The sequence below is a fragment of the Carassius auratus genome, chromosome 35 (assembly GCF_003368295.1).
Source record: "Carassius auratus strain Wakin chromosome 35, ASM336829v1, whole genome shotgun sequence".
Lineage (NCBI taxonomy): Eukaryota > Metazoa > Chordata > Actinopteri > Cypriniformes > Cyprinidae > Carassius > Carassius auratus.
Window position 1 is genome coordinate 10,964,375 of NC_039277.1, and position 72,089 is coordinate 11,036,463.

General features: G+C 37.4%; 1 protein-coding gene across 2 annotated transcripts; it reads right to left on the minus strand.

Annotated features, from left to right (window-relative positions):
• Window positions 1-306: 306 nt before the first annotated feature.
• On the minus strand, window positions 307-55,837 carry LOC113054364 (CD166 antigen homolog). Of its 2 annotated transcripts, XM_026219879.1 has the most exons (16): window positions 55,593-55,837; window positions 13,230-13,336; window positions 12,840-13,059; window positions 11,041-11,105; window positions 8,870-8,957; window positions 8,314-8,487; window positions 6,725-6,849; window positions 6,487-6,616; window positions 4,832-4,944; window positions 4,626-4,752; window positions 4,371-4,492; window positions 2,788-2,917; window positions 1,944-1,970; window positions 1,546-1,660; window positions 1,180-1,310; window positions 307-787 (listed from the first exon to the last, which is right to left on the minus strand). In XM_026219879.1, the coding sequence occupies exons 1-15, from the start codon at window positions 55,648-55,650 to the stop codon at window positions 1,220-1,222; spliced, it is 1,692 nt and encodes a 563-aa protein (XP_026075664.1). In that variant the 5' UTR covers window positions 55,651-55,837; the 3' UTR covers window positions 307-787; window positions 1,180-1,219. The 2 variants fall into 2 exon arrangements, with proteins under 2 accessions (XP_026075664.1, XP_026075665.1); XM_026219880.1 differs by lacking the exon at window positions 1,944-1,970.
• Window positions 55,838-72,089: the final 16,252 nt, after the last annotated feature.

Here is a 72,089-nt window from a genome sequence, read left to right on the forward strand (position 1 = left end):
AGTTCCGGGCCCTACAACTATGACATCATGCAATGCAACCTGAAGGCCACTGGGTGTAGCAGGATGTTTCCCTATGCTATGCTAAATTTCTAAACCCATTTTCACTACTTGGCCACATCGAACTAGAGGAAATAACATGAATGTCTCAGTGCAGTGACATTAAAGAGGTACCAATAAATAAAACATGAGGTGTAACAGCAGTGAAGTCATCGTTCTTCCAGCATCAGACCGCAAGCTTAGTAGTTTTCGATGAGGGAGGGACTGTGCAATATCAATATGTGATTCCAAAATCCATAAACTATTTTGTTTTTTCAATGATCCAAATGATAAGCAGAGTGAACATACTCCCCTTATTTACACAGGCCTAAAAAGTGTACAGCAAATTTACATTATCTTTTTTTTTTAACTGGAGCGGGAACAAAACAGCTGTGCCCACCACTTCAGCGATATGCATGAAACAATATTCACTGGGAACACGAAAAGAAAAAGTCAGAATCGATCAAAAGTAAACGCAGTCCTCAGTGCAGACTAAATTTACAACACAAGTGGTTTTTTCATTTACACTTTTGTACCGTGGTGGGGGGGTTTATTTCTTTTTTTCTTTTCCTTTTTTTTTTTTTTTTTTTAGTAAATAGTTCAGTTGGAGTAGGAAATATTCTGGAAACATTCTGTGATGCACTGGAGTAGCCTGAAGGAGGCGTCGCCGTCCAATCAGATGTCTGGAATTAGATGATTGACGTGTAGTACTGCACATTCAGTGTGACAAGGCCTCTTTCCTGGTTCATATCTGGCACACAAACAAAAACAATGAATGGGATTAGAAAAAAATGAGAAAAAAAATCACAAATATTGAGTAGGCTTGCTCAATATTGCACTTAATTCAAAACCAAATGCATGATACTGACCAGTTAGCTGGTACCTCTATTAGCTACTGTAATATACAGTACTACAATGTTTACATCACACTGTACTAATGATAGTCTTAACACCTGACTGATGTAAGCGATGACAGACATGCACAACTGTCGTGACTCAAGTGTGATTCTATTTTAACGCCTTTCACTTCAGTGAAAAAGGAAAAAAATTATGCATCACCCATCATGCAGTTATGGCAGGTGTAAATTTTCAGCCCTGCCCTGAGCTTTGAAATAGTAAAATTGCAGGAGAAAATATCCTTACCTCCTTCATTCTCTATTTTTTTTAACGGCTCTCTCCTCTTTTAGACATCTGCTTTATGATTGTTCTCCTCCAGTTTCTTACTCTCCTCTGAAGTGCCTGTCTCCTTCTCTCCGGTCTTCCAGCTGCCTTCTCTATAACAGGACAATTTTACCTTGATTTAAACTGAGCTCTTGCGGCTAGACCATTTCTGGCTCGCTTGCTTCTCATGTCAATCTGAACAAATCATGACGATGCATAACAGCAGATACTATGACTCCTACTGCAATCACATGTACTTTTATCCGTACAGGTTGTAATTTAAAAGTAGGCGATGAAATATACTCAGCTTTTTCTTACTCAACTTATTTGTGCATGGTGGTGTCGTACCTTGTTTTCTTGATATAGAGCCAGTAGATGAGTCCCACCAAAGCAGCGGCTACAAAGAGTCCAACCAAGACACCCACAATCACTTTGGTCTGCTCCATGCCGCCTTCATTTTTTTCTAAATGCGATGGACAGATAAACACTATGAATTCTTCTAAAGCATTATGCCTCTAGACAGGGAAAGGCAATCCTGGGAAATGAAAAACCATTGACAAAACCCTTTTCTTTGAGAAAAATTAAAGCTGGATTTATTTCAAGCCGACATTTATTCAGGTACAATTCAAACATGTGAAGGCACAAAGTTTGCATGATGTCAGGATGCTTGACACCCTCCGACTCATGATCTTAACTTCTACTTCATTTTAAGTGCTATTCAAGTGAATGAAATCAGATGATCTTACCTGGTTTGGACTTGTGCTCCTCATATACTGAAATCAGATATAAAATCAAATTAACTGGGTGCAAAATGAAACCAAACGGGCATTTATGACAAATTTGGTGAGGAAAAAGCCACCACCCAGCTGTGGTTTAGATGCAAAACCAATTCAAAAGTATTGTCCAATCAGATTCTAGTAAGGAAGGTGACCGCAAGCATGCCATAGCAGTCGGAAAGAGAGGAGGAAGAAAAGGGACAGCAGTCCAAGCACCCTGACACAGACAAACAGAACCAGAGCCAAAGCCAGAAAGCAGAAAGAGAGTGAACAACAGGACCTGAGGGAGAGCAGCCAGCCCTGTCTTTCTAGTGTTCACACCAGGCCACTAATAATATTAATATAGTAAAATGCCACTAAATCACCCTGCATTTGAATGGTGCATCAGGCAAAACTGTGAAACATGCCAGCTTTACCAATCTCTTCACGTGCACGTATAAGAGATGTTATATGTGGCATCTACTTATCAGGGCTGTCAAACTACTCTTATTTGCGCCATTAAAACATGTAAAATGAAACAAAAAGAGCAAAATATACATCAATAATCCTAATTCTGTCATCTTTACAAAACTATATGGTATGTTTCCCCTTTTTTTGTTGATCAAATAAACAGGCAATCTCAGTGTTTGTGTTCGATCTCAAACCACTTGTTATTAACCATGTCAAAGATGTACGCTAATGGTTCTTTTTGATGTAAATATATTCTTGACAGCCCTATAATATGAGCCTTGTTAAAGGAGGCGATTGAGTGGTTAGTAAGCTAAGCGGTCCTCACAGCTGGAAACCCCTTCAGCGAATTCAGTGAGTTACTTACGAGAAAACACGCTGATGTCCCTCGTGTCCTGGCCGAGTTTACTGGTCACTAGGCAGCTGACGGTGAGGTTCCTATTGGGCACCACGGTTATTTTGTATGTGGTCTTCCCGTCAAGATATGCCGATTCATCCTGCAGGACAACAACAATTGCAGTTATTTTTGCAGTAAACTTTTTATAAACAGAATATTAACTTTTTCTAACCGTTTTAATTATATATATATATATATATATATATATATATATATATATATATATATATATATATATATATATATATATATATATATATATATATATATATATATATGAAAAATACAAATAAACTTAAGGCGCTATTTAATACGCCTCACCACTAGAGGGCGCTAATGATCCTCAGCTTATTTATTATCATACAGTCTGCATCCTCACCCAGCGTTAATGGAAAGTCCCACAAACACACACACACACACACACACACACACACCCTCAGGGTCTGGAAGCACGAGTTCAATGCGTGTCAGTAATCACACTTCCATTAAATGCGTCTCCATCACAAACACACTTCAATCTCAGTGTCATTAGGCAGACAGTGAGCAGTGAACCCCTCTAAGAGCGCAGTGTGAGTTCGCTACTGACACCAGTGACACTGCGATCCACAGGATCACACAGCAAAATATTCCAGAAATAAGCAGCCATTAAGACACAATTTAGTCCAATATATATTGTGTATATATAATACATGATGTATTTCATGATATTCATTTAAACACAATTTATTTGTTAATGCAAAAGCTTCGGATTATGCCCACCAAGACCGCATTTATTTGATAAAAAATACAGTAAAAACAGTTATATAGTCAAACATTATAACTATTTTTATGTATTTAAAATTTCATTTATTCCTTTATGATTATAACCATTATCCATGTTTTCATAGTAAAACATAATACTGTAAATACATGTTATTCCAAATTGAGTTATGACTCATGGGATCCACACACTATGTCTGAGATATCTGGGGTAACACACACAGGCTAGTTTCCGGTGTCCTGCTTTGGCGTCCCTGTCCTCATTGTCCCGTTTTCCTGTCCTGGCTGTAGTCTCATGATAAGTGGAAACAGGGAGGCAAACTCAAATTCTTTAAAGGAGAGTCATCACCTCCCCTCAGATATGTGGAAGGGTGGCGAGACGTGCCTTTTTGGAAATTTGCTTCTTGTTATTAAAAAATCCAGAAACAAAAGCAAAGTCGCTTGCAACAAAATACCAGAGCCGTCAGTCTGTGGAACACGGGATGAAAAATAATTCTTTGTGTGATTCCAGACATTTCAGTCCCAGGACAACTGCTCCCTTTTTAACGGAAACTGAATGTTTGCTCTTCCCTTCTAGGTGCCGAAAACCTGCTGAAACACCTGTGCACCTTTCATCTTGTCTAGACTAGAACTGAGTGAAATATCTGGGCATCTCTCCTTCTCACATAAAAAAAAGTACAAGATGCAAGGCTCTTTTGGGAGAACAGTGATGTCTAAAACATGTTAAACAATTCAGATCTATATTATTCTCTATATTAAGATCTATATTCATTCTGACAGGGGCAGTGACTCACGGTAGTTCCATTGACACTCCACTGCACTTCAGGTTTAGGTGACCCCTCTGCCTCACACGTCAAGATTTTATGTTTGCCATCATTGCTGCGATGCTTGGTCAGTCTCAGAATTTTGGGACCACCTGGAGATTATAAATGTATGCTTTCATACAGTATACAATATAAATATAAAAAATATAAAGTGTGTGTGAGGATATTCACTAACACATAGGAATAAAATGTTAAAATGTTAAAAGTGTATATAGTAAGTTTTACCTTCTACAGTAAGTTCAAAGGATAAACTGCGTTTGATTCCTTCAATGGACACGTCACACACATACAGGCCTGCGTCACTATACGTCAAGTTAGAGAAGTCGGGCAGTTTGTCTAATGTAAGGTCACCCTGGAGAAATTGAAAGAGTGGTTTGTTTAGCATGACTAATCGAACCTAACCCAGATCTGTTATCCCTGCGATCTCTTACCTTTTTCCATGTCACTTTTGCTTCGGTAGAGGCGTTCTTTTCAAACGACACCTCCAACTTTTCCCCGAGCTTCTTTAACACCTTGCCTGTAGGAGTGAGGCTTACATCCAGGACTGAAAGAGAGTAAGGGGAGATGACAAGCGTGTCTCAGTCTGCTGCAGGCTTCTTTTTTGTACACCTGTCCTAAAAATATTTCAACCACTGAAGAGGCTGAAATGCATCACATTTCTTCGCCAACTAAGATAGCTAAGGCCCTCGTCGCACCCCCTTATTCTCGCCTGAGCAATTGTTTTCTGTCCTCAAATAGACAGCTGAGATGCCACCAGCTTTGAAATCACGCCACATAGACGCCGTGAAATATATTTGAGTCTCCAAACTGAAGCGTCACTAAATCCACATTATGGAAATCATCGGGGCTCTTTTAACCAGACAGACAGACACACACTCACTCATTCACCTCAATGAGAATTGGAGACCGTGGCAGCCTCAACTCGAGTCAAAAACTCCTTATTAAGCTGTGTGCCTGCTATCCTGCCCACTTCGCTAATCCTGCTGGAGATATCCCGTTTTGCTTGTGCATTAATTCATACTATAAAGAAAGGAATTCATTGGCAAGGAAAAGTTTGGTGAACTCCGACTGCTCATCTGTTGAGCTGAGTCTTGACTCTACAGCAACATTGACGCAAGCAACCGCTTGAGTTTGGTTATGCTAATGTTGTTAGATACTACACTCTGAATCTTTTAAGCCTAAAAGTCAAATTAATAATGCTCAATGTTCTAAAGTGTACCTATAACTGATGTGTCTGTGCCGTAATTTCCTGAAATATTTAACTTAAAATAGGTAGGTAATTTTTTATCCGGTATTTCGAAAGCATGATAAAAGCTCAGTACAATTTTAAGCGATTTATTTTTCCTTCTCTGCTTCCCCAGTGAGTTTCTTATTTATATTAACCCTTTCCACATCTGCGGAAACTGGTCAAACTAAACTTAAATATATTCCCCAGGAAATGCTTGTGATTTTGTTTTTCAAGGCTAGAACTTTCGATCCATTTGCATTTATTCATGATCCATAAATGCAAACAGTATGCTAACAGGTTAGATGGTAATTTGCAGCAGGCTAGCTAAAATGTGTGTGTCATTTAGTTGAGAAGACATGTTTTGGATTTGAATTTATCACAGTTCATTGCCAAGAAGGACAGCACGTCAGTTTTTTTTTTAAGAACAACACAAGCTACAGTACACTGTGAATGAACACAGGCTGGCTGTATTAGACGATTCTTTAAGCATAATATTGCACTAGATATCGCTAAACATCAATGTACACTTTAACCATGTTTTCAGAAAACCTGGTGCTTTTTTCTCAATGGAGAAAGCATGTGTCGGTTGCCAGATTGAGTAAATATAATATACTACTATACAAAGCATGCCTCTTGTACTATGTTGAGGAACTTGCAATTACGACCAACAGACAGAGATGCATTTAGAAATCCAATTATTTTTATTACTGCTTGATTTTAAACTGACTCGTCTATTTCCAAAATCTCAGAAATATTTTTCCTTATCTGTCTAACACTCCATCAGGTCTTTCACTAGTGTGCAGATGCCCTTAGATGAGAGAGAGATAGAGAAGAAGAGCGTATCATTTGTCCACTCACAGCTCACTGTGACCATCTGAGTGGACTCCAACACATCGTTGTCAGGCAGGGAGCACTTGTACACGCCAGTGTCCGCTCGAGTAACGCCAGTCAGAGTGTAGTTATTCTTGTCCATCACTGTGACCTTGCCCTAAAGAAGGAGAGAGGAAGACAGTGTAATTAACCTGTAGGGAAGGATACAGGGCAGACAGCAGGACCCTGGAGATGAAAGCTGTGGACACGGCCGGCAATCACTCACCTTAATGTTGAACTTGAAGCTGGTAGGAGGGGGGTTTCCGTCCGCCTTGCATATCAGTGTCACATCATCACCTTCTCTAATGGGACTCTGAGAAACAACATGTAGACTCACCTTCTCAGTAGGGTCTTAAAGAGAAAAAAGAGAAAACAAACATTAGAAGGGACAGAAGAGAGCCTGAGGAAGATGGCTGTCATTGCACAAATTCAGGGACTTTCCATATTCCAAGAAAAATATCATTCTTTAAGACGCTGCACCATTCTGCAGACCCCAAAGAGCTTAAACGCCTTCATTTCCGAAACCATTTGCAGTCTCATCCTCTCTTTTTCACCCAGTAGCCACAGAGCGTTTCACATCACGTGTTCACCCCGAGGCACTGCACAAACCTCCCAACATTCAGATAAGAAAGAGAGAGCGAGAGCGATGCTACTGCAGACTTGGTTACTGGCATTATACCTAGAAAAAAAACATCAAATTGATCCTGGCTACCAGCTGAGACCTTCAATTCAAGGTTCAGGACTCAAGAGATGGCTTCATGTACTAGGCGATGTACAGATATTCAGGCACCAGTGAACATGGATACCTCCAACCAGCTGTAAAATCAATCTAATAAAGCATCAAAGTGCTAGCCACAGCACATGTCACATCAGGACATTATCTCAGGTAGAGACAAAGCCCCAGCGCTTGACTACCAACACAGTGGAGCTAACATGCCAGATCCACCTTTGGAAGAGCTGAGTTGTGTACAAGTAACCATGTAAAGTCCTGTAACCTGAATCTACTAGCACAGTAATTGATACTTCACCTGAATTAAATATAATGATATAAAAAGACTGGGTAGCATGAATTTATAAGATCACATAAAATACTGCACATACTATACTATAAGTAAATGCATACAGGTAAACAGACATCTTTTTAATTTTATTGTCTTTGCTGGCCGTATCAAAAACAAAGTGCATTTAGGGTAATAAATTGCTTTTAATATTCCTCTTGGCTACATCGGCTAAGTTGTTGAATATCAAATTGATTTTAAAATAATAATAACAATGCTGATTAAATTAATACATTCATAATATAAATATGATAAAACCAACCATTCAAAATTTTGGGGTCAGTAAGATTTAGTTATTTAATTGTTTTGTTGCTGATGAAAGAAATGCATTCTTTTATTCAGCAAAGACACATTAAATAGATTAAAAATGACATTTATTGGGTTACAGAGATTTACGTTTCAAATAAATTTAGTTCTTTATGTATCCTAAATAAATGTACCACAGTTTCCACAAGAATATTAAGCATCTGTTTTGAACACTGATAATAATAAATGTTTCTTGAGCACCAAATGAATGATGATGATGTGACAATGAAGACTAAAGTAATGACTGATTAAAATTCATCTTTACCATCACAGGAATAAATCGCTAATTAAAATGGAAAAATGGTTTTACATAGCAATAATATTTCAGAATATGATGTTTTTGCTGCATTTTGATCAAATTACTGTAGCTTTGATGAACCAATAAGACATGAAAAAACAGTAGTGTCAGAAAACTGTTTAGTATGTAGTTCGCAGTAATGAAGTTACTCACAGTGGATTGGGAAGGTCTCGGATGTTGAATTCTGGTCGGGGCCCAACACATGCTTTGCCGTGCATGTGAATTGTGATTCTTTGTCTTCTTTGCTAGCTGTGTACTGCAGACGGGAAGATGTGCTGGACAGAGCTGTGACTGGGTCCTTGGTGATGGCAGACGTGATAATGATCGCTGTAGTCACACACAAACACACATCAGTCATTACAGCTGGCAAATGCAGTGACTGTCACACCTTGACACTGGAAGTGCCTTACACCACAACGGCTGGATTCTGTCAATACTGTCAGAATGATCTCTAACTCTAACTAAACTAGTCAGTCCGAGACCACAAGCTGAGAAAAAAGAAAAATAAAGATACATTTCTTGGCAATCAGTTTATTTATTATTTTTTTTTTTATTTATTTTTTTTTATAAATGAATCTTCTTTATTTCAGACAGATGGGGAAACAAATGAGAGAAGTAGTTCTGCAGCATGTCAAAAACAGGTACCAGGTGTCTGTTGATTAAAAACGGTGTGTTTAGTGCACTCATTTCCTTTGATGTAATGACTCACTTTTGCCGTCATCCACTAGGGGCTGATTGTTCTTCATCCAGATGAGATCTGCTGCTGGGTTGGCACTCTCCGCTACACATTCCCCCAACTAACACACAAACACACATACGCAGAGAGAGAGAGAGAGAAAAAAAAGGCACACTTGCTTTAGCGACGTTTTCACAACCTCTCATTAGTGGAATTTTAGATGACGTTCCAGTCTGCGATACTCGAACACTTTCGGTTTCGCCTGTGTTACACTATTTATAGACCTATGACACATAGTATCACAATAGGTTGTCACATGATGTGTCATTTCATTTGACACAGTTTAAGTGTGTATTTGCATGTGACTTTGGGACACTTTTCTTGGGACTTTCCCTAATGTTGGTTCAAGGTACTTTTATCCCACTGCTGCTGCCCTTGATGTGGGTAAGTCCCAAGGTGGCCCAGGGAATATACATTTATTTAAATAATGACATCATTTGTATGAGCTGGAAGTGGGTGGGGTTTTAACTCTACAGTTGCGATACAGGTCTTGCATTTGCTCACTTTCTTTTTCTTGCCCTTTTTCTTCTCTCTGGTTGAGTAAAAACGCTGCTAGAGGCCGAAGAGGCTCTGCATTAATAACACGCTGACAGGATCACATGCTGACGAGCTATCGGCCCCGGGATAGAGAAATCAGCAGAAAGAGAGAAGGGTAATAATGGCAGGAGAGGAGAGCAGACAGGGGGATGATGCATGAGTTCAGGTGTTCCGGGTGGTGTGAGAAATCCAAGATTTAGAGGAACCGTGTACCGTGATTCCGAACTCCCATAACACAACGGACCCTCCTTAGGAGCCGGACCATGATACATCACCTCTCAAGCGCAGAGTGCTGCCCGAAGCCTGTAGCTTCCACTGAACCGTGGAACGGAGCAGCTGTGACTAAGCACTTTCCTTCCTGGACTCTCTGGGGGATTCACCAAGACTGAATTCTGCCTGCTAATAGAGGTCGTTTATTTACACACGCTTTCTGCATTGTTTTAGCAACCAATTTAACGATTCTGTTTCATTGACGATTCTTTTAGTAATTTTGAGGAAGAAAAGAAATTGGATAATAGAAATGCAATTCCACTGCCAAATGATGAAAAAAAAACTCAATTCAAAGTTATTTTATTATTATTTATATACTATTATTAAAGCATTTATTATTATTATTATGTATTAGTTTTTGTTTTATATTTCCGGTTTCTTTTTAGATTTTAGTTCAAATGCTTTTGTCATTTTTGTTTTAAATTCCATTTTAGGTTTATTAATTTTAATAGCTCAGTTTTATACGTATTCTATTTAACTGTCAGTGCAAATTTGTATGTTTAAGTTTTTAATCTAATAAAAAAGTACACAAACCTTTTAATACAATCCATTTACACCCTGTGTTTTTTGTTGTTGTTTTTTTTTTTTGTAAAATTGGCACACTTATTTAAATGTACTCTCTTTTTAAATGTCTTTTTCCAGAGAGCTTCAGCCACCTTGCATTTCAACTGTATTAAATGTTTTATATTCAGATGCGGTGCTCTTTCTTCCTTTCGGAAGTTTCGGCACTTTGAACATGACAGACCTCAATGGGTAGCCACGAAAAAAAAAAAAAGACCCATAATGCTGTATACACAACCCCAGCCTTCCCCACTCCACACCTCCACCTTAGCCAGACATTAAAAAGAGAGAGTAATGGGGGAGGAAATGAAAAATAACGACTCCCAGCTCCATTTACAAAAACCAGTCATGAGGCCTACGTGGGAAGTCTTGTATGTGCTCCAAGTAGTTCAAATCAAAGCTCCGTCTTTTTCTCATGCATCCTGTGTTGAGATGCAAACTCTAGACAACATAAAATGGGTTGTTTCCTGTGCAACCATTGGTGACAATGCTCAAGCACTGCCTAAATCAAGTGTGTTTGCCCCACAGACACGTTTGCTGTTGTCCGTATCATTAGCGCCATCTTTGAGCCGCTTCTGACTGTGATAACAGAAGGTGTGTGTCAATGTTGAGACTACAAGAGAGGCATGCTGGGTAATAAAAACAAAGGCACAGGGTTTGATCCTGCACATTGTTAGTACATTGGCTGGTTTGTGTACTGGAGCAAACACCGGAAAACAACAGAAGCAACTAAAGCTCCAGGTCTTAAAGGGAAAAGTATAAATAGCACAACTCACCTGCGTCAGTTTGCCGTTTTCCAGTCCTTTTGCTTTGTTTTTGATTACGGGGTGTGATGGTTTTTCTGAAATAAGAGATAATGCATCAAAACAATAGGTTTTATAAAGCATAGCAAGGATAGTTGCTTCTATGCCTAGAATGTAGGTATTTAGGTTTTTTTTCATTTTATGGATTCTTGGACAGTTAAATTCTATGGATTCTATAAAGAAAATAAATATATTATATATATATATATAGGAGTATATGTACTACCTTTTTACATATATAACAATGTGCTTAAAATGTCAACTACCCAGACCACCTACTTTGTTGGCCAAAATATCAAGTTAAGTCAAGTCTGCTTTATTGTCAATTCTTTCATATGTACAGTACCCCCGGTGCATACAGATAACACTAACAATCTAGATTAAAAATAAAATATAAGATACAACTATACGATAAGGGAATGTAAAAAAGACATAATAAAAATAAAGTTAAATAAAGCAGTGCAAAGCACATGGCAGATAGAGTCCAAACCAGTGAAGTGAACAAACAGTGCAGATAAAAAGATTTTAGTGAAAAAAAAAAGCTTATTCAGTCTGATTAAAGTGACAAAGGGCTCAATAGCAGTTATTTTATTTAAACTGACTGATGAGGTGGTAGAATGACGTCAGTTCCATGGTGAATGAGGTGAGCAGATAAATGCTGCACAAAGTGACTGGTGCACGTCAACGTATGTTTGGGGGTGGGTGGGGTGTGGGGTTCATAGTTCAGTGGTGCCTGGGCAGAAGAGGGAAGGAGGGGCTTCAGCTTCAGCGAGTTCAGCTTTCTGACAGCCTGATGGATGAAGCTGTCCTTCAGTCTGCTGGTCCTGGCCTGGAGACTCCGCAGTCTCCTCCCTGATGGCAGCACACTGAAGAAGCGGTGTAATGGGTGGGTGGGATCACCCATGCAGAGGGCTTTGTGGGTGAGACGGGTTCCATAAATGTCCTGGAGGGAGGACACCAATGATCTTCTCAGCTGCTCTCACTATGCATTGCAGAGTCTTTCGACTGGACATGTTGCAGGCGCCATAACACACAGTGATGCAGCTCGACTGGATGCTCTCAATGGTGACTCTGTAGAAGATGCACATGATGTGGGGCGGGGCTCTGGCTCTCCTCAGTTTGCGGAGGAAGTAGAGATGCTGTTGTGATTTCTTGGCCAGTGCTGCAGTGTTGTCAATCCAGGAGAGGTCCTCTGTGATGTGCACACCCAGGAACTTGGTGCTGCTCACTCTCTCCACAGTGGCACCGTTGATGGTCAGAGGAACATGCTGAGTGTGCGCTCTCCTGAAGTCAACAACAATCTCCTTTGTCTTCTTCCCGTTCAGAGAGACAGATTGTTGTCACTGCACCACCTGTCACCTACGCTCACCTCGCTCCTGTAGTTTGTCTAATTTCTGTTGCTAATGAGACCCAATACAGTCGTGTCATTCACAAACTTGATGAAGAGGTTGGAGTTGTGTGATGGTGTGCAGTTGTGGGTCAGCAGAGTGAAGAGGAGGATATATATATATATATATATATATATATGCATGATAGATATGTATATATATGCAGTATATACTGGTTAGTATGCACATTCCATTCCAGTGCACAGCCAATCTTTAGTGAAACATTGTGCACAATTTCATTATACAGTAATTTCTCTGGTATCCATCTAAAAGCATGCAACTAGATTTCATCATAGACGGAAGCTGTGCTTGCTTTCCCCTATTCTCATCTCTGTGATTTGCTCTTATTAATTAATATTTTGTGTGTGTCATATTAATACTCACTGTAAACTTTCAATTCCACTGAGTGTTCATCTAAGTTGGTTAATGACACTGCCATGCAGGTGAAAACTCTCTGGTCAACCAGCGAGCCTTGGGCAATCAGGAGGCTGGAGTTGGCGCTGATGCTGACTCTAGTTTTGTAGCTGTCTGTGGCGGACACGGTGGCCTCATCTTTCTGAGCCTGCTTCACGAGAAGATCGCCAGGAGAGCCATCATCTTTCACCTAAATGAGATAACAGGGCCTTTAGCAAACACACATTTAGCATCTATAGATACAGGTTAAATCAGAAATCAATATGACGATGACAGTAGCTGTATATTGCTTGTCTACCCAGACTGACTGGCCGGCCAGAGTAACAGCACAGATGCACAAATACTCAGAAAAACACTCACGTATTTCCATTTGGTGAAAATAAGGCCATCTTGCTTGATAGATCCAATCTTGCATGGAACTTCAATGGTCTCGCCATACAGACCTATAACCGTCTCCACACAGCTCCCTGGAAAATACAAGACAAGAACATCCTGTTTTAGATGGCGGGCTGGCATCAAACAGAGCAGCAGCAAAGAATCGGCAGAAATTACGGTCAAATGCGACATGCGTGCGTACACAAACATCAGGGCATTATCTTGATTCTGAAACTAAGCAACAAGAAATGGGGAGGGAGGATAGGCAGCTGAGGTGTTGTCTTGATTATTCCCAAGATGTAGTTATGCATCTTAATTTTAAATTAGACGTGTTCGCAGATTCTGAAAGCACAAAAGGCACGACTCAACGCAACAGCACCAATGAATTATATTCATGCTGCAGTTTTTCAACACATAACCCGTCTGGAATTCTCTCATGGGAAGTGAATCTATTTATAATTGTCTGTGTATTAGTGTGTGCGTTTAGGCATGGAATGAAGTGACAGACGTAGAAGTTCAACATTGTCATCTGGAATGATAGAATGCACGGCATCGTTCCATTGCCAAAACGACAGCACCGTTTGTCACTTGTGCTGATGAGCGCTGTAAACATCCTACTGTCTTATGTAGATAAGCACTGACAATCAGCAACAGTCGATCATAGTTTGGAGCGCAGAAAGAGTTGGCATTGTGAAACGTGATGGTATGTTTGCACAATAACAGTTTGAATGGAGTATGACTTGTAGCCTGATTCTACAATTCCTCAGAGTGTTGAGCAAAACAAAGGTTGCAGGGCCTTTTATTAATGCCTGGTGAGGTTGTTATGGCAATGAGGCCCCATGTTCAGTGGTATGATGGATTTACTTAAGCAGTATAGGGGGGTTGAAAGGTCAGTGCAGAAGGGACTTCACGGTCCACCCACTTCCATCAGTACCCCATCTTTAGGAGAGACTAACAAAAAGTCTGAACAACGAAGGTTCAAATTCTGGTCAAATCGAAGACGAGAGCTGTAGGCAACCGCTCTTCCAAACACAGTCAGCCTTGCCTCCACGGCAACTGTTCCTCATTTTTGGAACTTTTCATTGTGATAGCGGTTTTAATATTGATCGAGTGCCTGCAATGCAGAGGATAAAAGAGCTGATAAGCAGAAACAACATCAGTGATATAGACACACACTAGAAAACACAGACACACTCACACCAGTTCAGCAGAATAGGTCATTTTGAGCTATTTTAATACAGACTAATCTGCATAGAAACAACATTTCACAGTACTTTCCAATCAGCCTTTAGATACTGGAATACTGGAATTAAACAATCAATCAGTATGCACAAAATTGCTAATGTGTTGGCTAAAGCAATTTTTCCATCCCCAAAATTCATTTTAAATAAAAATAGGCTTATTTTTGTCCGTTTAGAGGCACAAAAAGACATATTCGCTATGAACTTAATGGAATATGGCTGCTTTAAAATTCCCCTTTTATGTTCAAAGAAGAAAAAAAATAGCATATGGGTTTGAAAAGAAGTGAGGGTGAGTAAATGATGACAGAATACAGATTTTTTGCTTGGACTATTTCTTTAAACAGGCTTGGCAGTCACTCTGACTTCAACAGGTTCTGATAAATGACAGAAATGAGACTTTTTTTTGCTAAAAGCTCTGAGCTAATAATAAATCTTGTGGAAGAACTGAGACGATGACAGCCTAAAAGGACAGGTGTGGAAAGCAATGTGTACATAGTGGGGTCTAGATACATCTAAAGACTACAGACTGTTTGGAAAGCACACAGGGCCTGTGCTAAAATACATCACCAGCACATGGAAACATGATACCTGCACAGGTCGGATAGCACCATGACAACAGATAATCTGCTGGAAGATCCAGACAGTAAATAAAGTCAAGAAAAGAGGGAGATGTCGATAGGAAGGTTTTTTTTCGAATCCTGAAACCTGTTAAAACATGATTTCAAAGATGAAAGAAACCGCTTAAACGAGCCGAAACTGGTTTGCTGGAGTAAGCTGGAATCTCCACTTGGTTAGGGTTGACTCAGCTTTAGTCAAAGCCATCAAACTAGCATTGGCTGAATTAAACTTTTTTTCTTTAGCAAAATGAGTCATATTTCATCCCAAAATCAAAATAAAGTATTTAGAGAAATTGTATTTCACATAGAGAAACTCTTTTTCATGGTTCTCTGATTTCATGCATCTGCTTTTTTGATATTGAAAATGGAGGTCAGGTGAAAAAAAAAAAAAAAAAAAGGTAAACAATGTCCTGGAAATCAGCCTGGAGCTGCTGTATTGGTTTAAATGTGGAAAAGTGGACCAAGAAAGATGCAGAATCAAACAGGATTGTAATTCAAGTCTACAGCAATTGGAAGATAAGGTAGCTTAATATTAGCATTAGCATTCGAGCTAATGTGTGCAGGCTATTCCATTTAGATGCACTGTGTTTGTTCAGGTTATGTTTTGTTCATGTTTTAAGTTGTGATTGTGATGGTGATGGTGTCTTCAGCTGGATAGTTTTATCTTGCCACCAGATTTTAGGTAAATTATTATTTAGGTAAATTGTTATTGTGTTAATGCAATGTAAAGAAAGTGAGTCAGATTCTGTGAGGGCATGGGAATTTCATTCAATGTGAAAAAAAGAGAAAGGATTCTATTTAACAGCCAACATGTGTTAAAATACTCCCTGCTTCTATTTTAGTTTACAATGGTATAAACCTTTACTAAGGCTTTAGTATTTTGGGATGAAGAATTGTACTGGATAATGATATATTTAATAAAATATCTTATAGCAGTATTATTTGTTGCACTAAATGTAAATTATGCTGTAAACAAATAATTTTGTGAGACAGGTATTACCTTCATGACATTTTTTTGTATGTTAGTATTAAGCATGATATTTATTTACAGTAATGAGAACTTGCTTGATGTGATTGTAGAAAAAAAAGTTTTCGTACTAAGAATAGGTGTAATTTTATTTGCAGAAAGGCAGAAATTGTTAAAGTAGGGTTGAGTCACATTAATCAACTAGTTATCCTATTACAACTAATCAGTTCTGTTAATTTGTTCTGTTCAGTGCTTAAATCGTTAGACAGTTTGTTGCATGGTTGTATAATATAATATTGAAATTGTATTATGGTAATTTAAAGCATTGCTGTTAGTGTACAGTCATACACATTATTACATTCATTCTCTGGCTGGTGTTGTGTGTGTGTGTTTTTCAGCACGCATTGGGCTTTTAAGTTTGGGTCAATGTAAAAATAGACCTCCTTAAAAAAAAAAAAAAAAAAAAATCAAGACCTACTTTAATAACTGCAGACCAGACAATAATGCAAAACTAAGAACTCACAGTGAATTTTTAAGTAACATCAAAACAGCAAGAGACACTACATAAAAACATTTGCAACAAAACTTAACCTAATGCATTCTAATTCATGAATGTGTTAAAGTCTGCCATCTCACACACAAAGACAAATGAAGGCATTCAAAAACTAAAATGTGTCACAAAGCCTCTCATGTCTCTGCATAATGAGGGAAATGTGTTAAAGTATGAACGTTAAGAAAGAGAGAACTCCAGAGTCCAGACCTATCTGAAGTGAAGTCAGACAGAAGTGTGACTGATTACAGTTTCTGAATTTCAGAAATGGCTCACCACCGGTTACCACCTAATTTAAACAACTTTTGGTGACCTCATCTATCACACTGCAAAAAGTCGGAGTCCTTCTGTATGACTGTATGACTTAACTGTTAGATCAAGCTCTTTCAGGGTTCCCATAATCATGGGAAACCCAGTATCACACTGCTTTAGCTACTACTTGGGGAACAATAGCAAACCAACAAGGAGAATTTGCTTTCTGTTAGAACTATCAAACCTTAAAGTAGAGCGATTGGACTTTAAATCAAAACTCTCTGCAGGAAAACCATTTCATCCCAAAACATGTCTCACTGGGACACTGGGCCATTCAAAGAGTACGTCGATCTCTTCAAAATGTTTAATATTTTTCAGAATGAAATGTTGCTAAATTAATACTGGAGATATGTACACCAGCAATCCCAATCCCAACATCAACAAAACCGGATGCCTTTTTATAGTAGTGTGGACTAAAAAGGCCTTTATTCAAAGAGAATAAGCTTTGGCCACTGCAAGAGCTTTGGGCGGCATCAGGTGCGGGAGAGATGATTGACTGTGTCTGAAGTGCTTTTATTGTGCTCACCAAACTAATAGAGCTAATATTCTCCGAGCATATGTCCTCAGGGTCAATTTGATCCCACTGGGTAATTTCACAGTAGAATTTAGCCTTTTTCCTGGCAATGTTATTCAGATGTTTTGTTCTCTTTACTTTTGTAAAAAAAAAAAAAAAAAATCATTTTTTTTATTCACATGGTGACCAAGAGACCTTGTGCTTCAGTCTAAAGAGATCTGACAAGAGAAAACCATTCACTGCTAAAAAAATATTGCTTTGTTCTTAATTATATTAGGTTTACTTGAATTAAACACCAATATACACTGCCTGCATGTAGTTGATCAGAAAATACAGTAAAAAAGTATTATTGTGAAGTTTGATTACATATTAAAAGAGCTTTTAAATATAGATTTTATTTGATTCTTAAATAAAATGTTATTCCTGTAATGTATTTTTTTTTAAATTCAGGATTCTTTGACGAATAGAAAGTTAAAAAGAACAGCAGTGATTTTAAATAGAAATCTTTTGCCACATTATGAAAGTCTTTATTCTATATTTTGGTTAATTTGAATGTGTCCTTTCTGAATTAAAGAATTAATGTCTTTGAAAAAATCCAAACTTCTCGTCCAAACTTCTCAACAATTATATACAGCATTTATACCTTCTAAGTAAACGAAAAATGCATCCATAAGCATTTAATAATAAGCGTTTTATAAAAATTTTAGTTGAGATTCGTGAAATTAACTACTGAAATTGTGCTATTGTGACAACGCTAATTATCTCGGCACTAGAGCTTGACAGCTGGAATACTCTGCACTTTCCGGTTCTTCTAAATCAGCTCCATGGATTCCGAAACCCCTCACAGAGAGCAGCGATGTTAGGAGAGAGGGAGGTAAAAGAACTGGCACTGGGGAAATCAATGCCTTCTCTGCTTCACTCTGCAGCCTACGATTCATCAAACGACGCCTGCCGTGCCCATGATCAAACCCAAACATATTAGCGGCTGAACACGAGAGCAGATTGAAGGAGCTTCTCACAAGCACTCAGAGTTTATCTTACTCTGCTTGCGCTCAAACAGACCGTCGAAAGAGCTTTTGGCACCACCTCGTAACTTCAACATTTGCCTTAATTTAAAACCTGCTGGGCATAAAGCCATGCTGAATACGTCTCGACAGTTTCACCATTCTCTACCAACCATCAGAATGCATTGACGTCAGATATGCTTATGTGATTCTAAAACATCCTACAAATCTAGAGCTTTACGCTACAGTCCTTCAGCCTGTCTAGAGAGACCTGGGTTGACTGCAGGCTGGCGAAAGATCACAGGATGGTAAACTGGTAGTGATCACATGCACACACTCCAAAACACAACTGTCAACACACTCACCAAAATAGACCATTTGCGAACTGTAGTACTTAGTTGTTTTACCTTTGCAGCATTAAGGTGGTTCGTAGGCGGAGATGGAACTGGAGCTGTATTTAAAATTTTCTGTCTATGTAGAGGTGCGATATGACACATATATTTTTAATATGAAGGAAAGGTCATAAACAGTTTCAACAAACCCAGTTGGCACAGTTTTTTTTTCTTAATCGTTGTATCAAAACTGGAGGAAGAATTATTTCCCTGTCTACTTAAACATCCTTGGGATTTTTGTTCTGGCAATTGTTGCCTGTAGCTTTCTCACTTGGGGGTTGTTATACATCATTTTCTTTTCTTTTTATCTACTTTTTTTCATTTCATAAAGCTCCTCAGGAGCAAACTGTAAAAAAACTATACAACTGAATTTAATTGAGAATATTATTCTCTATTAAGTTGCCACACTCTGCAAACACTTGGATCGCGAGGCACCTCCCAAAATGCCATCCTAATAAATCAGAAACTTAAAAATGACAACCCATTTTGGTATGTTTGCATATAGCATCTGGACATTGATTAGTGTGCTTATCTCTTTTAATTACTGCTGTATTAGCAGTAAAATACTAATCGAATTGTTTCTGGAGCCATAAACCTGGAATGCTATGCCTCCACTTATGGGAAAAGTTAAAACTGTGCTGAGTTAACACTTTCGAAACGATTGATTCTGACTTTTGATCATTTGACCAGAAAGACCCACTGCAATGCAGTAGATTTCGTACACAACACTAACTGTTTTATTTCTTTACTTTTTAAATCGACCTGCCCCAGGTTTTACGAACATCAGACTTTGATCTACAACTTCAGATATTCACATTTTAAAGTAGCTTTTGCTCAATAATGACATGCATTTAAAGTAAAAGTAATGTGTTTGCTGAATAAAGGTTTGGAGGCATTCCTATGGGGAAGTTTTCAGTGGTTTCTAATCTATAAAAACCCACAGAAAGGTGCTATTGTGGTGTTTTGCTGCCAGCCCTAGACACTAATTGATTTAAGGCCTGTCTAGTTAAAGGAATGAAATGCATCCAGACCAATGATTTGATGGAATTAATGAAGCTCCGACTAAAACCAGTAATTGGTTGGAATTCCATTAGGTGTGGATTCCCTCAGATGCGCCAGCTGAAACATGCAGGGCATGTGCTTTTGTACAGAATCACCCAGCATGGCAGCTGGGTTTTGACCCAATGTTAGCTTAAATGATACCTGTATCCAAACTACCCTATGCCTTAAGAGGAAGATTTTAGACACACACACAGACACACACACATAGATAGAAGTAGAACAGAGATTCATTATATAAATACAACACACAGACAAAAATTCTGCATAAATCATAGATGCAACACCTGTAGCAGATAAAAGTAAATAAACTATTGGTCTAAACAAACTTAAGCAATAAATACAAAATATGCACTGCATATAATTCAATATAATGCAACATAACCATCTGTTCCACATAACCACGCTTACCTGCAGACATACTGTACAACTATCAATTAAAAAAAATGCTTTTTTAAAATATATTTAAAAAGAGAGAAGAGGAGTAATAAGATGTATAAGAGCATAGTGATTTGAATGTTCATTAACATCAATATACTTCTAAAGTCTCTTTAAATGTGAGTGGTGGCAAACTACTACACATATGGAGAGGAGAAAAAGACGTAGTTTACAGGTTTGACCTGAAGCTCGAATAAATATATTATTACCGATCCCTCATTCTAAACATCCTCCACAGCCAGAAATAACAAACCTACATCAAACCCAACCCCACATCCAGAAGAAAAATGACAATTTAAGAAGTTCTGGAGAAAGTTCATGATTGAGAATTCAGTGCCTATAGCATGTTGAGCATGATCTAGCAGCTAAGGGCCTCTGAGCACCAGCGCTAATAAAACACAGTGTTTGCATTGGCAAGGTGCTTTCATCTCTTCTAATGTTAGTCTGTTCATCTTCTAAATCAAATATTACTCCCTGCCCAGAGCCATGGATCCACACGAAAAATAGGGTGGTATTAACCGACAGAAAAATCCATATATATTTTTTTCAAGCAGGCAAACAAGGCAAGCAGGTCTATGTGATTTGATTTACTCTGCATATCCAGCTACATTATTTTTAAACTTTTGAACTTATCCAGTATCAGATTCAGTGATTAAAAGACTGATGGCTTGTATATGGCATAGAATTTAAATATAATTCATTATAGATTTACATTACTTTAATTATTTAATGTTTATTGCACAAAAGGTATAAAATCTTTCATATATTATAGCTACATATTCCATATATTTTTGGTACCTCAGTATTTTTTTCCTAATTGGCTGATATCCATATGCTTAAAATACCTCAATATTTCCTGATTAATTAGCCTGGCTGATATTTTAGCCCATCACTAATCAGGACGTGCTGAGAAAAAGTCACACTGCTTGGTGCTCTGCTCCCTTATTAAATATGGTACTCGAATCACGAAAGTCCTCAGTATACCATATGCACATTTATAGAAAACATCGGTCCAGGTTCGCTCCACCATTTGTCTCATCAGCAACTGGTAGTGGATTTGTCCAGTGCATCTGCACCCAAAAAAAAAAGAACCGAAGCCAAATCACCCGCATTGCTGATCAATGGCTGCCCATTCAACAAGTAAAAATTCAGATAATTACCACTTTTATTTGACTGGGAACATGCATTTGTCTATGCATTTGTCTTTTATAAACTCATCCCTCACTATTTTGTTAAGCTATAAAATTTTTCACCTCTAATATGGCATTAAGCAACACTGCTCTTTGCTGTCAATGGTACCCTGACAGCGACGGTCATGCATAAAGCAGCTGGTTTAGCAAGCCGTGTCAGCAGAGTGGTAGCATTAGATAGGCGTGGATGTAATCATCCTTCTGATGGGTGACAGCAATTACAGTGCAGGGAAAGAGCATTGTCAAAGGGGCTATTTGTTCAACTCCCTTTACTCTTTCATCCTCTCTCCCGCTTCCCTTTCAATTTCTGGACTTCAACTTGGATCCGTCGGCCCTGGAGACTGCAGTGCCTCTACAGAGATGTTTGAACTGAGATGATTTCCCTGTTCCCCGTTGGAAATCCATCCATGGTGGGTGGCAAATCCATGGTAACTGGGTTGTAAAATATGGTAGAAATACTGTATATTTCTAGCTGTTCCAATCTGGTTGTTATCTGGTTGATCAAACACAAACTTGCACAACTAAAGACTACTACTAAATCAGAACAGATAAAAAAAATTACTAAGTCACTAGTCTAGAAAGCTTCGTCCGGGATCAGGGCCAGTACTCTGGAAGCAGTAGATGTTTATTTGATTATGTTCCAATAAATTTGGAACCCCATAAGAGTTGAATCGACCACCGCACAGTGCCTCTGTGTACTGTTTTCATTTAGACATATGGAAAAACAAATATTCAAGGATCACAACACACAGCTATAATTGGCCTTCTTCCATGACTAGCACAAGACAGCCGTTAATGACATTTGCTGAGGAGGAATATCGCCTACAGCGGTCTAATAAACACCACCTAAAACAACTTCATCCCATTCTGACAAGAGGAAATCTGCTTTTGGCAGACTTGCGTCCATACTATTAACTTGACTTGGCTTTTTCAACAAGACCTTCCATTAGCCTAAAGCCATCATGCTTTCAACATAATACCTTGCGTTTCTGACGAACCACATGAAATAATAATGAGGGAAATGGGGAGAGAGATTAGGACTCTGATGGGCTTCCTGTGGATGGAGACACTTTAATACCAATGTACAACTATGCCCTTAAAGAGTTCACGTCCATCATGGTGTGTCTGAACATGGGGCGAGAAAGTAAGGGATAGGTTAATGAGCTGATTCAGGTAAGTCTGCAGACCGCAGTCTGGCCAAGAACGAGAACAACCCAATCGCAATGCAAATGAGTTCTGGGTATCAATGCTCTTTGCCCACCGAATCTGGTCCCAAGTGCTGTTAACAAGGAAGAAGTAATTGATTAAGAGAGCCGGCACACGCAGAGAAACAAAGCAAACAAACACATGCCGACGTGACTACGTGCTCAAAAGCAAACAGTAGGTAAACTGAAAGTGTGCGGCTCAGTCAAGAGCAGTGTCTTTATTAGCGTAGTCTTTATTACACCACAAAGGTGAAGAAATCAGAGCCATTTTTTTTTTTATCTTCAGACTCCTTGTAGAGGGCCTCTGGTGGTGTATGCAGTCTAATTGACCCATCCATGGCCCGGGCTTTCAGGAGCGAACGGGCACAGAGCCTGGAGTGCTGAAATAATTGACTTGATGAAATGAAGAGCAGAAACTCTCAGAGGATGGCTGCCTCATCCATGCACAACCTCTGTCTGTCTCTCTCTCTCTCTCCAGCCTTTTTGGTCTGTCTCACCAAGGGAGAATGCACTAAACAGTTGCTCCACAATGGTTTTTGCCACAACAAAGAGCATCTTAGTCAGTAAACAACTGCAATCCAGCAGAGAAAGTGCTCTGTCGTATTTAAATCAAGTAATTTTCTTTTTTTTTTCAGCTATTTGTCTGGGGAAAAGTAAGCAGAAAACTTAATTAAATTACAAAGAGATGCTTATGTAAAGTTTCTATTGATCAATGCAGCAGTTATTCATCAAACGCTCCTCAAATGGGGAATATCAGACAAAGTTAATGAGTGCACTTTTGGCCAATTTAAAGAACCAATTCAAGCACTCAATCTTCAACAACTCAACAAAAGTAATCATATGAGTTGAATATGATTTGGCAGTCTGTTTTGAATTTGATGCAACAAAAAGACAAAATATCTGCAGAAAACATCCTTCTGTTAAGTTGAACTCATGGCTGCTTGCAATATAAAACACAAAGGAGAAAGTGACCAGTAAAAAAAATAAAAACACAAATAATTAAAACAAAAAATGAATCATATAAGCTTATCTGTATCTGTCTGAAACACTACCTCTGTTAGTTTACAGAAGTTGCAGAGAGAGACTCTTTCAAATTGAAATCAAATCAAAGGCTTTTGAAATTTTTAATTGACAGGTTTTTGTCAGTTATAAGAATTGCATAATTTTTTTAGTGAACCGTGCAGCAAAACAATGCATGCAAACAAATAAATAGAAGTAACAGTGAACTCAAATTCCTTCTAAGCACAATCCCCCAAACTGATTGGGGAAGCGAGTCAAAGCTGTCTTCTGAAGGGCAGTGTGCTGTTCTCACCTTTAACACAGAACTGTGCAGACAGACTGACTCAGCAACCCACTTAAACAAATGCTAGCCCTGCAGAGGACCATTGAGACTCGTGTCTTACCAGACCTCTTATAATAGACATCAGTATGCACTGAAGTGAAGGTTGAGAGTTTGAGACTGGAACAGAAATACGTGTTGCTATTATTAAGGCAGGTGCTTCTTTTGAGAATACGCTGCTTATTTTCTAGGCACACAGACGTAGCCTGAGGCATTAAGGTGAAGTGGGGATATGGCCCTTTGTCAGAGCATTGCAAGGACACTTTTCATAACTGCGTGAATTTTTGACAGCTGGGAGAAGTGTTTGTTACTTCCAAACATTCCAGGATGGTGACACAGTTAAATGTGGTATGCTACACGATGGGGCTTGTAACACAGAGGGCATCTATTGCATTGAATCTCACAAAACAAGCCTAAAATATTCAGGTGTAAGCTTATTTATTATAATTAGAGTTGTAGGTATATTTCAGTTCCAATATAGAAAAAAAATAATCATACTGAATGTCTAATGAATATGATATGCCGATTAATAACAAGAAGCCCACAAAATGAAAATAATTTAAAGATGTTACTGTAGCAGATGAAAGCTCTGAATAGGTATTACAAATAGTGGCAGCTTGTCAGGGGGAACAAAAAAGGCACAGCCAAATGAAAGGTAAAGTAGAAAAGAGCAATTTATTGTTATTAAAATTCCCAGTTATTAATTTCACATCTTCATAATTTAGATTTTTTTCCCATTATTATTATTTTCTATTTCACCATTGTAAACCATACTCTGAACTCCAAACCCTGGTCGTGTACCAGTGTTTTTTTCTTTAAGTGCTAAATAAGTGAAACTTGTCTTATATAGTGCATAATCTGCGTATATGTATTTTTCTTAATTTTCCTGTATAAAAGTGACCAAAAGAAGCCCTTTAAATCCCCCAGTTCCCTAGACTGTTATCATTTAGTACACCCACATGCCATTACTGATTACAAAATGGCTAAATTTTGACTTCAGGCAACTGTTTTGTAATCACATTTATCCAAACACATGAAGTGTTTTTCATTATTCATAAGTAATCATCCTTAAATTAACCTTGTAAGTTCACAGCTTTGAAAAGCATTTTATTTATTTATTTGGAATCGTGAAATTCAACCACATATAACTCCCCACTTGTTCATTACCATAATGCTTTTATATATGTTTGCAAATTTCTATGTAAAAGTTTCATTGTAATTCTTGCACGAAAAATACTGTATTATAGCATTTTTTACCGTATTACAGTAATGCATCACCGTTGAGAAGAATATGTGAAGTATTACAAAATGCATAACAGTAATAAACAGTGTGGAAGAAAGTGTTATACATACAGCTTTTGTTTGCTTTTCAGTCTTTTTTTCCCATTGTCCTTTGATTTTAGGGTACAATGTGACCAGGATACAATTGTGAGATTTACTCGATCACTTATAATGCCCGATGTATATAGGCAATAGAGAGAGTCAAAGATAAAGACACCCAGACAGAGACGGTTCATCTTCATGCACAGCTTGTGCTTCACCGAACAGGTGGCAGGGAGTGTGAGGTACAGCGACATGGATGTGAAAGGACGAGAAACACATTATAATTGCCCTAACCATGTAAGAGTCAGTTTCTCAATAGCAATGCAAGCAACACATGCCCGAAAGGGCTTATCTGGCAGGAAAGATGCAATATCTGTCTCGCTGAACTAACCAAACAGACTTACTCAATTCAAATAGATTGCAGAATTTCTAAAAGAAAACCTTGAAGGCTGTATAACAGGACAAATTGAGCAAACTGGACCAAATGACTATTATATGAGTGAGTGCGATTTCTGAGAGTTATGAGTACGGTGATAACATTCACTTGTGCAATCTTGGGCAACCGAGGGACAGTCCCATGAAAAGAGAAAACAATGTGAACATTGTCAGTTGTGCTGTCTTGGGTGTCAGGACTGGGCTGGGATAGACATCATCATGTGAGGGAAGAAAGAAGAAGAATATGTCGAGCTGGAATTAAGGGTTGTTTTTGTTCATTGGGCACACAGAGAAAAGAGGAGAGGAACAGCAGTGTGCGAGAGAGTGAACGTGCTGTGAAAGAAACCACAAGGCTTCTAGACTCTCATAGGGATAAGCAGCATCATACATCCAGCTTTCTTCTTCTCTTCTCTCTCTTCTCTCGGTCTGTCGCTATGCCTCTGTTGGGTGTTTCAGATCAATGCTGGCACTCCCGATGCTCACTGCTACAGTGCTGTCTGTACTGAGAGATTTCAATCCCATTGATAGTGAAGGTTTGTCTCTGCACTGAGGCATGGGCCAGCATTTTAATCCAGAGGCCACTCTGCTATGCCAAAACACTCTCAAGGGAGGCATTCATTCTGCTTCTGTGTACACCAAACACACGTTTATTCCAGACTTAAGGAAGTTCTGAACCTTTGCACTCCTTACCATTCACTATATTTGGTATTCAAATGTATTCTAGTCAAATAACCCTGAGATCAGGATTATGCCGATAGGTGTCAAAGGTAATAGAGAATGTATACATCTATAATGAATCCAGATGATGAGAAAAGTTGTTTAGGAACTTAAAGTCATATCAAACTGATTTACTATCCTAATAGACATTTAGAGATCACATATTTCTCAAGTTCACTCACAGTCAAAACAGTATGAGCAGATGACTCTTATAATTGGTTATTTTTAGTTATTCAAAGCCATAGAGTGCAACGAGCATAGTCTGATTCATTGGCAAATGTCTCTTATGAGTGCTTTGTTTACTGACTCTTTCAAAAAGACTCAAGTTACTGATTTTAACCACTCCAACGAATACTTCACTAAACAAACTCATTGAATCAGTCAGGGCGGATACTGAATTAATACTGAAGTCACTTGCAAGTTAGCTAAAACTGCAAGTTAGCTAAAAAAGGTTTTGCACTCTTAATGTTTATAATATCAGAAACACTTCTGACAGACTATCTACACATTCCCGTTTTAATTATTTTTTTGTGTCACTCAATCAATCTACAAATGTGAAATAGATTGCAGAAGAAAGACATTTCATATTGATAATCTTTTATTTGTAGGATGCTGTTTAAACAAAATTTTAGGAGGCTTACAAATTAAAAAGTGCTAATCATTAATAGCATTTTAATCAAACCTTTCTATGAATAGTAATTTACCTGAACAAAAACAATTAGCATAGTTTGTAGTCTGGTTAGAGTTTTTTTTTAATACTAAGGTTTATAAGGTTTTTTAGATGTCTCTAAAGAATGTTCTTTACTCTAACAATTAATTTGAAAAGTATAAAAGGTGAAAAAAGCTAAAGAAAAAGCAAAAATGATGGATAAAGGAAGCAAAAATTGTGTAAGGAAGCAACACACCAAATGTAAATAAGTGAATAAAGCAACTTCATAAAACATTACATGAATAGCTTGGCAACTGTCCATCAGCCATGTTCATTTGTAGGAGTGGCTATACAGGTGACAACTGGAAAATGTCACTGAAAATGAACACATAAACAATTCTCTGAACTATTGCACACACTCACACATTCGCCCTGAAAGTCACAAAGTTTCTATGCTGAATTTTTCAAATTTCTCATTCAGAGAAAACAATTTGACAGAACTCCCTTTGCCACAACAAAACAAAAATCCAATTATCATAGCATTCGAACACAACAGCGCCAAACGCAGAGACTGAAACAGTCAGAAAGAGGAACAAAAAAAGAAGCAAATTAACTGAGTATTGTGCATCAGCCTAAAACAGCTCCCGTGTCCCATCCCCTCCCTCCGCATTTCATTTTGATCTCTTCTTTGCAATGGCAGGTGCAGCTTTAAATATAATTATTCTTATCCAAATGTAGATGTTACAGTTTTAAAGTAATGATGCAAATTTGACATAGTACGAAATTGGCTGCAAGCTTGGCTTGCAATCTTACATGCACAGCATGCATAGGTGATTAATCATGTACTTTAATTGTAAACATTAAATTTTAAAACATTAATTTATCCATAAAATGTGTTATTTCTCAGCTTAAAGTTTTCCTGCAATGCCTTTTTGATCACGTAAATGCTACATTCATTTTGATTGATTGTAAATATTCCTATGATTATACGATTGGTCAATGACATGTGAGCACTCAGAAAGAGAACAGAATTTGAGCGCCACCTCTATTATGTTTCCTCTTTCCAACTAAAGACTGACTCACATTTAATGGTTACCATGTAAAATGTACTTTTACATGCACCATAAAACAAAACAAAAAGCAGCATATGTGCTGTTTTTATAATGTTGTGAGTGAGGTTCATTACCTGAAACAAAAGGTGGACCCAAAGGCTCACCCTCCACACTCTATATGTGGAAAAAGACCCAAGTCCATAAAAAAAGTATGGTGAGAGTACAGCTTTTGAAATAAGTCAAAATGGCTCTAGTGATTCTCCCCTCGCCTTTTATCTACCCTCTTCAGAGAGAAGCATACCACTCTTAGGGCCCAGGAAGAAAATGAAAATGCATGCATACATACACACGGAGGAAAGCAAGTACAGAGCAAAGCAAAGAACATGGTCATAAAAAAAACTGCCCATCAGTCATGGAAGGCAGGTAAGTGCACTTTGTAATAATTTCTGTAATGCTTTACATTATGAGTTGGAGGGTATCATTTGGGAGCGGTGATGCACATGCTTCCAGGAGGTCTTGGTGGTGAGGTCTTGCATCACAATCTATGTTCGTCTGCTTCCCTTTATGTAATGGTATTAAACCCACAGCAGGGTCATTTGGAAACAACAAAACCTCCCCGTAAGTAAAGACTTGCTGCAGGGCATCATTATGCTCCAATCTCATTTAGTACTGCAGGTAATGAAGCAAAATCATTACCCTGCGTCTGTTGCTCATACAAAGGAGACAACAGTCCATTTGGAACCTGACACCAAACATCTGAACAGTACAGTGGCCAGTTAACAGGGGGAACGGGCATCCTTCCATTACCGGATCCCTCCAGTGACTGTATGAGCAGATGTTGCACGTTATATATTCAGGTGTAGGCTCTGACCGCAGTTCAGGCTAAGTTCCCCACTGAGCAGTTAGTGCTGGTCCGAAAGGGTAAAAAAGGAATAAAAGAGGGTTTAGGATTGGTTCCTGTGGCACACCCTTTGAATTGAGAAAATATGTCACGATCATACATCTTTGGTTGAAGATTAATTGTCATTAACAAGTTCAACTCATAACATCAATATGCCAGTAAGTGATAGATGGCTCATTCATTGAATCATTCTTCAGTGAAAAAAAAATCGATTTTTTTTTCAAAAATGGTGATTCACTCAGGAACAATGCAAAGACTTTTGAGTGAGTCGTTCACTCAACTGAATTGTTTCATTAACAGTGAGTCACTCAAGAATTACACACTGTACATTGCTAGGAGATGCGCAATGGTTCTGCTTTGACTTTGTATGGAATTATTTCTGTGAGTGGAGCCGAAAATAATAATAATAATAATAACAAGCAATGAGCAACATTGTATCTAAAATGTAAATTACTCAACATAAATTTTATTAAATTGTTGTATGATATCAAGGACACTCAAATTCCAAATATGTGAAACAATGCTGTCTTTGCTCATGTGATGTTTTATTAGACAAGTTTTAAAATAAAATAAAAGCAGTGCAATACGCAGTCGCATAGAATTCCACCGTGCTGCTTTTCCATTGTTTTTCTATATAAACATGCACTAGATGGATGTGTTTGACTGTTAAGTTTGTTTCTTTTCACACAGAAGTTACAATTTCAACCTTTATAAACCCAATATGTCGACACTGAGTCTTTTTTATTCCCTTGCCCAGCGCCTTATGTTTTACGCCTTATGTGTGAATGGCCCTAACACATTAGGTGTGTCCCAAATTGCGTACTTACACGTTTATATGGCATTTTAATTTAAATAGTGTGATTAATATTAACATTCCACATTTTTTTTTTTTACTAAAATTAAAATAGCTAGATGATGCCCTTAAAAGCAAAAAAAAAAAAAGGTATCATGCCCTCGTCTGCCACAAATTTCTTTGCATAGTGGAGGGGGAGGAGCTATCAGACTCAAATGGTGGGGGACAAGATTACTTTATAAATTCACAAACTAGACAATGGAGTACCTGGTGTACAGTATAGGTGCATAGTGCACAGTATGTCACAGGGGACACAACTATTAGTTCAAATATGTGTACTTCACACTCAGCTCACCAAAGCTGAAAAAAACCCATGTTTCCACTTAATAGGTCTTTGTGCTGTACAGCAGGCTCAGGGATACTGCGTCAAGTGAATGCATGCCTCTATTAAAGTCAATGTTCTGTACTGCTGGGTCTTGACATAGCAGAAATCCTTCTCACTTTTGCCAGTGTTCAGATCTCCATAGCCTTATGGAGAATAGCAGGGTGAAAAAAATCACAGTGTATCCAAGCAAAATCCTGTTATTAACTGTAAGTGTCTGGAGCTAAAGGCCTCTTTTCATCCAACTCCCAACCATAACCAGCAGCAGGAGAGGTGAAGGATGACTCCGCTCTCACTCATTTGTGTGTTTGTTTTACTGAAGTTTCAAGGTCTTCTCAATGGAGCCTGTTTTTCTCTCTGTTCTTCCCGTCTCATGCTGGTGAAAGGCCAGCAGTGGGCCTGGAATGGACAACACCCACAACCCCCCAGTGTGATCGCTGGAAAAGTAAAGTTCCCATGAGAAAAACAGGCATTCGTTTCCATTCTGCTGCTCAGTTGCCCATTAGTTGAACTGGGAAGAAGTCATGTTTGAAAGCAGACAGGAAATGAGGATGGGCATGAGTGACAGTGTGAAGATGTTTTAATGCCTGGGGACCATTTAGCAACACAGACTGGGAAAACCGATTGACATGCCTTGTGCTTCTACACAATGGAACTGTTTCACACCTGTGGGAGTGTAAGCTTTTTAGTGCGAGTGTGTGAGAGAAGTGTGAGACATGCACCATTAGTGCTGTGTGTGTCAGTCACGCTGGCGTGCCCAGGAGACACATTGCTCCATCTGACTTTATATCACATATGATGTGTGCAATTTATAATCTGAGCTAAAGGATTAGTTCATCTTCAATTAAATGTTATCATTTACCCACCCTCATGTCATTGCAAACCTGTATCTCTGCATTTCATCTTGTAGAACACACAAGTTTTGAATATGTGACTGTACGGATGCATTTTTCTATATGCATCTATAATGGTGAATGGAAATGTAAAAACTTGGGGGTTGGGGTGAATTATCCCTTTAAAATACATGATCTTATCAATTTTACACATGGGAACTGCAGTCAAAATCCCTGCTTGACAGAAACCCCGTGGGGTGAGGGTGGTGATAAAACTTTCCGCCGGCTGTGCAGAACGCTCATCTGAAGTTATGGTGAATGTGCAACTTCTGCGGCACAAGCCACCTGCCAACTACAGCTCCAAATCCACCCACAACACTAAAGACATGAAAATGGCGCAATGTTTGCCTAATCACATTTAGAGAGAATAGGGTCTCTTGGAGGCCTAGGGGCAATTAGGCACAAAACTGAAGAAATGACAGCAGATGGTCTTGGGTGTACACCAGAGCCTTACCTGGCTGCCTTTTCCTCCTTTACACACTACACAATATTAATTATAAGCTAACACCACTGCCAAAGATTTATCCAAAATGCTGCTTAGCCAAGTCCAACTTTCCAAAAGTTGAGTGCATATTCCTACATTCTAATAAGATTCGATCCTATTACAGATGCATTTACTGTCTTCTTAAAAATGGTTCAATACAGTAACCCCGAGTTAATTGAAGCCTGTGGACATCTTCTTTCTTGCTTTAGCACAGTAACATGCAGAGTTAATGAGGATGACCCCCTCCAGAGTAAGTCTGCTGTGGATTTAACTTGGCTCCATGGTCTGCTCTGTCGAATTAGCACTTGGTCTTCTACTATCAGACCTCCTTTTTGTGATGTTCACTTTCAGCACAGCCCTAATCCTGACTAAAAGCCCCGATTCTGCAGTAATCCAAGCAAGTGTGTGAAGACGTGACAGAGGAAGCCAGTGATCTTTGAGTTTACCCAGGGAATTGGAATAGTGGCTTGTGTTAAACCTTCCCTCCACTCACGGATAGTTTGTATTGTTGGCACACGGTTCTGCATGTATTACTATTAATGTGAAGTATTTGGTGATCTCATCACGTTTGACTGTGTGTGTCTGTTGACTTGCAGAGAGACTGAGAAAAGAAAAAGACAAACTCAAGCAAGGATGTTGAGTGATACACAGAGATAAGGATGTAATTGATATGTGATGGAAACGGGCAACGTTGTCTGACATTTTCTCATAGCTAAATTCTGTTTATGAGCTGGTTCTATCTTTTTGAGTAAAGCTTATCATAATTTCTACAGACTAACCATATAAATTGCTTTAAAATAAATAGGGATATGCTTATATCTGTATAATATCAAGTACAGGCCAATATTAGAGATTTTTTAAAACAACTTTTTTGTTTAGCAAATTTGATCTTTTAATATATATGTTTCAGACTGCATATTATAATGCCAATGCTTAAATTGACTTGTAGCATTTAAAAAAATGTATTTAATTTTTAAGGATTTAAAAAATATATTTAGACAAAATAGTAAAGAATTTTAATTCTGTGAAATTGTTTGTTTATCTGTTTATCTCTCTATTGTTGCATTGTACCATAACATGAAAATAATTTTCAGCTTTTATCAGTATCAACCAGAATTTTTATATTGTGCATCCCTGAGAATAGATTTTTTTAAAAACCTATGACAATGACAACTTAAAGGACACGCTATTCATTTGCTGTCATAGTTTGACAAACAATGATCAGCTGAGTAACCTCATCTCTACAGACCTTTCAGGAACTTGGAGTATTTCTAACATTGACTATGACCCTTGAGAGTCTATAGTTAGAGATTTCAACTGGAACAACAAGGACAGTGGGAATGAAGGGTATGAAAAACAGCATTCAGGGGTCACATATAATGCTGTCATTGTAGGAAGGACCAGAAGATAAATAATATATATATATATATATATATATATATATATATATATATATAATTTTGAATATATGTTTTAAATATATGTATAAATACTGTAAATGTTAATGTAAATATTTAGATATTTAAATCCCACAGATCAAAGGTCGAGGGGTCAGATAAACAGCCCTAGCAGCAGGAGTCAGGGGTGAGGCCAGCAGGTGATAGCTGATATTTTTTGCCTCCCTGCTTAGAGCCACATTGGGGTCACCCAGAGTCCCTCAACATGTCAGCTGCTTTAGTCATCATTATTGTTTGCTGGCTCCTATTCTTTTCAAGTTGAGGAATCTTCTCGATTGATTTACCATGTTGTGCTTTACATTGCCTACAAGCCATGTTACCCTGACAACCTCGGGGCTTGGCTATTTTTATATTCCTTTCGGACAATCCAAGTCCTCATCACCTTGCCCAGGCCAGAGTTATTACTTTTCTGTGCCAGTAATAAAACTGAACTGCGGCGAAAAATATAATAATTTGACCCACTCAAAAAAAAAAAAAAAAAAAAAAAAAATTACAAAGTACAAAATAAAATGTATCACATAACACAATGCACTGAGTTCTGCCGGATTCTGTTGCTAAGATATCAGGATATTGCACTGTTGCCATACAAAGCACGATAATAAAATCTTGGCTTCTTACTAAAGGGTAACAGCAGATAATGGTTCTAGATGGTATCCGGATCCCAACAGCAGCTGGTCTGATAAAATTGCTGGTTCCCTCAATCATGCTAATACCATTACAGTATAAGTAGAGTAGTGTGTGTGTGTGTGTTTTTAGCTTAAAGTCTATAACGAACAGAGGACCACAACAGCACATTCCCATTTACACATTCCATTGGCCTTCACACCCAGCCATCACTCACAGTGCTACACCTGAGTACTGAAAAATGGCCCATTTCATGCCCTCAAAAGAGGTCGTGATCCTCTGTTCCAGCATAGTTTCCACCTCTCTGCTGCTGAGATTACTACTTGGCAAAAAAAGAGCCATTTTTATGGGGGCTTACACATAAACATTGTCTGTGTATCATGCATGAAATCTCCAACAAAGCAGGGTTTCAGTCCTAGGGACGGACCTCTATGTTAGCTGGTTGATTTAAAAGGTATGGCACCATCTTGTTTGGATTTGGGTTGGGGAGGATGGAAGTGTCAAACATGCTGCCTCTAAATACAGCATGCTTGAAACGCTCTCTAATTAAGATCTAAGAGGGATTATGGCATTAATTTCAAAGGGAAACCCTGTTGAGTGAGAATTAAGTTGGCACACACCCCTCCTCCAAATTTTGGGTGCTGGAGGCGACTTCTAGAATGTGTAATGTGAGGTGAACAAGTCAAGTAGTCATTAGTGAATGTGGCTTTGTTAACAATTAAGATAAGTCCGATTTCAGACCTTTCATGAAATGTCACTATCCTCATTATCCGACTAATCTTAGTCACTAGCTAAGGGGGAAGTCATCGACTCTTAAAATACAGTAATCTTGTCTTGTGAGGAGACCACCCACTGGTATCCTTCTCCTCCTGGGAAGCATCTTTTAAGAAAAGGAGGAGCTGAATCTGCTTGCTCTAGATTTATCTAAGGCTATATTAAAGGTAATAATCCAGGTTCAGTACAAATTCAGATAATCTCAGATCTCTTCCCTTTTCTTTCTTTCCTTCGTTTAAGGTAGAGTTTATGGTGAGACACTGGCAATAGAAGTACATAAAGTAGGGCCAATATTTGGAGGATTTAAAAGCTGAGATGATAAAATAAGCTTATTATTCTTCCATTAAAACTTTTTTGATGCATTCATTTGATGAAAATATTGAAAAAGTGAGTATTTTAGTGTTCATGGATTTGCCACATTCACTTCCATTGCACGTCTCGCTTTTTCAATTTGTAGCTTTCACTTTTACAGTCAAAATTATACTTTATATGGTAAATAAACATTATGTTGTCGATTGATCTTAGCTTGTAATGTACCTGTAATATATTCCTTTAATCTAAAGTAAAGGGGGGAAAGTGCTTCCTGCTTCTGAAATATGACCAAACAGACACACACACCTCCTCAAGGAAGGCCAAAGTCTATGTTGTGCTGTCAAGTGAGAGAAAGTAAAAGAGTGTGCTGGTGTGTTTGACCTCCCTATGGGCAGCTTTAATAAAACCCGTGTTGATCTCAAAGCTCTCTTAAAGAGCAAGTGTTTGTCATTAGGAGGATCTCAGTTCCTGTTAAGCCTCCGAGATCACATCAAAACCCCCCATTCACCTCGAAACAGCCCTACCCCTCAGCATGAGGACTAAAGGCTGATAACCACGACAGGATTAAAACCAGGCTGACAGAAACAATCCTCAGTCTTCTCAGACTTACCGACCCAGGGAAGGTCATCGTCAAAAATCAACCGCAAGAGACAAAACATAGAAGACAGTTGAGAGCTTGTTAAAAGATGTCCTGCTTTCAGATCACTGTTTATCTCTCTAATGCGTGATTATAATTAATATTTACAAACATGAAAATCTGAACAGTATCAACAGATTACATTAACATTGTTTATGTTTATATATTCATGTGATTTGAGTAGATCTATACATAATGTGAACAGTTTTTTTCACACTTGTTGATTTTCAATCTTTAGAATAGTGAACTAATACTTGATGGAAGCATTGTTTATTGTGATTATTAATATGAATGAATTTAAAATTCATATTTGAAAAAAAATATATATTTATTAAATAGTTGTGTTTTTAAATCCAGTGTTTTTCTTTATATTATTGATTTAATTGATTATTTTGTTACATAACCTTTGTTACTAACCTTTGTTACAATAGTTAAAGAAAGAAAAGGGCACGATAGAAAAAAATACATATCTGGCTAACGACTGTACGACATTTGAAGTGTGCCTGGGGGTGCAAGACTGAAATGTTGGAGAACTTTGACCCGCAGAGGGCATCTCGGAATGTGAACTCTTGACATGGACTGACAGAAGAACCTTTGAGATGCATGAAAGGTCCATTGAGGGCTGTCAGAGTTGAGTTTAGACGGGAATGATGGCAACAAGGGAGAGGGATGGTGTCATGGCTCATTTCAACGTGCTCTCGTTCTTCCATTTCATCCGTTTTGCCAAGCAGAGTCTGCCGGCCTTGGCAGCAGGCCACAAAGGGGTAAAAAGCAGGGGGGCAGGTGTGTGTGACGCTGGCCACAGAGAGCCCTGTGTTGTGCTCGCTATCAGAAAGGGAGTGCTCAGAGAGATAGGTGAGTCAAGAGCTGAGGTCACCCTGTCTCTGGGAGTCTCAGATAAAGCCCCGGGGGAGTTGTTATGGGGGGCTCTGGAAGAGGTTAGCAGGCTCTTTCCAGGCGCTTAGCATCCCACACTGGCCTGTCGATGCCTTATCAGGTTCGTTGTTCCGGAATCATCCATCCACTCGCACCAGGTTAGATAAACCCAGGACGGAGCTGTGTGGGACACCACAAGCCTGTTGACAATGGATCAGGGGGAAGGCAGAAATGCTGAGTGAGGTGCCAGGAATGGAGGGCAGAAAATAGCCTCTGTACTTGAACCAATTGAGACCACATCTCTAAAGCATACTCTTCTGTTCTATCAACAGCCGAAACTTGTTAAAGATCTCCTTAATCAAATCAAAAAAGTACAAGATAGTGTAGTGGAGCCAGACCTTTTCTTTTAGCAGTAATTGTGGCCAAAAATCTGTTTAATTATTATTTTACTATTATTATTATTTTGTGTTTTTGTAAAAAAAATTCTTATTCTTTTTAAATATATATATATATATATATATATATATATTTCCAAGCATTGTTTTCATTAAGAAGCAGATGGTAAAACCAACATCCTGTCCCAAGTGTTGTGTTTTCAACATGGCTTGTCAACTTTATATAATAGTTTTTATAAAATGTGTCTTATTTAGTCCGTTTATTTTGTTCAGGCAAACAGCCAACTCGTAAATTTGGAAAATAATGCAGTTCTGCACATCCCTAAATCATCCCATGGCCTTGGCATTGCTAGAAACATGATTTTTTGAACTACAGGAATGTCAATGCCAGAAATTATTAGTTCATCCTCAATGCATCCTCACTGTATCAAACCATTCCCTCATAAACACAACTTTGTTTCTAAGCAAACTGGTCGCTTCCTCACTTCCCATGTTGCATAGCACCAGCCAAGCCATTTATTTGCATAATATGCATCTGATGGTTAATGGACAATCTCAGAGAAGTTTGTTGATCTTATTCTCTCAGGCTGAGACAATTTAACACCATCAATATCTAGCATACAATATTAACATCTCTTCCAAGACAGCACCGAGAGAAATTAATGTGTGGAACAACTTTGATGTTAAGATAAATTAATTACTTTCTTCTGAGAAGGACTTTGCATGTGTGTGTGTGTGTGTGTGTGTGTTTTGTATAAAGGATGTGTGTTAATGACAAGTTAGTTTATCTTCCTCCCGCACTGAAATTACTCTTGGGCTACGCAGAAGTGGATCTTCATATAATTAAAATATGCTAATGCCATCCATACATTTATGTCTAACAAGTTTCAGTCAATTAAAGGAGCGAACAGCAGACCACGGCGATAATTTACAACCAATCACAAAGAGGTGATGATGTAAACAAATGAGGGCCATTTAACTTCAAGAAAGTTCTATGAGGTTCTACTTTGCAAGTCCTGCTCAGGTCCTGAAGCTGTACGAGAAAATGGAGGAAGTAATTTCCAAAGCTACATGAGCGTTTGATTGTGTTTGTCCAAACACTCATTATTTTCACAGTTTGTTTTTTCCGTGCTTATCTCAAAGACGCTCACTCAAAATCCTCCAGAATAACACTCATCCCTGCATTAGTCACACAAACACAGACTTTTGCCTGGAGACCCAATTCACTGTCTAGGCCAAAGCCATTTATATGTCATTATAATCAATCATTTTACTGGTTCTAATGGAAAAAAGGACAAGCAAATGAAGTAAGAATCGAGTAAATCACCGAAAAGAGACCTCCCGGCGTCCTATTATGGACAGAACTGCTGCGTAAGAAAATCTCACAAATGCTTAACGTTTGTCAGTAATTAACATTTGACATTTGAGACTGCCATTTCCACAAGAAAACACAAAGCCGAATGCATTGGTCTGGATCCCGTTAAATTTGTGTGGTTAAGAGGCTAACCCAGAGATGGATGAAACTCTGATTAGGGTAGTGGATCAGAGCAGATATATTTGGACCACTGTGAATACCCAGAGGAACACAAATGGCAGGAGTCTCTTCCGTGTGTCCTTGATATAATTGGCCGAAACGCTCGCTAGTTAGGACTGAGTGAGAACTGAGAAGGTGTAAATTACCAGTGAGCATAAGCGTGACTTCTAGGCTGAGGTGTCTTAAGCTTCAAAACCGAAGTTGCCGAGATTGTGTGTTTAAGATGGATATCAGAAACTCTCCGCAGACAGGGGTGGGAGGTCAGAAAGAGAAAGAGGCCAACCATAAAATGTATGCTGTCTCTAACATCAGAGGGTAGATATGAAAATTGCTTGTCTATATAAATCCTTTAAGAGTGGCACAGCCCTTCCTTCTACACTTCCTCTAGGAGGAATTCTCTCATTAACATGTCTGAGATTTGGCCCACTGTGAATTAAACAGACTGTTAAAGGAATATACTGGGTTTCAGGTTAAATTGACAACATTTATGGTATAATTTTGATGACCACAATTTGACATTTCCCTTGTTTTCGATTACAAAAAAACTTACTTACAATGGAGGTGAATGGAGGTGAAATGTGAAGCTTGTAATTTTATAAAATCACTTAGTTCTGTTAAACTTGAGTTGTTCAAATCATATTTTATAATCATTTTATAGTTTTTTTTTGTGTGTTTATGGGTATGTTGTAATGGCAACAACATTGTTAAGCTGGATATAACTTTATAACTTACCGAAAAGGTTACTAAATATGTTTATTTTCCACAGTAATACTGAGTTAACACAAATTATTTGCCTTTTGACTATACTAACTGAAACCGTGGGTATTTTAATTTATTTACATATTGGTCCCATTCACTTCCATTGTAACAGACTGCTTGTTTTTTCGTTTTTTGTTTTTGAGTAATGGAGGAACAGGGGAAATACATTTTATGGTAATCAACATAATGCCACGAGGGCTGTTGATTATATAATCCAGAATATTGTTTTAAGTGAAATAAATGGCAACTGTTTTTCGCTGTCTATGTTTTTGACTTCTTGGTGGTGCTTGCAGAAGCTCAAATTCATTTCACCGAGCAGAAAAATGCTTTGAGCAAATGTGCTTTGTTTGCCAGGGTAACAGGTTTCATTTAAGGAGGCGCACAAAATCACGAAGACAGACAGAAAAGCGTTGGTACACAGAGCACATCCTCTGTTTGAGCAAGTGCTGCCAAGGAAGAATGTGCTTCCCTCCTTTGCTTGTCGTCTTTGACGTCCATGTGAGCTTTTGGATTTTTTTGGGACACATGCCGTAGCCCTATGTACAATGATGTATCACCACTGCCATTTGCAATTACTGTGAAAGCAATATGGCAGGGGCAGCCTCTCAATGAAAATACAAAGAACAAACAAAGAATATCACACATTGTATAATACAGCCATTCAGCCGAGAATGGCAAACAGGGACCTGCGGTTAATCTGAAGAGATTTCTCTGAGAGTCTATATATTGAAGAGCATCCATATTTAATCACAGTATCTGGAGTAAAACATCTTGCTGTCTGTGAATCATACACTTGCTTTATTACCGTATTTGCTAGAAACGTCTCGTATTCGCTTCTGGCGTCTGGAGGATGGAAAACGGAATGATTTCGTAATGGCTTCTGGCACATCCATTATTCAATATAAAATACCTTGAAAGTTTATTTTAGTGTGCTGTGTTTTGTACTTCGAGCTGCCATTTCATATGTGGCTAAATTGATTCAGCAGTGTTGTGCGGGGTAAACCGTTCCGGCCAATTTATCATGCAAAAAGGTAAGCCTGAGTAACAGAGGACGTTGGGAAAGGGAGGGAGATACAAAGGCCATTGTGTGGGCACGCACCGATTGGTTTTTAAACAGGTTCTCCAGTCAGTTCTCTGCAGATAAGATGGCCATTAATGGCCACAGAGTCAAGCTCTTCAGAATTGACTGAAGTTTCTTTGAAATCAGCAGCTTGACAGGTTGAATCGATATCGGCTTGGTCTTTAACGATACAGTTGGATTGACTAATCCCACAAAAATACGATTCAGAGAGGTTTTGGAAACCAAATCCTTCTCAAACAAACAATGAAAAAAAAATAATAATAATAAAAACAACACTCAAAATATGTTGAGGAACTTGCAGCTGAGCATAATTATTGTTCTATATTTACATGCAGAACGACGGAATGTTGTTCATCAGGTAACACTGCTTTTGCGGCATGCAAAGAAAGACAGATTGAAACCGTGGGAGAGAGAGAAATGGTGACAGAGCATGAATGTGATGGAGAGGAAGAAAAACACAATAGCTCAAATTGAGGGAGTAGAAGAGGTGTAATGGTGGCAGGAGGAGAGGTTGAGAGGCAGTGCCACCAATCTAGTTATAACCCCATGCAATGATTGCTCTGTAAAACTTAGCAATTACACCAGTTCCTTCCTCTGCCACGGACGTCTATGCAATCAGACTGGCCTCTTTCAAATTGCCGACGAAAGCTGACCAAAAAATGCTCAATTTGTTACTGCTATGGGGGGAAAAAAGTCAGTTCAAACTAATTATCATCTAAATTAGGAAATTAGAGATTCTTGTAATTTTCGGCACACAATTGCTACATTGTCATGTTGCTTTTTAAATTTCTTTTAATAACATACTGTTGAGTGAGGTCCAAAAGTCTGAGACCACTAAATGAATAAAATGTCTTCATTTCAAATCATATGATTAGCATAACAGTGAGTTTAAAGTTTAATTGAAAAGTGAACATGCATTTCTGAATGCCTTCATATAATTTTTCATACAAAATGAACACTTTGTTATATCTAGTCATCCTCTTGTTGTTCTAAATCAGTATTTCTCAATATTGTATGTTTTTTTTTAAACTTGAATCAAAATCTCTTTTTTTCACATTATCCAACACTATTTCCCCATAAGATATTACTGCCAGTATTTGTTATAATTATGTCAAAGCTGGTCTTTCCTACTTTTGTTCATTCTGCAGTACACAAAACAATATATTATGAAGAATTTTGGGATTCAAACAACATTGACTGTCATTGCAAAAAAAAAAAAAAAAAAAACTGTTTTCTACATGTTCTTTTGTAGTATACAGAAGAAAGTCATACCGGTTTGAAACGCCTTGATGGTGAGTAAATTAAGACAGGTTTTTCATTTCTGGGTGAACTGTCTCTTTAATGACAACAGCATGAATCTAGAAGCAGTGAAGGATCTATATAAATATTTTAGTTCTTTGGGCCCTGTTTGGACGACATAGCTTTAATGTAGTCAAATTGCGTAAAGTCATTAAGATCCTGGTCACATCGGTTAACTGCAGGCAGAAGCTAATGATCGGGTGAGAGCTGGAGAGAGTGTTTCTGAGCTGGTTTGGATCTAGGGAACATATGCTGAATCATTTACACTGTTTACTCTGGGCATCAGAAAGCGTTAGACTCATGCATGTTATTTTAATAATGTGAGAGAGGGCAGAAATACCATTTCCACACCAGTTTGCTGTATAACAGCTTTAGGCTTTTAAAACATATTGTGCATCTTTTTTCTTTTTCTTTCCAGTGTAAATGTAATCACCTTGAAGAGAAAAAATGTTTGGTATGGTCTGAAGCATTAAACGTGACGGGGTTTGTAATACAATTTAAAAAGGGCCCATCTTTTGTAAGACACATCTTTTGTTCTAATTCATATTTAAATAATACGAGTTTCCAAAAACCTCTTTGAATATCTGATGTCTTTGAAATGCAGCAAACACAGAGATTAAATAGGCTTTTATATTTGGAAAGCCAATAAAGCGATGATGCCTAATGCATACTATGTGTTTATATACAGTAGCTGACACTGATCCTTACTGGTCCATCCACTAGATCTTCAAGTCCTCTAGACCCAAAGTTCAAGCATTTCACCCAAAAGCTATGAAAAAACCAAAAGGTCAGCTTCTGAAAGGCCTTTTCAGCGCATACCTGTATTCATGAAGTGGCTTCAAAAGGACATGCTGAGAACTATGCTAGCCTACAGTATTCTGCCTTAGAGGCAAATATTACTTGTGGCCTTCCTTAAAAAAAATGGATTCAAAGCCTGCTCCTTCAAAAGAATATGAAGTCTATTTATTATAAGATGATCTCAGCTGGGGATCTGATGAAGAAATTAAATCTTCCTTATAACTTCAAAGTCTTTCACTTTAGTTAAGGCACCTGGCTGTCCAGCACACTTCCCAACCCAGTGCTCCTGGCATAAAGGGTGAAACAGGGACTTTTTATTAAATAACAAAGCCTAGAAAGACAAAATAACCAGAAATACTATGGTATGGTATTCCAGCACTAATTTTGAATAGCGGATTATTTTAAAATCAGGTCTACTCAAATTTTAGGTGCCATTGTGGCACACAGCATGGCTGAAAAATAGATGTATGTCTTGGAAAAGTGAAATTCAGGTGCTTATGAATTCACTTCAATAGGGCTGCTGGCACACAAAAAAGATGAGTTGAAGCTGATAAAAAAATAAATGAAAAAAAAATTGTTAGAATTAGTTTCTTCTGTGTGTTTGTGTGTGTGCATGAGCAAAAGCACATCTGTGTTTGGGGTATATTTGAGATTTGGGCGGGAGGTTGTTGTGGCTGAAAAATAGCCTGTGTGCATTTTGAGGTGGGGGGCAGTGGGTGGCGGCGGCTGATGGAATTTTACCCTGAAGCCAAGTCATTTTTGTTGGTCTTGACCACACCCTCCAACTTGCCCCTTTCCACTTGACTGCACAAGACCAGACTTGACATCCAGTCAAGTGAACAGAACAGATTAGTTTGTGGATCTCTATCTTTAGTTTCTATACACACACACACACACACACACACACACACACACACACACACACACACACACACACACACACATATATATATATAATTAGGGATGCATGATATTTCAGTACCATATAGCTTATCAGCATATATTAGAGATTTGTAATGTACTGGTATCTGTGTTATTTTAGTATAATTTCTTTAATTTATAATTTATTATTATTTATAAATATTTTGAATTGAGTTTAATGTTTATATTTTCATTTTAGTTTTAGTAATTGTATGGGGTTTTGTCATTTCATTTTCAGTTTTAGTTATTTTAGTACTTAAACTTATTTTATTTCAGTTACGATCTCATCTGTAAGTTTTTTCCATCTAATATTTATATTTTAGCTTTATTTCAGTTAACAAAAAATAGTTTTAATAGTTTTAATGTAGTTAACAACAAAAAACACTGATATTGTATATTTAATTGTGTAAGCTAATTTCAAGTCAAAATGAGTATCCATTTTTAATTCTGTACATTGTAATGTTGTGATGTTTAAATTCACTTGTGGCATTTTAAATTATTGTTTTAGTTTGGGGTTGTATTTAATTTAATTTATTTATTTAGACAAAACTAGTATATAATTTTAATATCGGTCATTTTTCAATTATCAGCCATGACTAAAAATAAATAAATGTTGGCTAACTGTATTGGACAGAATTCTAATATCAATGCATTCCTAATCACAATCATCTATCACAATCAAAAATGAGCCGCTTTAATATTGCTATTGTTTTTCATAGACAACAAGAGACTTTTGCTTCCTAAGGAACTAATCCCACACACATTTGCTCTAGATTTCAGGAGAGAACACAGAGTCACAACACACAACACATACCCTGATTTCTCAAGATCTGATATTCTATGCTAATTTATTGATAGCTCTATACCTTTTCAGCATACATGACTCCAAGTTGAATTGAACAGAATTATAAAAATGCTTATTTTCAAACAGGTTTCTAGTAAATATTCCTCATCTGCCAATGGTCAGACAAGCAGTCCCGCCCTAAACTCGCGCCATTGGTTAAGCCAGTATTGCTGTTGTCGGGCAGGTCCAGATATTCAAACAAGCAGAGCACTGTTTCGGTAACACCACAGAGCCACAGTATTTACACTTCTTGGCATAAATCAACCAGTGAATTTCTTATTTATTCTTGAATATTTTTGAAAAGAATTGAAAATCTGAAAAAACATCTGAGCCTCTGAGAGAAGCAAAGGCTTTTGCAACTCTCTCCACAACCGCCTACTAGCAGAGCAAAAACATTAATATTGTAAATGAGAAAACAGTGTTTATAATGTGAATGTTTGCCATTTTTCCGGAAATATTGTGTAAAAACACTGACCAGGCAGAAAGAGGAAGGTGAATCCAGGACGTAAACATCACTTGTAGAGAAACATCAGAGCTTTCAACTATCAGGCTCCTGCAGCCAAACCTTCTCTTGCTTCAAACAGGATGTTCAGAAAGACCTGCAGACCCCTGATGTTTTTGTTCAAATACTTGTCAGGCCTGGGCACACAGTTATGGCATCACTATACTGTAGATTTCATTTTTATTTAAAAGCGGGGGAAACAAAGCCAGTGCATGTTCTGAACTGGATGAGAAGATAAAGTCAGCTTTGCTTTGTAGTTTCAATCATGCAGAGGGATGCAGTATAGCCATTGGCAACAAGAGCCAGGATGAGGGCAGCCAGTTTCCTCCCTGCCGTTTTACCGCACAGCTCCTGGGGGCACTCAGGATTCAGTTACCACAAAAGCACAAGCTAAGATGAGATTTAAAAACACTTTCCCTGGCCAAGAACAAGAAATGAGCCCTGGATTCCAATAAAACGCAAACACCTGAGGAATATCCGAGCAAAATCAACACAATATTGAATATGAAGGAGCACTTTGTTTTTTAGAGCTTCATGTTGAAGTTTCTGCTCAAGTCGTGTTTGCTTTGAGTCAAAATGGTTGTTAATGCAAATTATGGGACAAAGAGATCTTTATAAGTCTAAATACTTTAGGCAAGCTGCAAAGCTACATATTCTGTTAGTCTGTGCTTTAGTGGTAAGAATATTTTAGTGAACTTTTTTGCAGGTTACATCGATATGCCAGTAAGTCGCAACCACCAACAGTCTATATGAAGTATTTGAATTGAATCATTCATTAGTAAATCAATCACAGAAAAATATCTGTTAATGCAAATTACGTAACTGGTTGTTAATACAGATTATGTGACTAAAAGATGGTTGGTTATGCAAATTACGTGACAAAAAGAGCTTTATTAGTCTAAATACTTTAGGCAGAATGTACAACCATGTATACTGTTAGTCTATGCTTGGTTGTGGGAATTTTCCGTGACCTGTTCTGGAAGTTACATCAATACAGTATGCCAGGAGGTCACAACAAGTGACAGTCTTTATGAATTATCTAATTGAACCTATAGATACTGCACTTGCATAGTGGTTGGGACTTTTGTGACCTTTTCTGCAGGTTACATTGTGACAGTTTAAGTCATTTGAATTGAATAACTGAATGACTGAGTCAATCAGTCATCTGTTTTGTTCAAAAACACCAATTCATTCAGAAACTGGTAATATATTAGCATGTTAGTGACTGTTTTTAAGAGTGAATAGTTGAATTGTTCACTCAACTGTGTTGTTTTAAAACATGGATTCATTCACACCACTGTTATGTGTGTGAATTTCGCGAATTCTGTTTTTGTATATATATATGGAATACAATACAATAAAAGTTAATATTTAAAAGCAATATGACAGTCAAAGTAGTAGTGTTTGTCTGAATATCAATTTCAGTGCCAAGGAAATAAAACAACTCAGCAATACAGTTCTCAAATAAATATAGCCTATAAATAGAGAGACAGAGATGCATCTGACTTCAGCTCTTAGCTGAAAAACTGTGTTTGGTTTTTAGCAGATGAGAGGGAAAAGTATCTGCACTGCTGCCCAGGATTGTGCAGGGTCTGATGCTGCAGATAAAATGGATCGGTCGTAGCACTGAGCCATTGGCTGCCTCGGCCCATCTGAGACATGGGAGCCACTGGGGTGAATTCTTGAAAAGGATCAAACATGCTCCAAAGCTTTATAGAGATATGATATGTTACCCTTCCCCATGCCTGAGTTAGCAATGCACATGAAAATAAGAGAAATGATATTGAAAGTTCTAGTTCTGCTGCCTAAACTGAATAAAACAGAGACTTTAAACCAAGTGAAAAAGGCTGATGACCAGCAAATGGGTCATGGTTTTGCCAAGTTAGCATGGCAAAGTTAACCTCAGCTGATAGATGCTATAACCACAATGGACCAAAAGCATCTTTCTCTACTAACATCCATTCTGAATTAGCTCAGATAAAATAGATTTTTCAGAAAGAACATATTAATGGCAAACATTACCAATATCAGATGTTGTTTAGAGTGTTGTTAAAGAATTTCACTGAGGTGAATGGGAATGCTAGGATTACTAAAACATGACTTTAAAACCATTCCGCTTTTCTGCTTTGTGACCTTTCGGTTCAGATTAAGATGATTTTGTTAATTTACTTAAAAATAGACATAGAAATATTCAGCCCTGGTATTCCTAAGTTTTGTGTTCATGTGAGGAACCTTGTGTTTCGTAGGCCAATTTCATTAAATGACAGCCCAAATGTGGTCATGAGACCAATGCATGGGCCTGAATCAAACAAATACCTCAGCTTGTGTCTCCTATATATAGAACAGCAAAAGATTAGCACACTGCCCAGAAAAAAATACATTGGCTCTTATCTCCAAGGAACACACTTGAAGAAATCTTTTCCAAAAGTGTCTGAGCAGTCCCAACGAGAGGGGGGTAAAATGAGACGGTGAGCAAGAAAAGGAATTAAAACTCTTCACCTGCAAATAGTCTACCTAAGACGCTGGGAACACCAAAGGCACAGGCTTTTAGCTGAAATACCTTTAGAATTAGATCTACGATAAGCATTTAAAAACCTCCCAAGAATGGTGTTATCTGACTGAATTGAAAGCGGTTACAGGTATTTCCAAATAAGGATGTAAAAAGAAGTGGAAGTTGGTCAGTTTGTGGTTAAATTTAGTGTGCTGTCACCCTAAGCTTAAAATGTGGATGCTATCAGACAGCAACTAAGTTCCTTTCGAATATATTATGGCCTCATGCCGCTGGAATGGCACTTAAGAAGATGGAGTGGACTCCTTAAAGTGCACTGGATGTGCTAGTGACTTGCTATAAGAGCAGGATTATTTATGTTTATACATTTATGAATAAATCCCAGATACATTAGTGTAGATTTAAGACCAGCTGTTGGATATGCTAAAAATCTGAAATCAGGAACAGAGAAAAATATACAGTGCTTGGTTAGCAATGTAAAAAAAATAAAAACAAAAAACCAGACAACCATCTGACTGCAATCTTTTTTCTTCCCTTTCCTGTTTCTTTCTCTTGAACAGTGGCGTTTAGTTCACATAATGTCTAGTATGAATAGTTAGGCCTGCTGTTAAAAAGCAAAAACCATGGCTTTTAGCAGTTACAGCCCATTTCTGTGGAGGTTAATGCTGGATGTGCAATTGACTCATTTGCTGAGAGTAAAATTACACAAGTCAATAGGATTATTAGCATAGCATTGTAAAGTGGAGGCCATGGGGTGGTAAAATGCCAGACTACGGGTGTAGCACAGCCAACAGGGGTCTTTGAGATATACCACTTAAGTAATTTTCTTTTCTGATGGCCTTCTAAAGATTAACAGCTTCCTCAGACTTGATATTCAGTGTAGCACACTCTTAATTTTCCTCTACGCACATCTACGGGACTTTTAACATAGGGCCCATTGTACTTGACCCCTCTGGATGATAAATAAATCAATTTGTGCTGAATGTAGAAAATGCTGTCACACATGATGAATAAAAAAACGGGATTTTGAGGAGAGAGAGGGAGGGAGGGAGCGAAAAGGGCAAACACCCAGAGGTGGGATTTATTGAATAAATAGAGAGACGGATCCATCCTAAAGTTTCCCTCTAACGACAACTGAGAGAAGAAAGACAAAGTCAGATCAGCTAGGGAAGACTGTTGCTTTATCCTGCTCTCTGCGGTATTCCCATCACAGAAGCAGCATCAGAACAGTGGTAATGTGGGATGTCATGCAGATAGTGTAGAAACTTCCATCAACCATTAAATTCACATGTGAAGGGGGATATAAACCTGCGTGAAGACAGGAATTTTGGGAGCCATCACAACAGCCCCTCTGGCCACCGTTCTCAATATGCCAAACCAGGTGCAGGAAGGGGGAAAAAAAAATCAGGTTTTTTTTCTCTGCGATGTGAACCGAAGCAGATGTGCACCGGTTGTGTGTACATAATCAACCATTTACCTCTACTCCAACTTTCAACCTTTTAAAATCGCATTAGAATGGTGCATGCTGAAACAACACAGAGCTCTGAGGGAGCTCCTCCAGCCTGCGAGAGCTGGAACTAATTTATCGCATGAGAGGATGCTTCTTCCCTTGCCTCTCGGGAGCGGAGCATGTCGGCTCCCTGCTCTAATCATTTTTTAACCATGAGGTTTACTGAATGTTTAACCTGTCAAAAAGCCAGTGCTATTCGACTATGGCATGTAAAGTCATGCGGCAAAACCGTTTTGGAAATTCGAAAAGGGAATAATAAATTGAGTTGCAATTGATTTTATATGCCATGCATGCATCTTTGGGAACCCTTTTGTTTGGCAATCATTAATGATACTCCTACATGTGATTCTAGTGGGCATGAACTTGCAGATGAACTTCCTGCTCTGAGATTTGGGTTCAAGGTTTTAATCTGGACAACGTTATTTTTTTTATTGTGTACTCCTCCTACTGCAGCCTCATCCACCCATCCATTCATCCTCCCTTACGCTCCCACCAGTAACGCTTTAAAATCACACAATCGGTTTAATTTATTACTTAGGCACACAAAGACAACAATTAAGCGACTCTGAGCATGATTTAGTGGGAGGTGGTAAAAAAGGATGTGAACATGGGGGAGGAGGCCACTAAATTGTAAGTGGAAATAACTTTTGACCCTTTTTCATTAGAGCTATGTACTAAGAGAAACCGCATGGCAAAGATGGACGACGTACATCTAAAATGGATCTAATGACTACAAAACTTACCACTTCCTCTTTCACTAGCAACCTCTGCCCCAGTTGAAACACTACCATGCATAACTACTGCCTGAAGGAGTTTTTTTGGGGGGCTCAAACCATGTTTTAGGTCATATTTGAGTTACTATGTCACCCTGCAACACTGCAAATGATTATGAATTTGGAATGACAGAAAGAGGAAATTTACCTGTGATGCATTTTACTAATGTATTCTGCTGGGAAATGAAGTGTTCTTTCACCAGTTTAAAAATGTACCGTATGCGTTTCTAGTTAAAAGAACAGTTTACTTTCTTTCTTCTGTGGAACATAAAAGAAGATATTTTAAATATTTTAAGAAGTTTAAAATCATTGTGATCCAAAACAACATTAGACACAATTGACTTGGGCTATATTATTTTTTACAAAATATCTTCCAAAGCATACAGGTTTGAAACAACATGAGTGAACTACTAGAAAAACTAAGTTTTTAATTGAAATGATGTGAATTTCCGTTCATTCCACTATCTTCATTTTAAATTCAAACTGCAACTGGAATTTAAGTAGCATTCTCAATTCAAGTCTAAATGGCACAACCTTCTGCTCAAACTTTAAGTTAAAGAGAAATGATTTCAAACGAATAGGCACAATTTGAACCTACAAAAAGACCAATTTAAAGCTCTAAACGTTGAGACTTCTGACCTCCTCTTCCGCTCGCATTGTTTGTGCTGAGTGTCTCTGAACAGGGCCACCACCCGTCAAGCTCACGGTTCACCCCACATTACCTTTAATAGATTTAACCAACATCAGTGCTTTCTCATTCACCCTGACAGCTCTGGGAGATCCCGTCCCTAACCAATAGAGCTCATGGGCACTCTTTCCATCCGCCTCTCACACTCTAACTCTATCCGGAACAGATTTAAGAGAGTGGAAAAAACTTTGCTTCCTCTGTCATGCCCTTTTGAGTTCAAAGCGTCACTTAAAGAGGCGAGAGTGGCAGGCAGGAACGTCTCCTCACACATGGAGAAATGCAATCTGCACATCACAGACGGCATCAAAGTGACGGACCCAGAATGGGAATCCGGTTATCGTGCGTCTCCATGGCTGCCAGAAAGGTTGTGTGGCTTTGAATGTCAGACTGAATTGAAGCGCTCAAAGCCTCAGATGGATATTTGACAGAATGTGATTTGGCGGGAGGGAGACAGGGCTACTACGCGCAACCTTTTGTAGATGGATCTAAATGCCAGGACAAACATTTGACATTGATGAAATAATATCTGCCAGACCAACATTAACCACAACACATGAACAAGCAGCCTGGTGTATGTAAATACTTCTCTGGGGGGTATTATCGACCTCAAAAAAGTATGGCTTAAAAAGTCTTAGATCAAAACGCACTATGTACGGTTCATAAACGCAAGTAGTAAAACCACTCAAATTGGTTCTACACTGTGATCTCTGAACTGATCGATACAACAACCCTGAAGAAAGGGTGACTTATGACTCTTGTGCTATAAGCAAGCGTATAAATAACATTCCAACAGCCACATAATTGGCCGCTAAAACTATATTGAATGGCTCGAGGTGGCCTCGCAATGGCCTGACCAACCATGCTCTTGCGTTACCGCCTGAAAGCACAAGTTAAAAAATACGTTGTTAAGAACTAATTGGATGCTTGTCTAATCAATAGCCATCCTCGTACCCCGTACGTCAATATATTTATATCACCAGCCCATAAATGAGCAAGAGTGGCCCAAAAGAGTCTGTTATGACTCTTTAAACCATCCCATTAAACTCAAGATGGGATAAAAAAAAAAAAAACCGCAAAAGACAAGAAGATTTGTTTGCCAATAATTAACGTTCCGCCTTACAACCTGTCATGCTGCCAAATGCCGCTGGTGTGCGGTCTGCAAGAATCGTTTATATTAACACATAAATGCAGATAAACTTATCTGAGTCCAATCGGCACATTTGATCAGCTTTCCGCATTCTGATTATGAGCAGAAATCTTGTATCGGAGAGAGAACTGGTGAGTTTACAGTCAGTTCTATGATGGATATTGATCTGAAAACACTCAGCCTTGAATGTTTTCTAAGTGAAAAGCAGGTCTGCCACCAAGAGAGCTTGAATAAACATTGTTGGCACTTCCATATTTGATAGCACAGATGAGAATTCTGATGTGAAAATTACATTATTGTATACAGCACACAAAAGTTAGCACTCTCATTTAAAGCTTATCTTGGAAGCCTTGAACTTTTGTCTCCCTGCTGTGCATCGCTACATTATGTATATGCGTAACGATATTAAAGCAAGAGAACAATATTCCCTCAATGCAGCACTTAAGACCACCAACTGCCTTTTATCAACCAGCAATCTTTAGAAAATACATTTTAGTGCTGGTTAACGAACACAACAGTCCATCAGACGATGTACATGACATAAAGTAACCATTCCCTTTGATTATGAAGCAAAAGTAGGGTTGTGGGACCAGATGAGTAGATAAGACTGGCTCAAGTCTCAGGGGGCCATTTTGGGCGGTGCAGACAGCAGGCCTTGCTTCTTAGCAATGCTCTGATTAATCCATTAGCAAATGGGGAGTGTCTCTGATGGACAAGAAAGACGCCAGATGAAGCCAAAGGAGGGATAATGTATTTCTGTGTGCATTTGTTCATGGGGAAGCAGATGCTTAGTTCAACACATGGCTTAAGTAATTTACTGTAAAAGCCTGTGATGGAACATACATGCACATGTATGCATGCGCATGAGTGGTCGGTAGGGAATTTAAATATGAATAAATGATGACATAATGGCCTCAGCACTTCAACCCATTTAAATGGTTGGTCAAAAGCACATTCTGAAATCTTAACTGCCTGTCTCATCCAAGCCTGGATCCAATAAATTCGGAAATAATACCCACAATTATTTTAGCAAATGAAACTTTGTTCACTATATCTTTTCTCTCAGTTTTTTCCCCCTCTTCCCACCATTTAAGACGAACAAAGCCCAAAAGCTGTAAAATTAGTTTGTACCATATGCTCACATTGGCTCTTCCTGAAAGCAGTTACATAGTTAGGCTTAAACTAAATGAATATGCAAATATGAATTAGACTTTTCTTTTCACTACATGCGTTTTCCTGTTTGATATCTAAGTGGAACTGACGTTAATCAGCTCAGGCCCTTGCCTGCCAATAAACAATGACAAAATATTCCCCCATCAGGCCATGGTGGCATGAATCTTTCACTTGAATGCTTAAATGATCAGATGTGGAATTTCCTGGTTGACATGAGATTAAGTGTCGGTCTTAAAGTAATCAGTTTTTTTTTTTTCATTTTTTCATACTAAATAAAGGCCTGTGCTTTTTAGTTCAGAGAGAATTTCAGTTCCTCCTCATGGTCATACTGTATGTCATTCAGCGTGACGTCAATGATTTGCAAATGGAAATTAAAATATATCTATGGTTTCAGTAACCCTGACGTAACTCAACAAAGTTTCCAAGAGTGCAGTTTTTCAAACCAGGAAGAGGTTATTTGCTATACACACAATCCAAAGCTTGCAAAGATGTCAGAGATGTTTTTCTTTACCTGTTTTCATACAGGTGACCAGTCTCCTGCTGACAGCACTACAGATAAACAGACCTCTCCAACACACAACCAAAAATAGCCAGAGGGTCATAACAGCAAATGCCCTTTAAATAAAGGCTATGGGTTATGTGTTTGTGTGTGTGTTTGTGTGTGTGTGTGTGTGTCATCGCCTGGAGTGGGGGAGAACTCTTTGAAACTCCCCACATAGCTTACAGCAATATCTATGTTAGGGAAGCAGAACTATACTGACATGCCTTACTTCTCAAGGTAAATCATGAGATGTCACTTAGAAACTACACTTGGAAATTTTAAAGGATGGTATGGGTTCCTTGGGCAAGAGCATGAACCAGACCCATAAGCCCTGTCAGATCAGACAGGATCCTAAAACAACAACCTGAACAAAATCTTCACTCAAGCTGTATTTTCCAATGAATTTCCAGTGCAGTTCTTTATAATCAACAACATATTCTTTGTCATACAATGAAATTAAATGAAGTTCTGCAAACGAGTATATGTCACATGATGAACATTTTCCTGCTGTGGAACAGAGCTTCCCTAATTTTATGCTGGACACATTTAATTTGATTTGAACAAATATCCCATTATAGTTTGTACATGGCACACAGTTTCATACCTAACATAGTAAACACTTTTTTAGATAGTATAAGGGTAGTTTATTTTTCACAAACTGTGTGTGTGTGTGTGTGTGAAAAATAAACTACCCTTATACTATCTAAAAAAGTGTTTACTATGTTAGGTATGAAACTGTGTGCCATGTACAAACTATAATGGGATATTTGTTATTGTTATTTGTTATGCATCCATAACAATTTTATATATATATATATATATATATATATATATATATATATATATATATATATATATATATATATATATATATATATATATATGTATAATTGTTATGGATGCATAGACCTATATAAGGGATTTACAAGGGAAATTGTATATTTCAAGTATTTTTTCCCACAAGATTTCAATACCATTTTGCCCAAATAGTTGTGTGACATGATTTTGGAAAGCAAAATATAATAATCATCTCTCAACTTATGCATGGTCTTGTGATTAATTTGAGCAATTATACAAGGCAAATGAGTTTTATAATAGTCTGAGGTGTCACATCACAAGAAATGTTGACTGTGTTGACCCATATAAAGTATAGCCAAAGTATAAACAGTAAACGTTTGAAATAATAAAACATAAATATCTATTTTATAATATATATCAATTAGATATTTTTTAAATCTAATATAGCCTAAATAAATTTAAAATAAATTCTGATATACGCACACAAGCATGTGACACTGATAAAACCATACACCAGTCAGATGACTGAATTTGTAACACACCGCCCTCCTCCACCTCCGCAACCTCTCGTGAGCGTGCACACGATCGCTTCTCGCATCTCTCTCTCTCTCTCTCTCTCCCTCGCGCACATACAAACCGCAATCACGCGCTCAAAAGATTCAAGCCGGGCTGCGGTCGCGCGCGTCTCAAAAATATTATAGACTTTAATTACTGATCAAATTGACATAATTCGCGCAACCTGGGCAACAACCATGCACGAACCAAAAAATTTTTTTTACTGGATAGTTTTTAACTGGATAGTTCTTCCCAAAATTACAATTCTGTATCATATCACTCCAAAGCTGCGTGATTTTCTTCATTTGCAAAAAAAAAAAAAAAAAAAAAAAAATTATATATATATATATATATATATATATATATATATATATATATCTTGTTAGATACTCCTGTGCTATTAGAATAAATGGGGACTGAAGCAATCAAGCTTCAAATAAAGGTAGTCTACCTTAAAAGTAGCTAGTTTAAAAATGTCCTATTCGTCATACAAAAGAATTGTGTGAGGAACAGGACAACATTTAAGTCTTATTATTTCGATTTGGATCTTTGAATTAGATGATTCAATTCACAAAACCATATCCGAATGATTCGTTCATCAGTCAAACCAATCATTTCTCAATGAGTCAGTGATCTGGGGACAGCAGGTGTTTTCGGTTTGTTTCATATACAAACTATGACTTCAGAAATGTTCCGTCTGTGTTCTTCGGAAGAAATCTAGCCATACAGATTCTTAACAACAACACGACAGTGAGTAAAGGAAGACAGGACTTTATTATTATTATTATTTAGCTTAACAGTCTCGTTATGGCACGTGTTTAGTTTCTATTTGGGACTGAGGCATAAAATAATAAGATGGGGATTTCAGACACGTCACTGCTCGTGACGCGGCTAAACCGAAACAGAAACACGCAGCATTTACAACATTACGTCGTATGTCAAGTCACCGGTCCAAACTAAAAGTTGAAGCACTCCCTATTCACTTTTCTGTGCTGAGCATCGTTTAAGTTTGAAAGCGTTATCGCGGTCTCCTACTGCTGGTGATAAAAATGAATGAATGTGAATGTCCGAGGCGGGTGCAGATGGCTTAATCTTCGTCAGGTGGAGAGTTGACCTCTTGTTCTTAACGTGAGAGAAATGAAAAGTGTAACACATGATCTACAAATGATTGCCAACGAATTACGGCAACGGCTTTTATAGAAACTTGCTGATGTTCACTGATGGTAAATGATAAGGAAGTAAAAAAAGTCGAATGGTCACTGTAGTAACGAACCCGTTCAACATAATTCTCGAATTACGGCAGCGATCTTACATGAAAAGAATGGGAGAGAGAGAGAATATTTCTCACTGACTCAGTATTTACATTATAAATTAATTGACATACCTGTTTGAAACACAGCGGCTGCTATGAAGGCACCAAAAAGGCAAATAAGCGATTTCATCCTAGAAATCCCCGGCTCTCCTTTATACAGTCCGAAGAGATTTTCAACAAAGATATGTTCGTTTGAAGTTGTTGGACAGTATCGAGAGAACTCTCTGGTTGAGTGCGCTGAAAGGATCAGGCGGTTGCTCTATGCGTTGATCGCAGGTGAAGTCTGGACTCTGGACGAGCAGTGGAGAATGAGACAATGGGAATTCACTCTGGAGGGTTGGCAAGCAAATCCCGCCCCAGCCCCGCCCCCTAAGACACGCCCTCTCTGGGCAAAGTCCTGCCGCTGTGGTAATGTTTGTCATGCTGCTGCGTAATGAGTAGCGCTGGAAAGTCCGAATAATTCTAGAGGATCTTTTCTTGTGAACCTGTTCAGGAAGCTATTTCAAAGCATTCTGCAAGTCACACACATACCTATCTGGAGAAATAGACTATACACACACTACAGTACAAAAGTTAATGGCCAAGTCATTTTTTAAAATTTATTTTATCAGCTTAGATAGGCTACATTAAATTGATCAAAGTGAAAGTAAAAATATATTTATTGTATTTAGTTTTCTATTTCAAATAAATGCTTTTTAAAAACATTCTATTGAAGAATCCTGAAAAAAAAATGTATCACAGTTTCCACAAAAATGTTAAGCAGCACAACTGTTATAATACACGTTTCACCACATTAAAACGATCTCTAAAGGACTGTGTGACATTGAAGACTGGAGTAATGACTGCTGAAAATTCAGATTTGCCATCCCAGGAATAAATTACATTTTAAAATATATTAAAATAGAACACATTTTTAATAATATTTTCAAAATATTACTTTATTTCTGTGAGTATATAATTGCTGACACTAGAGGAGAATACTCATGAATTAAATTTAAGAAAATATTTTAATTTAAGTTATATAGCTTGATTAATTGGTATGGGTGATATCTTCACATATGAGGAGTTTCAGAAAATGGGTTAGCACAATTATGCACATAATCACACAGAAAACCTCACAACTAATAAAAAATCTGTGTTCAGCAGTGTCACCCCAGTTTATTTCCCACCTTGTCATCAGACAGGCTCTGAGGAAGAAACTGACACCAACTGAGTCACACTGAATTTGAAAATTAATGAAATGCAGTGAACAACCCCAGTATTAAATAAGGTTACATTTGAATCATTGTCTGTAATATAATATGTCTTTCACATAATTTCAGGACATTTAAGAAGTAACATTAGCTCCAAGCATTACATTTGCATTTGATTTATGTTTTTCATCTTCAGTGTTCATACTCAAGTGTGCAAATGCATACTGTAGTGTGTTGTCATAATGTTGACTTTGTCATATGTTTTAATCCGAAATTAAGAGTTTGCTCTATCAGAACAACGTGGTATTACAGGGAACAGTCATTCTCAATCACAGTGTTGCTTTCTTTAAATAGAGAGAAAAAAAATGTCTTGTATTAGTAATAACAGTAACATATTCATCTTTTGTCTTCGTCTTTTCAATTTGTTGCAGCTGTTTCATTATGAATGACTTCCTGACCCTCCTAAATGAATGGCCTGAGGGGAAAGACTTCAAGGTCTCCTTATGTTTAGGGCATTAACATTAATTAACTGTGTTTAATGGTCATAAGAGCTGTCTGTTTTTTTGTTTCTAATGAAGACTAAATCTTAAATATTCATTTACAGAAACTGATGAAGGACCTTTCAGGACCCTCCAGGTAAGAACATGTCAATTGAATATAATTAGACTATACAAGACCTCTGAAACCAATTAACAAACTATATGATAATGGAGCTGAGAACTCAAAATTACAGATACAACTTTTCTAAGTGTGTGATTATTAATAGATTAGTTTGACAGCTGAAGCCATATGTTTGGCCTCAGTGTGAAATATTATGTGGCATCAAGGGGTCAAGGTATAGCTAGTTAGCATGACCCCATGGCATGTAATTAGTAAATGTTTTAAGTTCTGTTTAGCTTTATATTGCAAATATTGGTTTAAAAATTGCTTCATAAATTCACCATCTTTCATGGAAATCAGACCAGGTATTGATTATATATATATATATATATATATATATATATATATATATATATATATATATATATATTTACAACAACCTTTGAATACTTTTGTGGGCTACTGATTACTGTATATATAAGAAATTATTTTTATTTTATTTTTTATTTAAATCTCACTACTCTCACTAAAAGTCAGCTTGCCACTTGTTTGATTTGCAAGATCCAAATATGTCTGATTAATAAGAATATAGTGAGTTTACATCTGTTAAATGATTTATTCTGGTTATTTGTAACTAAATTAAGAAACAATCAAATTAATTAGATCAACACTTGTTGATTCAATGAGACTGAGGCGCTTCAACATCTCTCTCTGCTGAGTCAATGCACATGCTCAGCACTGTGGCGGGAAGTTTGTGAACACGTCATCAGAAATTTTATTATGGCACAACAGATACATTTTGGCAAAGTTATTAAACTGAAAATCACAGACACTGAATATTTCAGAACACCGGCCGGGGTACATTTACGTAACTTGGCCTAATTGGTTAACGTTATATCCAAAATACCAGAATCAATGTGCAAGTTTCATCGCTCTTTTCAGATATCGTTTATAGGGCTATTTATTTATTTTTTATTTAGTTTAATGTGCCAACAGAGGGACTGTTGTTGTTATTAGCTATGGCTTGGCCATTGTATATATGTGTGTATATCAGCAAAATATTACTTTAAACGTTAAATAACTAGACATTTCTGTCTTGTTGTGTGTTTCTGTTTTCTGGCCTTAGCATACACATTAGGGTACATTTGTAGTTAGATAGTAACTCTTTTTAGACAACTGTTATTCATGGCACAGTTCCTTTAAACAGGGTCCTGGAGCAAGTGAGTAGAAGCAGTTGTTACAAGCATATTTTCTGTGAGTGATTTTTTCTTATTTTCAGATGTAATGCAATATGGCTACACTGGTAAATTAGAATTATAAAAATTTTCATGTGATATCATCAAAGCAAGCTGCTGAAAGTTTTTCATTTATTTAAAGTATTGCATCTCTTTATTAGTATTATTTAACTGCTCAAATCGTTACACTCACTATTGTTTGTTTTATTTTGTTCATTCACGTTTAAGTTAGAATGTTGTTATTTTTTTGTGTGTGTCAAGCCAAGGTGTACTTTTCTCCGGGCGCATCAGCATAAATGGCTGCCCCCTGCTCCGGGTGTGTGTTTACGGTCTGTTTGTGTGTGCACTTTGGATGTGTTAAATGCAGAGCATGAATTCTGAGTATGGGTTACCACACTTGGCTGTCTGTCACCTCACATTGTCACTTTTTTGTCACTTTGACACTCCTGAAAAGGGTAGTGATAAAATGGCTTAATTTAAAAAAAGTTTAAATACAGAGAGGGCGTTAAAGTCCTACAAGCATTGGTTGGGCATCTGTTTTCTCAAGAGCCTGTTAGCTAAATGTTTCTAAAGTTGCTAAATGCTAAAGTTTATTGGTGCATGTTAATTTTATTTATATATATATATATATATATATTTGTGTGTATGTGTGTGTCTATTATGATGAGTAGTCCAGGTTTCAAGTTTTATTTTGCGATAGTGACCGACTAGCTGTACATTATCCCAGAGTTTATTTCTTTTTATGATCTACAACCTTTTTAAAGGATTGGACACGTGGCATTTACGTATTAGAAGAAGTCTAAGCGTTCCGGCAGATCTTGAGCCAGCCATTGAGCGGGAACAAGAAAGACCGAAACCACTAGAAGTCAAGCCTGCAAACTTTAGCCAAAAAAGCCTAATGGCTAATGCTGACACTTCTGCTTTGGCAGTACATGGGAAAGGAGACCAGAGAGCCTTCACTACACTGAATAAACAGCTTTTTAGAGGAAACAGCTTATCATTTAATTAATAAAGTACAGTAGCCAAGGCATATGGTTAATATAGTAATTGTTAATATTATAACATCGTGATTCAAAATAAAATATTAATGAATAAATCTCTGATAATCCCGGGTTGCTATGGTCACACAGGTTTGTTTACGAATTAAACTCGTGGCTAAGAGAAAAACAAATCGTTCACTCAACATAAGAAGTCGTGGCCATGATAAATGGATGTCGTTCCCTCAACATAACATCTCGAAACCATGACATAAAGATGACCTTACCTCGACAAAATGATCTCCTGGCCACGACATAATATGATGTTCCCACAAGTTAATATGACATTCCCATGAATTAATACCTCGTGGCCACAACATACTATAATGTTCCCAAGTTATTATGTCGTGGCCTCGACAAAACTATGTAAACCGACCATGTTCTCTTCTGGGCACTGTACTAAACAATACATTTGGATCAAACTATTTTTGCAGTTTACACTGAAAAATGAAAAAAAATTAAGTTTTATAACAGAAATCACTGACTTTGTGCGACAGGTGGGAATAAGCTTATGGCACTTCTCATTCATTCAAATGGTATCCGTAAACGGCGATTGGGTGTCGCACAACTCTGACTGAAATTCAGTGACATCACGGCTCTAATGTGATTGGTTATTAAGGTACACGTGATCCAAGTTGACCGTTACGTGTCCTCCAATACTAAGTAGTACAGACCCTCTCATCTCTCAATAGTAAGACAATCTCAGGAAACACCTGTCTCCAGGAAGTTATACACACCTATTTGAGCTTAAACTAAAAAAACAGCGCCTCCCCTTGGTTAATGACAGGTTGATTTAGTAGGCCTACCTGGTAACTTAACTTCTTTTGATTGAATCAAAAATGAAAAATCAGCAGTATATCATATGAACAGGCGTGGATATATTCATGCAAGTAAAGACACCAAAGAGTTTTTTCATGGTTGTTGAAAAAATTTCGAACAGCAGGGGTCCACTTTGAAGTGAGAAAGGCGTGATGTGTGCCTAAGACATGCGTCATATTTTGTGTGATCTAGATTCTTCACTAGAGCCAGATTTTTTTTCCTTCAACTGTCAGTCCAATTCAGCACTCAATCGGTTTTGGCCATTTCATGTCCTACCACAGCTGCGGACGTGCGGGCGTTCAAAATAGACTTCATTTTCGATGAGTGGAGTAGACCACAGGGCTGAAAATGCGTTTGGCTATACTCATCTATCATCTGCAGCACACGCACAAAATGACAAAGTCATAAGCCAACGAATACAACTGCGGAAATATGACTGATTAGATCGGTTAGAAATCATGTCACCGTGCTCAGTATGTTCAGCATGTTTACTGGAGGTTCACCTGTCTCTGAGACCTGAGACTTTTTCATTATTGAAGAAGGCAAATGTATTCAGAGTTTGTTTGTGCAAAAACTGTAGTAGCTTTATCACTGAGAGACAGCTGAACCTCCTGAATATGATTTAGCTGAATATTTGTCCTTGGTTAGTTGGAACAACTAAAGTGTAATATGGGGCAATACTGTAGCAGTATTTGTCTTGTTGCTAGGATGATTGTGTTAAAGGCTTGAATTGTGTCAGAATGCTGTAGTCTTACAAACATTCCCTGATTAATGTGAAAAAACACACCATTTTATATTTGTGATATCAGCAGCTTGAATTAATGATTTCGACATTCAGTTTTCGCTTAAATTAATTGTTGAATCATTTATTTCAGATGGGAATTATGTTTGAGAAAAGACATTTTGATCTAAAACTGTCCAGAAAGTGCCTGCATTTTTCATTCCATGTTTTTTATGTATTCATTTGTTTGTGAAGATTTCTCCATTATGTGAGTCTCACTCCTTGGTATTCACACCTGTTGAATAATAATCTGGACCGCTGATGTGTTTTCTAATTTTTCTCATACTAGGACCTGTTTACTTCCCTTTGACAAGGACAAAACAGATACTGGGGGGCTTCACACAGAAAGAGGTCTTTGTTTTTGTATTTATGTGTTTGTTTAAACACTGGATTGATTGTTACATTGTCTCATTTGGCATGGTAGGGAAACTTTGTAGTTGTTAAGGTGGGACTATTGATTTTATTCAAATATTTGTCGAAGGTGGGCAGTAGAGAAAAAAAGAAATGTTCATGCAGCTTTTCTCAATTTATTGTCTTGTGTTTATGTCAGTGCCGACCCATATGCACAGCAAAATCTCCAGAGTTAAATCGACTTGGCTCAGTATTGTCCAAATCTACAGAGTGTTAAAATAACACTGAAAAAGAGTTAAACTTAATGGGATAATTAAGCAATTAATTAATTGAGTGAGCATTATTAAAGAAAGCCAACTGTTAACAATGCTGAAGATGAACAATCAATCAATCAATCAATCATTTAGCCGGCAGACAAATCTATACATAAGATTTCGTAACAGTGCTTTAAAAGTGATCACATTTTAGCACTCACAAATATTTCACTTGCACTATGTCATCTAGGTCTCTTTAGTAAAATTCTCATTGCATCATTATAAGCTACCTGCAGCTTCTGTAAACTAGATGTTCTATAGTTGAACCGCAGATGTGCAGTATAAAGTGTTGTACAATATGCTTTAAAAAGTGACACCTTCACCTCATCTGAACAGAAACTAAATTTACATATCAGTGTATTTACCTGAATATACATCATACGGCGTTGTCTTTCAATATCCTCATCATCTGTCATGCGTTCTGTGATGAAATGTCCAAGGTATTTTACTTTCACAGACACAGTACAGCCACTGCTCAGGTTTTTAGACATTAAAACGCATCAAATAATCGTCAACAGTGGTTCTTTAATACTCTGTAGACTGGGGCAAATTTAGCTGTTTGTGTGTTTGAATTGAAAGCTCAGAGTAATTTCAATCGAGGGAGAGCCAAGGAAACCTATTGAAAATGAAATGGTATATTTTATAATCAAACGAATCACGTTATTCGCAGTGTGTAATGGTTGCTCTGTAATTATACCTGTCAGTACATGATTCAAACAGTTATTATTGATGGTCATGTGAAATGGAATGAGCTGCACAGTAGACTGATATTCGAAGTGTTCTGTGACAAATGTGGCAATTTAGAGCAATTGGTTTAATGGTTCATTTCACTCATGTCCTTTTTTTTAAAACAAATTTTCAGTGGATAACTGATAATGTGCATCAGTGAAGTTCCGAGGATATTTGTTATTGCATATTATCTAATGTCTATGATAGATGTGGTCCTTTCTGTTGAGGTGGTGATTTTCCTTCGACTTGTCTGGTCAGGAGAGAACATTAAGGATGTCCCGACTGTTGGTTCGGTCTAGTAAATCAATATGGTGTTATCACTTTTGAAACTTTGTTTATTAGATCCATGTTTGTGTGCCTTTCAAACCGAAACATTATAGTTTTTTTTTTGGTAATGTATTAAACGTTTTTGCTCATTTTGCTGATTTAAATGTAGCAGTTATCTGGCTGGCTGACACAGATGGGGTTTTGTTGAAACTGAATGAGAATGAGTTGTTGATAGTCTTGAATCAGTTAGAATGGGATGAATATGATAAACAGACTGGTAATGTTTTGCACCATATGCCATCAATTTTCATCAAAAGTCTTTGTAGGTATTTAAAGCTGTCATGTTACTGTACAAAGTTACTTTATAGCATCTTAATTCCCATTAAAACAACTTACAGATAACAGAGTTTCCAACAGTAGTGTAAATCTGTCTGTCTGTATGTGTGTGTGTGTGTGTGTGTCTTTATTGTTGAGCACTGCTGGTGATCTTCCTCTGTTTTGTTTACAAAGCCTTCACCTTCGTATATTTTAACATCCTTTAGATTCTTGTACTCTTGACTGCTGCTCTGTGTTCCCTACACTGTAAAAAGTGATTCTGAGTTTTAGTCAGGTGGACAAGTGAAATCATGTCCTGTCAACTTGCTGTGTCTCACTACACAATAGGATGAGTTATAACAACCTCAACTTGAAGGGAAATGCACAACTTAAAATAATCTGTTCATATAACTACAAAACATAGGTTCTATACATTTTCTGCATAATGCGCATGTGCCAGAAACTCTACGTCTTGATGACGTACTATTTTAACGAATTTGAGCCAGACGCCATCGACATTTTCTGCACGAGATCACCACACGAGTTATATAATAGTATATATATAATAGTGTGTTAGACACCGATCTGCTGTCAAGACGTGAGCAGAAAGATAAATTAATGTTGGTAAATTGATAAAAAAGTGTACACATAAGTTACTTTTTAGCATGATCTCATTATCGTTAGAAACACAGAATGACCAGTAACATTAATATCTGAAGCACCGCCGCCAGTCCATATTTGTGTTTACCATTACGAATAAAAATGGTTGATTTACTTATGTTTCTTATAGAGATTTAAAATTTTGCAGTTGTGTTGGTTTCATAAAAAAAAATCTGGTTCCAGGTAGATATCTAGAACTTCTTGTCAAAGCAAGCAATGGAGTCTAGTGAACTCAAAAAGTTAAGTCTTGATGTTTGGGAAAAATTACTATTTTATGTCAATTAGACATGTTTGTGAAAACATGAAAAATTAAGTTCAACCAATATGTTTTTAAGTTGACTTAACAAAAAAAATCTAAATGCTTATTAATTGATACAGTATGTTGGCTCAATTTACTGCAAGTTATTTCAACAAATACATATATGTTGAGTGAACTTAACTCCTAATGTTGACTAAACTTAACTCAATGAGTCATGAGTCAATGCAACAAGTTGACTTGACCAAGTCAAGTTGTGTCAACAAATAATTTTTTACAGTGTATTGGATTGATTTCAGTGGCACATTAACAGTAAGCCCAGTCCAAGACTATAAATAATTTTCAGTGAAGAGCCATCAATAACAAATGCAATTTAACCTGTCTATTTGGGCACTTAATCTGTGTCAAAGAAACTGACCTCTTTTTGTGTCAGAACGTTAAGATACTGTAGGAGCAAAACCTCCTCTGAGAGTTCATTACTGTTAACCTCCATCTAGAAACACTGGAGCACTTGAAGCAAAAGTCAAGGTGTTATTCTGGTTTGAAATCTTTTGATTGCTCCGACTATAATTGATTGCAATTTCACTCAAGCACAGAGAAAACTTAGTGAGAAACAATGCGGCTTGCTGCAAATTGTAGCAGAAAAAAGGTACTCACTTGCTAATGGATTACTGCAAATTATAATCCATCATTTACATCTATTAAATTCAATGGACCATGAATTTCATGCTTCAGAGAAATTGCAATATAGATCTTTTTATGAATTAATTAGTTCCATTTTGCAACCATTAATCCTAAATGTTTAATAGATTAGGTTCAGAATCTGTTTTTAGACTCGGAAAAAAAAACCCCACATAATTGTGTTGTGGCATTCTTCTGCATTTTGATTTGATTGTTTGTCATGGCTGCATGGCTGGGATTGATGTTTATCGAAACAGAGGAGCTGGGAAAGAATCAGATGGGTGATTATGGTGTGGTTGTCAAAAGCATGAATGCCTCCAATTGTCAGATCCATCTCAGGCTTTCAGCAGGCAAGATGAGCATGATTACATAATTATGTCAGCAAAGTGGCTCTGAGGGGCCAGCAAGTGGTGCATACAAGAGCTATTATTTACTGTGGGCAACACAGAATACACTATCCAATGACCTGTGCAATTGCATGTGCTAGAGATAAACTGCATTATCTCACTCAGTAACTTCAATGTGGATTATTATTTCCTATCATTTCATTTTCAAACACAGCCCACGTGCGGAAGCGCATTATCAAAGCCATGAAAACATGAAACGTCGTTCTAATTGCCACTTGTTTCAGCATCTCTAAACGTGAATAAATCTCACTTTTTCAAAAAACTGCCAAAACTGTTCAATAATACTTGGAAAGGTAATGGCTGACAAAACAACACACATACTGGAAAAGTGATTTTTAAAATCGCTATGTTCTTTAAGTGGACAAATGTTGTTAGAAAACTATTAACAATATAAATATCCTATAAAATATCCTTTTTTAAAGCAAACAGTGGTCTCAATTCACATTTGAAGTACAACTGTGTGTAATTTATGTTTTAGAACAAAACATATATTTATCCTCAAATCAATAACGCTCATTAGGTTTGCTTCTGGGTTGGCCAACAAACTGATGAGTGGACAGATCTGTTATGATGATTGGTCATCATGTGTTTTCATGACTTGTAAACTTAAGAATTTGGTTTTCAGTGATTATATTGGATTTTGCTGTTGTGAATTTAACTGACTGACCAACCTGTCCTACAACCAATACGCTCGTATAGGTCGTTTGTCCAAATCCCTGAAATACGACCCATCAGAGCGTATACTACAATTGTGCCCCTATCGGCAAAAGGTCTTTTTCATATCAATGTTTTGTACTCTTATATTTGCACTCTGGTTTGCGTTTCATGTAGCTCAGTCGGTAGATTATTGTGTTATAGCTTGATATGTAATCATGCTATCATAGGTTCGATCCAAGGGAACGGACGTGCACGAAAATGTATATGCTCAATAAATCATAATTTAGCATGATTTCTGTGAGGGTTAGGTTTAGTGGTGGGGGTTAGGTGTGGTAATTCGAAACAAATAAGCAACCTAGTAAAATATGTAAGAAATACTGTGAGATTGTTGTAAAAAGTCCACACATTGCATTTAAATAAACGTGCGTTTTGATTGGTAATGATGTCATATGTAATTTCATGACGACAGACACAACGCAATACTGTCATTATTTTTACGCCCGCTAGAGGGCGCTTAACTTTAAACCGTAAATATAGGTAAATAAGGTGCTTGCACAAACGATCTATATGGTCGTTTTTTTGTTGGAGGACAGGCTCCTTAAAAGCAAATGAGCCAAAATTAGCATTTAAATGTGTCTTTTAAAGTGGATGTAAACAAGTTTCAGACGTGGGGAACATCATTCAAGTGGCTCTACGGAGCCAATTGCATACTTTTCATACATTAATGCAAATGTCTCTTGGAAATACTGTAGTTGGATGTTAAATGTAATTAGTCTGATCAGATCTGTTAGTTGATTATAATGCATTTGGCTGGAATGATAATGCATTCGCCTGAAACAGAGTAGCAGAGACTGTATTTTCAATGAAGTTAGCAGTCGAGAACATCATCAGCATTCAAGCTTGTTATTGACTTTAGAATATGTCTTACAATAGTGACTTTACTTGAATTCCTTTGTTTTTCTAAAGCGAAGAATGGCATGTTTGGATGAACCTCAGAAGCTTTGTTATTTGACTCTGAGTGATGTCATTTAACTCATTAATGAGTGTGAACCCACTCAGATGTCGTTTCAGGGTTTTCACCTTTGTCATAAGCATATTAGCAGATAATGCTTTCCTTTTGAATTACGTCAAGAGGCTAATTACCGAAATGTCATGAGCTAGTTACTTCAGAGCCTGCATTTTTCCACTTGGGCTTTAATAACAAGGGGTTTCTGAGATTGTCTCGATGCTTTATCCAACAGCTGCAGTCGGCTCGGCTGCAGGTGCACCCTCCAGGCGTCAGACACTTTAGAGCACCTTTACAGAATTAACATAGCTGCACCAAACTGCGGCACCATGCAAATTAATTTTCAGAGGTTCACTTTGCTCTGAGAAAAGATGGCAGAGAGAAAAAAGGATGTAGAGTTCAAGAAAGACGAAAGATAGAGACAGACAAACTAGCTCCCATCTGGGTCATTCTACAAAACAGGTGCCTATTTTGTTCCTCAAGTACATGTTTTAATATTACTTCAATGATGAATACCTCTCTAATAATAAATAATAATAAAATACATTACCATTCAAAAGTTTGGGCTTGATTATTTTTCTGAAAGAAGCCTTTTATTTACTGAAAATACAGATATCATAAAAACAGGAAATATTGTGAAATATTAAATATATATAATATAATATAATATAATATAATATAATATAATATAATATAATATAATATAATATAATATAATATAATATAATATAATATAATATATAAATACTTAAGTAGCTTTCCCAGTTTCTGCATAAACCCACATTTCTCCTTTCAATACTTCATGCAATGAATCTTAAAGACGTTACTTTTTTTAAACTAAAGTCTCCACTTTTGCATTAATGGTTGATCTTAAAATGTCAACCCAGTTAATTTCACAACATTATTTTGTATAGATACCAAGTGATTTGAAGTTTATACAGAAATATCAAAAATGCATATATATATATAGCGTCTCAAGATTTTAAATGTCAAATTAATTCCAACATTAATATATTCATTTATCTTTACATGGCAATTAAGCAACACTAAGCATTCTTTGTTTTCATAGAATGTACTTAACATACTTAAAACAATTAGCATAATTCATAGAATAATCAATCTATTAAAAGCATACTTATCGAAAGATGCCATCATTTATGTCAGTAAAATGTAAATTACCATTGTCCCTAAATTCATTCAGACATGCACTATCAGTGACAGACAGTGATGCTCCGTTTTGGTTTAAATTGAAGACGTGTCTACCCAGACAACCGAGTCATTCGTATCAGGGCTGAACATTTCCATGTGTGTGGAAATCTCCAGACTCCTTCACACACTGCAGACAAACATCCTGCATCCCCCCACCCCTCTTCTTTTAAACACTTCATGTTTGATCTTCTCAGTATCATGAGCAAAGGGCTGGCAGGTTGGATCCTGACATCCTTTGAGGCACAGGTAGGCGTAGATTGGCAGTAATAAGGGCTGTTTGTCACCTCTGGGGACTCTGAATTTTCCCCAGCAACACACGGGAGCTTTTTATGAAAAGAGAACCAAAACAGATCCCCCTTCCCTGTTGAAACTCAGCAAAAAGCCATCTTTTTTATTTCCAAAGGGTGTTTGTTATGACTCCATTTTGCCATTTTAGTTTCAAGTGAAACGTTCCAAGCACCCATGTCACATTTATAATTTACAGGTTGGGGAAAAAATAGAAAGAAAGAGAAGATCTGTCTGTTCATCATGTTGTGCATATAGAGGACATTGACTTTTGTGTGAGAAACAATCCTGTTTCATTTTCAGTGATTTATGGGTGTTTTTTGGGGATTTTGTTTGCAATTCTTAGCTTGTGAACCAATGCAGAATGTGTTTGAACTGGATATGATCCCCTGTGGTTATAAGTTATTACAGCATTCTCACAACAAATGTCCTTTTGTTGTAGATTGTAATAAACTCTGTGTGCCATGGTTGCTGCTCCCACCTGGCTGCCAATCATTCACAGTGAAGTCCATGTAATACTGCCTGCTCTGTATGAGTATATAAAATGCTGAAGGAATAGTTAACCCAAAAATGATCACTCCCTGATGCATGAACATGAGAGTCAATGACATGTTATAGGGCCATATTTGATTTGAGAACTAAATTACACAATTCAGAAGATTTCTTTAATGTTTTTTGAAAAGTCTCTTGCAAGGCTGTATTTTTTTGATCAAAAATTCAGTAAAAGCAGTAATATTGTGAAACGTTATTACAATTTATATTTTAATTTAAGATGTATTATTACCGTGTTATCGATGTTGATAACACTTACGTTTTTTACCAAATTTTTTTTTTATGATGAATAGAGGGTTCAAAATATATATATTCTTTGTACTATATTTAAATCAATCCTTGCATATTAACAGTATTAGAATCTTAAAAAATAATAAAAAATAAATAAATTACCCATATTGATAGGCTACCCATACTTTTGAATGGTAGAATACATTGCAAAAACTTAAATTTAGGTCTGTTTGACTTAGAAGTGTGTAATATTTATTTATTTCATATGGCTACTTTTTGGAGCTTGACAGACTATTGCAATGGTTGATATTGTGGTAATTAACCCTGTAAACAAGAAACATGGATTACATTTTAACCTGTTGGGTGTAGGACATTTTTTGACCAAACTAACTCAGCAAACTGAAAACTGGAGTATTAAAACCCTGCAATTGTTAGCAGGCTGGTGACGAAAGAAATTGAGTGTTTTTATGCTTGTTCAGCTGTTGCTTTTAAGCTTTTGACTGTAAAAAGTCTCAGAATACTGTGCTAAGAGCATTTGTACAATTTAGCAAACCTTAACTAGCTTTAGTATGAGAATAAAGTACCTGAAATCGAGCCAGTGTACTTACTAGCATCATGAAATCGCTTTGAGAATGTTTGGTTTAGTAAAAGAAAATAACACAAATAGCTTAGCTGGTCTTCCAACCTGGCCAAACAGTTGCTCAACTGGTTTATTGCTCAGCGTGACCAGCAAAGAAATGCCATAAACTACCTTAACTCAAGATTCAAGATTCAAGATTAACCTGCCAAAAGATCAACTCAACCAATCTGAAAGACCTGCTTAAACTTGTTTAAGCTGTTTTTAGAAATTTAATTATTGCTGCAGTGAACAATTAAAGGATAATTAACAGCTAATACAAAAGTGCACTGATGGTAGCAAGGCTATAACGTGTTAATTTGCATTTTATGCTTTGCAAATGACTGATGGTTTACTGTGAAGTCCTTATCAAGGTTTACTGTGAAGTCCTTATCAAGGATCAGGCTTTTGTCTCTCTGCTGTCACTATTTAAAGCATCTGAGTTTAGAAGAGAGTCAACCTGTGATATGTGAGAAAAATAGCTGTGTGTTGGCCTCCATGCATTAAAACACTTGCCACACGTTCAGCAGTTTTGCTCTGACTGAAGTGCTTTTAAGTGCGTCTTGAAAAAAAAAGAACCAACTCCAGGAAAGCCTTCTACTTAAATGTCTAATTCGAAAAAACCTTCTGAAAAAGCACACAGCAGCTGCCATAAGTAGAATGTGATGCTAATTTAGTGACTAGCAGGTTCTTTCTGTGGAGTTGAGATCTGACAGCTGAAGTTACAAACTTTGCTAAGAATGCTAATTGTACTGAGACTTGGTACATAATGGCCCTGATACACTGTTAAGAAAAATGGTCCTAAACTGTACCAGATTGAGATTCTTCAGCATTTAACAATAGTGTATCCTTTTTATTTTTGTGCTAATAAGTGCTATAACTGTTTTTATAAGGTTCCATGCTTTGAAAGTCCTAAATAGAATGTTAATGGTAATATGAAGCACCTTTTAATAACAATAAAATTACCACTAACATTAGAGTATTGTTATATTTTATTCTTTACTTTATTAAGTTTTTACCCCACTATGTTTGCATGAGGATGTTCATGCATAAACCCAACTCTCTCATTTACAAGTTCAAACTCATACATATATATAAATATATATACACATATACAGTATATATATATATATATATATATATATATATATATATATATATATATATATATATATATATATATATACACAACAGAACCTGTTGAAATTCTGTTGAGAGTCTGAAACGTTAAGCTCCAAAAATGTCTTCAAATATTATGTGTTAAGGAGCCAACAGAACAGGAAACGTGCCAATCCAAATGCAAGGCTTTATTGGACCACATGGTAAGACAGACTAAGATCAGACTCTGGCAAATGGGTACAGAGGAGACAAGATGAAGAGTGATGCATAGGCAGGTGTGGATCTGCGATCTATGAACAATATCCAATAGGGTAGTCCATGGGGTCATCTGTATCCAGGCAATGATCAGGCATGGGGTAGACGGGGGCAAGACTGGAGAGGTAAACTAAGGCAGACAGAAGGTCGAGGCACAGATTGAACTAGAATAATAAAATGACTAGAATAGTAGAACTAAGACTAGGAACTGAGAACTAAGGCAGGGAACTAGAATGGTTGAACTAAGGCTAAGACACAGAATGAAACTCAGTAGAATGTTTTATATTATATTCTGGCAGACTTTAAAGAGCTTAATTGAGCTAATGTCCCCAGATTCAATGACATTGCAGCATTGCACTTGTTAAATGCTGGCACAGAACATGAGGCTAATTGGAGGAAAAGTGGAGAAAGTTTGGCTGTTGCGTAAGTGAAGAGGAATAAATATTTTCAAGTACACATCACAGAATACAGAACACACCACATCCCCCAGTGACATCTGCATAATGAAATGACCATGTCCATTTTCATTGAATATATTCATATGGACCTGTCCCAAATTTCCCATGCCAACTCAGACAGCTATCCAGCATGATTCAGATCTAACTGCACAACTGTTTTGCAACATGCTGGCTATTGATTGTATTTTTTCTGTCTTATTATTCCCTTTTGCTCTCTGAACAGCATTTATTAAAGTTAAAATAAAGTAATTCATTAGTGCTTGCAGTCCAATCAGGGGTTCATTAAAGTAAAGATATTGAATCGCTAGATTCCAAAGGACCTAATAGAGTGAATATTTTCAATCCAAATGAAGTTAAGTCGATGTGTGTCAATATCTGAGACTCACATATTTTTAGTTATCTGTTCAATAAACTTATTTTTTATTGAGTGGATTACATGTTTACATGCCATCTCCAATTAATTAACTCATCAAAGATGTAGATTTAAATAAAGCACCATTTAAGAACATAATATGCAATGTTTACTAGGCCCATTA

Excerpts from the sequence above, each read along its gene's own strand:
- LOC113054364 (XM_026219879.1), bottom strand. The coding sequence starts at position 55,650 with ATGAAATCGCTTATTTGCCTTTTTGGTGCCTTCATAGCAGCCGCTGTG. Across the intron at positions 11,106-12,839 it reads AGTGGAATTGAAAGTTTACA|AAAAACCATCACACCCCGTA; the intron begins GTGAGTATTAAT and ends CTCTTATTTCAG. Across the intron at positions 4,753-4,831 it reads CAAAAGTGACATGGAAAAAG|GGTGACCTTACATTAGACAA; the intron begins GTAAGAGATCGC and ends CAATTTCTCCAG.